The sequence below is a fragment of the Eurypyga helias genome, unplaced genomic scaffold (genome assembly GCF_000690775.1).
Source record: "Eurypyga helias isolate BGI_N326 unplaced genomic scaffold, ASM69077v1 scaffold15565, whole genome shotgun sequence".
Lineage (NCBI taxonomy): Eukaryota > Metazoa > Chordata > Aves > Eurypygiformes > Eurypygidae > Eurypyga > Eurypyga helias.
This window is the reverse complement of record NW_010253584.1, coordinates 1-66,514: the sequence shown is the minus strand read 5'-3', so window position 1 is coordinate 66,514 and position 66,514 is coordinate 1. Positions and strand designations below refer to the sequence as shown.

Sequence of the window (66,514 nt, the reverse complement as noted above, 5' to 3'; positions counted from 1 at the left end):
AGCCGGAGTTAAACCATGACATGGTCACAGATTTCTGTTAACCAAACCAGGAACTTTTTCTGATCTGTTTGGAGGGACAGAGATCTTGTGTTTTGAGTTTCCTTGCCTGTGTACCGGACATGCAACAGCTTCAGACAAGGTGGGCTGGGTGATCCTGTTGTCCGTCAAGGTTGAACTCATCTGAACAGTGATAGCTGACAGTATCGTAGTGTACTATGCAGGCATGAAGGGTGACACATCACCCTCTTGCTAGGATTAGTGTTGTTGGTCATTTGGTGGAACTTCCTTTACCTCTTGGCCAAGGTACCTCAACCAAATTATTGAGTGGGATTTTGAGTGCTGAAGTCAGGTGTGTCACAAGCAGGAAATCTGATACGATTTCTCAGATCTATTCTTAAGAATGTTTTCCTCTGTTCTGGAGACAGTCAGACATCAGGCCACCTTTCCCTGACGATACAGAGAGATTGGGCAGGATGCAGACGAGTTGGCTGTGATGGCACCACTCCATTTGAGGGACAGCTTTCATTCAAGACTGTCTTGGCTAGCAATGCAGTCACCCCGCATCTGCTTCTCTGCCATTACTTTTTGGCCCAGGGATAACTTTTGGGATTGGCAAACCACACCCACTAAAGCCTGGTAAGAAACAGCCTATCAAGAAGAATAATTTGTTTTCTTGTGATTCTTAAATGAACTAGTTTTCGATGTGGTGTGTGACAAAATACCTTTCTGTGTTTTAAAACTTTCAGTTTTTCTATGTTTTTACTTCTGTCTTGTACACTTAAGAAAATAAAATCCGTTCCATAAAGGGATACTCAGCAGTAATCGCCATGCTTTTCTTTGGAGAGCTTTTCTGTCATTTGTCACCATCAGTTTTATCAAGGGCTTGATGGGAGGGGTGGTTTTGTTTGTTTTGCCTTCACTTAATGATCCTTTTCCATAATGGGATGTTAATTTGGTGGTGGTTTTCCTCCCACTACAGCTCTTTGAGCCTGTGGTCACCAGCTTTTTTCACCTTTTGATGAAGGTACTGTTTTGGTAGCTGTGTGATCTACCTTCAAGCCCATGTGACTGAAGCAATATAACATCCTGTACTTTCCCTCTTTTATTTTTAAGATTCTCCTCAGAATTCATCCCACATTCCTACATCACTTGTCAGAAAATCAGCCTGCTGGTGTTTCATCTAAACCCTCATATTTCTAGAACTGGGGCATCTCTGTACCTTCTGGACGTCAAACGCACTTTCTTTTTCCTGTAAATACAAAGGTGGTTCGGGAGTGTTTCTTTCTTCAGTGCAATAACTGTCTCTGTACAGACTGTCACTAACAGTAAGAGACTGAGATGACAGTGGAGCTAGGGTAAACGTCAGGTGTGACCCTTAATGTCTCCACAGTGGTATCATTAAGGAATGTTACCACTGCAGAAATAAAAATGGCAGTTTTATTTACACCTTAGTGAAAGTAGTTCTTTGGCTACAGGCCTGAGACAGCGTTTGCAGTAGCTGCTGTGAAACCTCTCTCTTACCCTGAGCACTACCTTCCTTCTTCAAGTAACTTCTTTGGACCGTGGTTAAGAGAGGTGAGCATTTCCAGGAATCCCAGTGCATGTTCATACAAATACTTATTCAAAGGAAAAGGAGGACTACTTGCTTATAGCTGGAGATTGGGATCCGTTATTTCTATGCATACGGTCATCTTGTCTACTTCTGAACCCCGTCTTTGTGTTGGAAGTGTGAGATGGGCAAATGGGAAAGACAGTATGGAAGGAGTGAAACACACCCTACGTTCCACCAACAAGGGGAGTAGACAGTCAGGAGTCCACCTTACTGGTATTATTCAAGCTGAAAGCCTTTCCCTAAGTGCTTAAGTTGTGTGATTGCAGTCTATGGATGGTTTATCCCATCCCAAAAAAATCTTGGGTCAGATATGTGCACCAATGACCTTGAAGTACCTTCTGCTTAATACAGTCGTGATTGTGCAAAGCAATTAAGGAGCAAAGGGACAGGATCAGAAAATAAGACCTAGCGTGTTTTCACTTGTGAGGGAACTATGAAGATCTTAATACGTGGGGCAGAAGAGGCAGAATAATGGTAGACAGCAAAATACTCGTAACACATGCAAAGTGACAGTCGGTGTAAGGGAGCTGGTGACACCTGTACTCCGAACTGAGGGTTCTGGCTTGCGTCTGACTGATGGGAGGAGCTGTGCTGGATCAGAACGGAGGCATGGCTTCCCAGCTGTGTTCTCCACCCATCTGCCAGAGCCTTGTGAAAGCAGCAGCATGAAGGAACGTGTGGCTTCGTTTCACCTGCCGGAGGTGCAGTTTTACAGCAGGGCTGAGCCGCCTACAGAGCAAGCGCTTGGCCCCAGCCTGTGCTTTCCTGTCTGCCACTTTCAGTGCAAGTCATCTGACTTCCTATGGGCAGCGGTTATAGGGAGACAAAGTAGTGCGTAAAAGTAAAACGTGTATACGTGTATATTTTTGCAGGGATCATTTCCCACTGGCTTTAGTTTCCAAATCTGCTCACTTATGGGCGGAGGAATGGCAGCACCAGGGCGAGGAAGGCGATGGGAGCGTGTAGCTGGAAGGCACAGCAGGGACTTTCTCCTTCCGTTACCCTGCACCGCAAGATTCGCAGTTGATTGCTTCAGCCCATGTTCGGGTGCTTGAGGTTAAGGCATGCGTTGTTGTAGAGTCGGTAACCTCCACGTGAGCAGGGGGGCAGAGGACCATAACCTCTGACCTGGGGTTCTGCACAGTTTATCACACCAAGCCCTAGTTTTAGTAACTGTAAGAAGAGATCAAAAAGTCATTATTGGCCAAAAGCTCCACCCTATACAAAGCTGTGAGACATCAGTCTGTAGTAACAAATGGATAATCCGCTGTTTCAACTGGGGTCAGGGTTTGCTGAGGATTTTGGGGGTGTTTTTGAAATAGGGCAGTGTTCCATTTTCACAATAATTAGGGTGTTTACCTCTTTCCATTGCGTCTGGGCTACGAGGTCTACTTGCTATCACAGCACTCAGGTAGGCACCCAGAATACACAGCTGAGTAACCTTATTTAAGAGGACGAAAGCAGTGGGGGGTAATTTGACAAACAGCATTACCAGCGGTTGAAGGATCTGGAAGCAAGGTGATACACCTCTGAAGGGCTTCCCTTTCACATCCTGAGCACCAAGTGGCATTTGTAATCGCAGGCTGTCACCACTTTCACACTGACTGTTTTTAATTGCTTTTATTAAGAGGAAAGCACCAAGCTTGTGTGAACTAAGTGTAATTATTCGGATTGAAAATGTTTTTTATTTAAGGGGAGAGAAACCGGTCTGCCCTGCAGCAGGATTAATCTCTGCAGTCGGGATTCTCTAAGCAGTTTATGAAGGTAAACATGTGTCTTTGCCAACTTGGCTAAGTATTGCCAGCTGTCTTAACCGTTTTTAAAGATAAATGACCTGTAATTGGGTTTCTGTACTGGATAATTTTAAGCGAGGCCTGTTCAAAGAAGCAGGAATTGTTAAGAAGAAACTCTACAACAGGCATATTATTATGAGACGTTTCATCTCTGAGTGATTTAGTATTTATCTATCACAATCAGGTTAGCAGATAAGAGAGAAACATGCTTTGATGTGGCAATTCCCATTATTCTTATTAAGCCTGAGGAAGCATAAATGGTAATGAAGTTTGGGTTGAGTTGGCGGGGGGGTGGGAGGTGATGCTACTGAGAGTTACTTTGTACCAACATTGTGAACTTGAAAAAAATTAAATTGAAATAAGAGGAAAGCTAAATTGGTTACTGTATCTTACATTACTATAAAACTTTTAAAAATAAAACCAGACACTATTTTTGTCTGCAATAATATAATTTTAAAAATAAAATTATTTAAAATTTCAATCAGAAATGTGTTCTGCATACAACCAGTTTCTCTGGGAGAGAGATAGATATTGAGAGTGGAAAATGTTTGTTCCAATAGAATTTTAACCACTCTGTTGGTAATCTTTGCTTCGTGACTGTTGCAAAATATTAAAAAGTTAAAACCAAAGGCAAATGGGGAGAGCAAATTGTGCTGTTGCCTGCAGTATTTCATTTGCTTGGTATTGTTACTAAAGACCAACAAGCAGGTTGGTTTTGGAAGCACAGATGAGTACTCAGATAATAAAATCTTAAGTGTTCAAATTAAGGGATATTTTTATTTCACTAGTTTGCCTTGGACGAATAAAACACAAGCTTATTTAGCTGTTGAGGTATCTGTGGTTTTGCTGACACTAGTAATTAAGGTTTTGTATATGAAGCACAGAAATCACTAAAAAGTTTGGCCATTTTTTCCAAAGTTCATGTACTGTTAATTGGTTGTTATATTTTTGTGTGTTTGTTACCATCCTAGACACCCTAAAACATGTCATTTTTTTTCAAAATCATATTTTAATTCCTTATTTTCTTACAACCACTGCTTGATTACAGTTTTTCTCAGAGGGAGCACTGCTTGATTCTTTTTCTCAGATTTTAGGGCAGCTCATTGTTACATTCTACATGAGTAGTAATTTGCTTGCCTCTTTTTTTTTTTTTTTAATGCTCTCCACAAAGTCTTGCCATTAGTTTGTCCACTTTCATTCTGCTCATAAAAAAAAAATAAGGAATTTTTGTTAGCTGGGTCACGTTTTGTCTTTTTGATTTGAAAGAATACTTTCTGAAGAAAAATAATTACAACTCATCCTACTAGTGCTGGCAGTTGGAAATGTGATAAAATACTAAGCGTTTTGCACCAAGGAGAGGACAATTCTTTCTGGTTCCCAATGGGGCAGGCATGAACACTTACAAGGTAGATAACTATTCATTATTATTTTGAGCAACCTGGTCTAGTGGAAGGTGTCCCTGCCCATGGCAGGGAGGTTGGAACTAGATGGTCTTCAAGGTCCCTTCCAACCCAAACTGTTCTGTGATTCTGTCATCCCAGAAAAGCTGATAGTGACTTAGGAAATCTTATATCTCTTCCAGTGCTGGGAACCCAGAGATGTTGCAGCACTGGCTAGATCTTTTGGTCAGGAACAGCACATGGTGCAGATCCCATCCGTGGTGAGGTTCGCCAGCACCAAGATCACTAGTATTACTTCAGGGTCTTGCTGGTAGTACAGATTCATCAGTCACTGGCAGAATCGAGCTGGGAGCGAGGACTCTACCTTTTAAGACTCCCTTGGACAATATACTCTCTTATTCTTAACTCATTAATAAAGCTTTAGTCCCAGAACAGTGATTCACATGAATGAGACAATACACTATACGTATATCTATGATTAAATGTGCATTGACTATGCATCGAGTAATTATGCATTGCCTGTGCATACATTAATGAGTTATGCTACTGATGAGATACACCTTGATTAAGTAGCGGTCACATACAGAGGCATACACCTCGATTAGTATAGTTAGGTGGATCACTAACTCTTCACAGAATAGTCATCTACCGCTGACTACTACAGCAGATAAACAAATCATTATTGATCAGGTTAATTCAACAATTGCAAACACTTTGGTTCAAAGAACTGCTGATTTTCTGATTTCTTATAGATCGAAGAAGTATTGCTGTTCTAAGCAAAGGTCACTTAAAATTTCCTTTATAATTCTGAGGTGCTCTGCAGTTCTGAATTCTGATCATTAGTGATTTAATTTCAGCAGAAATTTGCAAGTTGCAGTACAAGAAGCACTGCAAAGGGATAGATGATGGCGGTGGTGCTTGACTGCTTGAACAGAGATGCTGAGCTGTACAGAATTGCCTCCACAGCCCCAGCAACCATGCTGTTAGGAAGGCAGGGCCGTAGCCAGGAGAATTAATTTTTCTGAGTTCAGACTCCACATGCAGTGGAGGAAATGTAAAGAGACCTTTTATGGAGGCAGTGAAGTCAGTTCAGACAGGAGGAGGCGTTTCCCTGATGGCTGTCCATCCATGGTGGTCCTCAGCTAGTTGCTGTCAACTGTGAGCTTGCCCTCTATAGGTTGGCCTATCTAGGGACAGCTCTCCTTGCGCTCCTGGGCATCATGGGGACTCCTCATGGCCAAGGGCATGGGATGGCGGTGCCAGCTGAAGGGCTGGAATGGTGCAGGAGCCAAGCAAGGAGGGGTCGAGATGGTCTGGCTGCACCCAGAGTTGTAAGCTGCTCCTTTTGCAGTCATCCCTGGCGTTTGTCCTGACTAGTTCTGCTTGCCAGTCAGGTATCCAAGCATGCTAGTTCTAGAGCCTTCCAACCCTAACCATTCTATGATTCTATGATTCTATGAGTTACAGAGGAAAGATCCTGCTTTTAATGAAATCAATACAGTGTAGTCTGTTACATCAGTAATTTCAGACGGCTTGGTATTTTTTTCTCTCATCACAGAACTGAGATGTTTTCTTCCAGGTCACATTTTTAATAGTGACATACAGCGTGCCATGTGCTCTACAGCGTGTAAAGACATACAATCTTCTTGCAGGCCTCTTTCTAGATGTCCTATCTAATAATTTCTGTTGGTTTTTGTCTAGAAAAAAGCCACTGGGAGAGATCATAAGATGTTGTTAAGCATTGGGGGTATGAATATGAAGCTTTGCCCTTTATCCCTCTTTTAGCATGAGTAACATCAGTATGTATCTATCCTACTAGCCCTGACACATTTAAAATAGCTGGGTTGCCCCCATCTGAGTGAATGAAGGAGTAAGGTTCTGATGGGTGTTTGGGCTGTTTGCAATAGCTGGCATTGTGAACACATTGCATTTATTTTTTAAAGGAAAAAAAACCCCAGAATTTTCCCAAAGTTGCCTTTATACTCGATAATTTGTCAGGAGTCTTCAACTGGCATTTTTTGTCAAAAATGCCTCACACATGCAGCTGGCAGAGGTGCTTAATCTCTTCCTATCCAACTGCAGACAACGATCTGTCATTGTTAACTTCTGGACAGAATTGCTGTAACTTTCCATACTTAGAAGTTGTGATATTAAGGTTTCATGAAGTTCTTAACCCTGTAGCATCAGCAGCTGCTGATAAAACACTATCTGCCTGCTTTGTAGGCTAGTATGTTGAGAATAATCAGTTTTCAGCATCTCTATATTTAAAGTAGGCTGCCTCGGAGTGCCTTCTGTTAACTAACCACAACTTCCCTCGAAAGTAACATGCTACAGGAAGGATGAAACTGCTAAGTCTAGCTTATTAGAGGGAGGAACATAGCTCTCCTTGTGCATGGTATAAGACAGTGTATACTTTTCTGGAAGGGATAGCATAACCACAAATGTTGCTGCCTTCAGAACAGGTGCAAAACTTGCTTTTTTAGTTTAGCCCTTTGCACAACATCTGTCACAACTGGGGAAAAGAAAAGAGGAAGAGGAGAAACTCATATTTTTGAACTGAGGAAAAAATGAATGCAGCTTTTTGGAAAGAAATCTAGGCCATGTCTTGACCTTTATTTCAGGAGGATGATAATGACAGCATTTTGATAAGGGCTTAAACAGAGGACAACACTAGAAGATGTTAAAGTTATATCACTTGCTAGATTTATTGCAAGGCCATTGAGTTTTGTATTGTCTCCTTGTCTAACTTCAAGTTTTGTCCAAATTTGTTAGTTGTAGAAGGATGTGGGTTAATAAGAGCCTCTGGAGATCATGTTGTCCAACGCTGGTAGCACCAATTTAATCAGGGTTGTGTCCATTTGAGTCTTGAGTATCTCTAAGGATAGAGAATTCAGAGGCTTTCTGTGCAACCTTTCCCAATGTCTGAGTAACCTCATGATGAGAAAATGCTTTTTAATGTTTAATTGATCCTTGATGAAGCTTGTGCCTGGTGCTGGGTGTTACCTTCTTTTCTGTACCCCTCCTCATTAGGCTGTTGAAGACAGCGATAACAGCTCCTCTTGGTCTTCCTTCTCCAGGCTGAACCATCTCATCTTTCCGCCTCTCCTCCTGTAGCATGTGCTGCAAGCCACTTTATGGTTTTTGGTGGCCCTTCACTGGACATTGTTCCAGTATGTACTGTACTTTCTTGTACTGGGAAGCCCAAAACCAGGAATAGGACTCCAGGTATGATCTCACAAGCATTGAATGGAGGGGATAGATTGCCTTCCTCAACATTCTTTCAAACACGCTCCAGTACATGTTTGTGCTTGAGGTTGAACTACTGATTCCTCTTTAACTGATTCATAGAATCACGGAATGGTTTGGGTTGGAAGGGACCTTAAAGACCATCCAGTTCCAACCCCCCTGCCATGGGCAGGGACACCTTCCACTAGACCAGGTTGCTCAAAGCCTCATCCAGCCTGGCCTTGAACACTTCCAGGGATGGGGCATCCATAGCTTCTCTGGGCAACCTGGTCCAGTGCCTCACCACCCTCTGCGGGAAAAACTTCTTCCTGATATCTAATCTAAACCCCCCCGCTTTTGGTTTAAACCTGTTACCCCTTGTCCTGTCACTACAGGCCCTTGTAAAAAGTCCCCCCCAGCTGCCTTGTAGCCCCTTCAGGCACTGGAAGGTGTTATAAGGTCTCCCTGGAGCCTTCTGTTCTCCAGGCTGAATAAGCCCAATTCAAGCCCTGGTTGTACATCAGGAGCCCAGACCCTTTTTTCCAACCTGCTTCTTAACCGGGTGGTGCCCAGTCCACACTATTGTGGGGTTATTCCATCCTGGATGCAGGTCTTTGCATTTGACTTGCTGAACTTCATGAGGTTCATGTGAGCCCACTTTGGCAGCCCACTGAGATTCTGTTCTTCTTTATTTAATGCCTCTGTGAAAGGTTATCCCAATTTGGCAGTCATGGGGCAAGCTCTGGTTTTGAGTCTTAACCTGTATGCTCCTGTGGTAGGAAAAGCAGATCAGTATGCTGCTGATGTCTGTTCACAGGGAGACATCCTGTTCTCTTCTGCCACCCAGCTCAAACACAGTTGGATTTCCATTCTTCCTTTGCAGTTGTCTTCTTTCCTTCCTCTCTAATTGAGATGATGTGGTGAACAGCTTTGATCTGACTGTTCATAGGAGAGGAGACTAGATGACTTGAAGGAAGGGGATTTGATGCAGGACTGTAAAATCACGAGTAACGTGGGCAGGGTAAATAGGGAGTAGTTGTGTTCACTCATTTCTGGTACAAGAAGCGGGGGACTTCAAATGAAACTAACAGGTGTATCAGGCAAAAGAAAATGGCTCAAGACACCATGGGTAGTTAGTCTGTGGAGCTTCTTGCTGCAAGATGCTGCAGGCGCAGACATTTTATTTGAGTTCAAAAAGGGACCAGACAGGCTGATGGAAGAAAAATGGACTGAGGACCGTCATGTGCAAAGATGAGACATCTGCCTCAGGAAGTCCAAAGTTAGACATTGCAGGAAGCTGAGAGAGTATTCTGAGGTGAAAATAATAGAGGAAATATGTCTGAGCATTTACTACACAAACAGCAATTCCCTTGTTTTTCTTCAGAAAAGGATTGCAACTTGGCTGAGTTCATTTCATGCATTACCTTGGTTTGCAGGCTGCAGCTTAGCCAGGACTCTTTTAGGAGCTATTTTGCTGAATTTGATGTTTTTCTAGTGATTATTGGTGTCCGTTGACCTTGTCTGTACTGAGCCAGCACAGTGGGGTACTGCTAAGATACAAACCTTAGTTTGTCTTGAGTTCTTCCCCTGTTCTGTACCACAGACGTGGAATTGGAAGAGACAGGAGTATGTCACTGCTTCTCAGTTCCTCCAAAACTGGTCCTGTAAGGCAGAGCTGCTCTTCTCCTTCTCTTCAGCCGCACCCTTTTCATTTTTCTTACACTACAGGCTCTCACACTTTTTTTTGGAGTCTATTCATTCCTTGCTTACCTGAAAGCTTTTGAGTTTCAGAACAATGTTAGTCTTTAATGCAACATCTGTTTAAAAAAACCCAAAACACAAAAAATCCATTTTTTTCTTTATACTAACGCGCTTGCTGGTTTAAGAGGAGTCATTAACCACCTTCAGGAATCGTGTTACTTGTGGTAGCATGTTTACGGCTTTGGACAGTTGCTCTTACTGCCTTTTGCTAGGAGATGACCGTGTTGCTGACAGGTTCCTCATCTGCATGAGCTTTCAGGGCCACAGTCAAAAGAGTCAGGTGGTGATGCCTTGGGGAATACCTATCCTCTTGTGTTGGGACTGCAAGCCATGGGAGATGGCATTCTTCACCTCCGGAATGCGTTAGGCTTTCAGTATTTTTGAGCCCGAGGCAGCTGTGGGTACCCATCTGAGCCCTTGCAGTAGTAGTCCTTAGTTTTGCATTCTCAGCGAAAGAAAAGGTGAAGGCACTAAATGTTCTTTGGCTGAAAATGCGTGTGTTTGAGGGTTTTTCATGTGATGCACCTTCACTTGGCCAACAACAGGTGTCTCTACAACTTTTTTCTCTGGACTTGGACAGAGCAGCCAAAAGGTACCATTTGGCTCCCATCATCATTTTTATTTCTGCACGCTGTGGCACTTTCCCCACCAGATAAGATTTGAGAGAGATGTCAGCAGCAGATATGTAGTTTAGCTGGAGTCCTCTTAGCAAGTGCCCTACACTCCAAAGTGTAAAGTTAAAAGATGTTCTATCCTTTTGCCACAGCACGCATTTTAAGATCCTGACTGGACTTCACCCTCCAAATAGACACCCAGTTTCTCTGAAGAGCTTCAGTCAGATCCTCATAATGAGCAAGCCATTTGAACCTGCTGCTACTTGTCAGCTGCCTTATTTATATGGGGAAAAAGGGAGTGAGCTCCAGATCTGTATAACCACTTCCCAGCTTTAATGTAGGAAGGGGCATTTCATAGAATATATCAAAAGCTTTTGCCAAAGCAAAAACTTTACTTTTGCAAAGCTCGTACTGCTTCAGCCACGTGTCGCATGGCATTGCATGCTAGTGTCTTTTAAAGCAGGTACATCTGAAATATACTCAGTGTTGGGGAGGACGTGAGATACCAGGTATGGCTTTACTCCCTTTATTTATGTCTGTGCGGCGTGCAGGAGGAGAGGGCCTGAGGTGTGCCACTACAGGTAACGGCTGTCATAAAAACACTCCATCAAGCCGGAGTGGGGGAAGAGTACCAGCTGGATAAATGGGTAAGGGCATCTTGAAGAAAACTAGTTCTTTGAGAATAGCCGTAAGTTTTCAATATTACTGCTCTCTCTTGCTCCCATGCAGCCCCTTGTTACCATCGCTCTGGTGATGGCCAACAGCCCCACAGCACAGCCGGCAGAAGAAATAGGACAGATGGTCTCTAAATGACTTACACGCAGTGTCCCAGGCCACCGAAGCCACCAGGGCTGCTTTTGGCACCTTCAGATAAGCAGACAGAAAAGGGGCTCCTCATTGATAGGGGTGCATGTGAGCTGCGAGCGCACGCTGACTGGTAGTGAGGGGAGTGCCACCGCCTGCCACAGCTGTGAATGTCACTGACTGTCTGCGTGTCTGTGTCTCTAGGACTCTTCTCAGGAAGCTGAGTTTATCTTAGGTTTCAAAGTTTTTTATTTTATTGGTTCCTTCAGCATTTGAGAAATATTAAAAGGAGGAAAAAAAAAATAGCCTTTCTCAAACCCATGTCTGACTGGACCAACACGCTAAGGCTGGTTAGAGCAAAAGCAGTATTTTGACGTAAGGTTAGCTGTTTGGGAATGTTGATGTGATTTAAAAACAAGGTCTAAATTTGAAAATAACGGAAATACTAACAGAAGGAAACAGGGGTAGAGGAAGATTTTCAATACAGATCTTCACTTTGTTTCCACTTAGAATAGATATCTGCATTATATGGTGCTGTAATATGTATTTTAATTATATTTACAGACAAATATAAACTTCTTGCCTTTAAGGTTTTAAAATCAGTTAGAGGAAGCGCATATCAAAAAAAAAGAATACCAGACATAAGTAGAATAAAAAGGTCTTTTACTGGTATGATGTTAATACAACATATATTTTATTTCTGCAGCTTCTAGGTATTCGTGAGTGGTCTGTTTGCGGTTTTATCAGGTTACCATTTGCTTACTCCAGTGGGAACAAATTCTTAAATAATATTTTTAAATCATTTATTAAAAAAGCTGACAACAGAACTGCTATAGCATACAGAACTTCTCTGGTTAAGAATTATTTTTCTTACTCTGACTGTAGTTGCATAGTGTCTTTTTTAATTAGAAACTCAATTTTTAGACAATCTAAGTGGTATGAAATATAGGGTCTCTTGCATTTTCTTTCCCATAAGAAAGTAATTGTCAATTTAATGTTTCCGTACTGATGTTCAGATATGACCCTTCCATGTTTGCAGGTAGGCGGAGGTCAACACGTGAGGAAGGAAGGAATTGCAGAGATGACAAATGTAACTATGTTTGTTTGACTTCCAGTACAACCTCAATGCCAGAGAGACACAGCTGCAATAAATAACATTTATACTGATGTCTGGCATAGCTTTTACCAGTAATTACCAGGCACTTTTTAATTTTCCTTTTCCAGCACAACCTCATGGTGCAATTATGAAGTGGTGTTTGGCAGGTGGAGGCATATTAATAAGACAGAAGACAAAAGAAAAGACATGGGGCCAGGAATAAAGTAGGGAAGGAAACTGACACACAGCGGAAGGGCACAACAGCAGGAACCCAGGGCTTGCATCCTGGATACTCAACGTGTATTGAGCCAATTCCAGCAGGATGTGTTTAAGTCATTGGGTCTCTTTGCTGGCCCAATTTCTGTGCGCCCAAAGACATCCCAGACATGCTGTATGAAGGCGTGATGGGAAACCTTGTTTTTTTCCCAGCCAGTCCTTCTGTCTCATTTGTTGCTCTCACAGGTCAACAGTGCTTAAAGAGAAGTGGCCATCTCACATCTGCAGAATTAACCCACTGATTTCTTTTTTGGTGGCTTCAAGTGTGAACATTTATTCCCGTTTCTAAAACGTTTGTGTCCGTGTCTGAATTGCGCAAAAGTTCTGAAGAACCCTGTGTCGCTGCTCTTTTGACTGAAGCAGTGCAGTTTTCATATTACAGTCTCTTGTTTCAACTTATTTTTTGTGTTTATAAATAATTTATATACAACTAGAGTAGAGAGTCTCTACAACACACACTAGAAAGAAAAGTTCTCCTTTAGCAAAAGGAGTAGAGAGAAATCACTCATCTTTGCAAGGTGTATTAACATAGGGGGGAATATTCAGTGTTGCGGAGGACCAAAGAGTTCATTAACTTATGGTAATGTTATCTATGTAAATTGTCCAATAAAATATTCAGGCTCCGAATACTCCAAGATGCTGTTTCACCTCCAAAGGGCTATAAACTAAGCCCTTGTGATAATCAAACATGCACAGAAATTGTCCATTTCATCTCAAAGTTTGATTTCCTCTGGTTGTGTGACTTGGCTACCAAAACCATCGCTGTGATTGGAGCTCAGCTAGAGGTCTTGCAATTTTCCGATGTTCTTCTTGTACTCAGTCTGAATCGTAAGCTATTTCTGCTCAGTCCTTTCCCAGACGCCCAAACTGTGAATGGAGTCTTTGCTTGAGTTGCTAGCATCCAGACATATGCGTGTGCAGTATGGAATTTGGACATTCACAGTGGTGCATATTTCCTGGAAAAAATAATGAGATCAGTCAAAATGATACAGCTAGGAAATGATGATGCTGAGTTTTCCTGCTGTCCTGTGACAGTTCTTTTTCGATCCAACATCACTCCTTCATTTCCCGACATCCTGAGAAACAGAACCTTACTTAAGCTGCCGTACAGGGAGCACTAAGAGTTTTTACTGTGAACCCTGGTTTTCTAAGCTCGCTCCTCTGCGGTGAACTGCAGACTTTATTTTTCAGGTAGCTTTCCATTGGAAGATTTTGCAAGTACCGTCATTTGCGTTTCTCCCACATCCCGTGAGCTTTCTTCGTGATGTGACCTGACAGCGCTTGAAATTGATACGCTCACTTGTCGTCTCAGTAGCTTCATTACAGTTCTCTTGTATCCTTTGCATGCAAAGAAATAGATGAAAGGATCTAGGCAGCAGTTAAAATTCATCAGAAACACGGTATAATGGAGTGACTTCTGGAAAATTTTATTTGCAGTGCACGAGGGTTCATTCTGAAGCTTCTTAATCATGTGTTGTATGATTGCAACATGGTAAGGAGTGAAGCAGATGATGAACACTATAATTACGAATATGATTGTATTGATGGCTTTTTTGTTTATCCCCGATTTTTCAGTCAGTGGATTTTCCTTGGCTGTTTGAAAAAGCTTACAGCTAATTTGAGAGTAGCAAAAGAGTATAATCCCCAAGGGAATAAGGTACCCTACTAAACAGGCAGCAAGAAGTATAAATGGTAGATGTGCTATTTTTTCAAAGTTTGGATATTCCATACACGTAGTCCTTTCTTTTTCCTCCTGTGACATGGGTTGTATAAGTAATGGGAAAGTTTGACTGAATACAAGAAACCAGATAAAGACACAAATGCCCTTGGCATATTTAATCCTTCGGATCTTGTATCGGAAGGGGTGGACGACAGCGAAAAACCGGTCGATGCTCAAACACGTCATGAAGTTTACACCTGCATAGGTGTTGATGTAGAACAAGAGAGCTGTCACTCGGCACAGCGCTTCTCCAAATGGCCAGTGGAATCCCAGGGCGTAGTAGGCTATCCTGGTAGGCAAGGCGATACAGAACAGGAGGTCGGAGAAGACGAGGTTGGTTGAATAGAGGGTGGTGGAGTTGATCTTCTTCCTGTTTTTAAAAATGACGGTGAGGGCGATGGCGTTTCCAAGCACCCCAAAAATTAAGATGGAGCTGTAGAAGACAGACATTAGTATCCGTGCTGTGTCTTTGTGCTCGTACAAGTCGCAGGTGGAACTGTTTGTCTCAGAAGCTGTGAAAGCGTCCATTTCTGTAACCACTGTTGTTGCAGGAAGCTCAGTAGACCTAACATGAAACAAAAAACCCAAAACCAAAAGGGAACATTTTGTAATAAATGTAGATAAACTGGTTCTGCATAACAATGGCCAACCTCTGTTGCAAAAAGGCAAGATGGTAAAAACCTGAAATGAAACTTCATTATGGTGAAATACTTTGCAAGGCTCCTTCTGAAAACAAACAAGCAAAAAGATGGCTCTTTTTGGCTTTCTGTTTTGATCCCAATTCCTTCTCACATGAAAAAAATCAGACTACATAGGGGGAAGAATAACAAACCAGGGACATAGTGTTTGGAAAGTGAAGCTTACAGATGATCAGGAGCTGGGAGACTCTTTAAAGCACTCTGAGGGGTGAAAGCAGTCTGAAGAAACCTCACGATAAAGGATCATGTGAAGTCCCCAGGGGTCAGACAAGCAGACAAAATCTTTTAAATGCATTTCAGTTAATTTTTAGGGTGGTTTTGTTTCTAACAATTCATGTTGTGATGGTTTAACTTGTTTGGAGAAACTGATTTTTTTTTTTCATCTTTCTTATCATAGTGGCATTATAATAATGCAGCTTGTTTAATGCTACTTCTAATAACTGGCTTTTGGACTCTAATTCAAATATTGTTACATGCATAAATTCTTAAGACTACCACTTTAGTCACTCTTGAGCGGTGCTGCAGAAGCTGAACCCAGCTGAAATACTTTACACGTTGTCAATTTAGTAGATTTTAGAAACTGTTTAACCTGCACAGTCAGAAGTAGCATGGAAGTGCTACGAAGTGGCAGTGATTTGGGGGATTTATATTAACAATATAAAACCCCATCCAGTAAAATTTCAGAAATGGAAAGGACCTCATCCTGTTGATACTGCTTCCAGTGCAAAATATTTCTGAAGTGTGTTGTCACGTGACAGTTGGATTTGCAGGAATGTCAGGGAGGATGGAGCATCTAACCTTACTCCTCCAGCAGCTGCTCTGCAGAACGGTGTCTCTTGGAGGCACCATTTGTGGATTAAAACAGCAGTCAAAACAAGATTGCTTCTGTTTTAATGCAGAATACTATCTGGAGGAAAAAAAAAAAGCTGTTGTAACCTGAGTTTTAAGTCCATCCTGGTACCTTTAAGTACAATGCCTAGGTTATTTCTAAGGATCAGCCTTCCAGCACAGGATATTTACAAATAACTGTAAGCCTGTTGTACCTTGGAAAAGGTTTCTGGAAAATACCTCTGAGTTTTAAGGGTTTTAAGCAGCACGTTTTAGAAAGTCTTCATTACCCACTTTATTAGCTTGTGAAAGCATTAAAAGGTTAGTATCTTCTTTTGTGTTTTGAGGAGATTGTCCTATGTATTTCAGGTTGTTCACAATTAATGTACTTGCAGCGTGTCCTGTATTATAAGCCAGTCTGCTCACACTTCTGGCTAGGTTAGCAGGGATGCATGTGAACAGTAAACCTACCGATAGTGGACCATGTGGTTTAAAACATAGAAATTAGTTATATTACATAAGTTTAAGGAAGAAATTTAGCATCCAGACAGTGTATTAAGACTGTGTTTGCTGTGTTGCAGAGGCAGTAGGAGGGAGGAGTGAGTGGTTTCTGACTGATAGATGCACAGTGTTCTGATACCCCTGAAGTATGTACATGAAGTATGTCAAGAGGTGGGAATATTGCATTCAGAGTTGGAATCAAACCTGAAGTGGGAGCTTTGTGGTTTGGATAAGGGAATTAAACTGGTAAATAGCAACTCCAGCTGTAGTGCAGATTTAAGAATGTCTGTAATTTTCTATTAATTAACTGCATTATTTGCAGTATCTTGGTGTCAGTGTGTTTGATGATTAATACAGTAGCATAATTGTCACATCCATTTGTCTTTCTATAGTTATTTGTAAAATGTAGAATATCTATTACACAAACACATTTAACTGTGGCTTAGGAAAAATTCCCTAATTTCAGTGATTTTTTTTTTTTTTTTTTACATCGAGTAGAATTACGTGAAATGCATGCTACCTAATTATGTGCTATGAAATAGGATCTTTAATGTAATAAATTAATCTAGGACTTCTTGTAGCTCAAAGTAGGATGTTCACCCTCACATAAAACCATGGCTGTGTTGAGAAGTCGTCCTAGCTGAGACGGACTTTGTGTCTATCCATGGTGTTAGCACAGGTAGCAGTGCCATGGCAGGACAAACTGACCACCAACTGGTGAGAAGAAAGCTGGAGAACCACAACTCAGGGCCCTTCTAGGGCAGTGTGCACGTCAGCTAAGCTGTGCTCCTTGACAGAGGATGTCAGCAGCCTCTTCTGCCTGCTTGTGGGAGTCAGTCCTGGGTGCAGAAAGTGTTCTTTTTCATCCTCTCTTATCCCCAAAATATTTTGACTGTTAATGTGGAGAACACATTTTATAATACGCTAGATGAGTGTTGGTATTTTCTCTATATGTAGGTATGTGTGGGCATTTTTGAGCAGTCACCGTGGTTGTCAAAATTTCAGTGATCCTGAATATATATTACCTGAATATATTTAATTTAAAAAAACACTGTCTCAGGGTTTGTGTATCTGGTTTGGGGCCTAAACAGATGACAGAGTTGCTGCCACCTGACAACTTAATACCTGAGCTATGATAACTTCTTTGTACACCTGAGCTATTGTTGGATGAACTCCATTCCCCTCAGCACGTATTTTGCCTTTTCTTGTCAATCTTGAAAAGGGCTGCATTTACAAAAATAGTTTCTTCTTAAAAGGGGTCTCAGCTATTAAGTAAGGCAAGACAGTTTTTGAATCCTATTCCTTGTGTCAAGTTGCTCTTTATTTCATGGCAGCACTCCCTAGTGATGAGCTCATTATGCATAATTTTAAGGCATAGAGTATTTAAAATTCCTGTCTTTATATCAGTAAAGAAGGTTGTTCAGGTTTTTATATTTTCAGAGTCTGCAGACACATAATACTCAGTGACACAGACCCCTTACTCATTTAATGTGGCCTCCTGTGTCATCCAGGTTATGTTATTATTTTAGTTAATTGTGTATGGATTCCACTTATTAAATTTAAAATGTATTTTCTGGAATGCTGTTTGGTCTTGATTTGGAGAATTGACAAGAAAGTGAATTAGCCATTTGTGCTGTAGTTTTTGATCTCTCGACCTCCCTGTTAAAAAATGCGGGTGTCTCTTATAAAATAAAAAAAATGCTGCTTTTGTTGAGCCTTTCCCTTTTGCACAACGTTACAGTTTTGGCAAATCAAGGTGAACTTCTCAAATGTCTCACCACAAGGGAAAATAGTTGTGTGATGTCTGTTCTAACCCCAGCTTAGTCCCACACAGGAAATGGTGTTCTAGATGCCTCGTGCTGTTGGTGTACCTGGAAGCGTACTCGCCACAATGCCCCTGCTTTTTTCTGCCCAGTTGATGTGGTATCTGAGTTGTGTGTCATCACACTAGGAAGCTTGTGAACTTGGATCACTCTGATCCCAGAATACTTCTTAGATTCACTGGGTCCTAGGATATCCCCAATCTAGGGGCATGGCCATTGCTCTCTGTTTCCACCCAGGAGGTCTTTATGCCTGGGAGAGTTTAAAATTGATTTTAATATTGTGCTCAGGCTTGCAACCAGTGCAGGTTGTTCTTTATTGTTCTCTCACTTGCCGTTTTCAAGCCTTAGCATTGCATTTGCTTTCTGACTACCCATGGGAAAAAGTTTCTCTTTAGCCAATTACTTTATGAGATTTGTTAGCTAGCCAGCTTTTAGTCTATTCTGTGTGCTTTCCTGGTGTTTGATGGCAGTAGTATGCACTCGGGGGGGGGAAAAATCACAGTACTGTGGCAAGCTGCTTGCAAAATCTAGCATGTCTGAAATCCGTGCAGGTGCCTTTCAAAGCCAATTTTGTAATCTCATCAAACAAGGAAAATAAGGTGTTTTAGGAGACTGGTTTTCTCTGTAAACGTTTGACTGGCATTGCTCATTCATTTTATGTTTATACTGCAGTACGCCAGAGCCCAGCTCAGAGCAGAGTCTCCTCTGCAAAAGGTGTTTGATGGACAGTACTGGAAGTACTAGCCATAGTCCAGCTCCAGTCTGGAAGTACTACGTGATCCAAAGCCCTGGTTCATATATGTTGATGTATGACGAGCTTTATATGTAGTATTGTAATGTGACGTACATTTAACTGTTAACAAGTGTAGACTTGCCATGAGCCAGCAATCGCAGTGTTGTACCCTTAGATTACCTGGGTTTGGGTTATGTGCATGCAGTAATTCAAAGCTCGCTCTGTCCATTAAATGAGTTTTCTTCTTCTTCTCATCTCCTGCTTTTGCTGAAGGAGCACCGTCTGTCCCTTCAGCGAGGAAAATTCGAACAGGGAACACGCAGATGCCTTTAACTGCATATTGTAATCTAATGTGTGATTTGTCTGTCTCTCTTCATAATTTTCATTCTTTGGAGATGAATCCCTGGTCCATCTGTCCAGTAGCTAATTTAAGAGGGACACAAATTATTGGAAAGGCATAGCAGATCATTCGAAAGGTCTCTCCTGACTCTCCTTGTCTTCAAGGCCAGGCTGGATGTGGCTTTGAGCAACCTGGTCTAGTGGAAGGTGTCCCTGCCCATGGCAGGGGGGTTGGAACTAGATGATCTTTAAGGTCCCTTGCAACCCAAACCATTCTATGATTCTATGATTCTATGACTCTATACGTAGTATGGTTTAGTCACTTTGAGTCAATCAGCATTTCTTTAATAAGCAATATTGAGGAATAATTTTTTTTTACATATGCATAAATGGTATAAATTATTTAAGAGGAATGGTTGGGCAAGAGACTTTTTTTCCTGCATGTCTGACCTGAGGATTTACTGAGCTTACGGTGGTCTATAGGTGTAAGCTGTGCAAGGCTTACAGAGTTTAAAAACTGTAGAAGATGGGAAATAAGCAGTGCTATGGTTATGTAGGTTTAATTTTTTCCTTAATTTCTAAAATTAATTCTTTTCTGTTGACCAGTCATGTTTACTGTTTGAATTTCTAATTTACCATACAGGTGATCATCACTGTAGAGTGTTTTCTCTGAGAAAAATGCTTGATTCAACTAAGTTCTGTATGTTAAAAATTGTGCATGCTAAGTTGCATAGAAAAACATTTTGGTTATGACAGAGGAAGAACATACACCTAAGGTACATGCATCGAGGTATATGTATTGGCAGCTTGGGAACTACATGTGGTTTAGCAAAAGCTGAGGCAAGAGACAGGCATGTCCTAAAGCTTCCTGTTTCTTTCTAATATTTTAAACACTCACACGGTTCTAGCACATTATGTTAATTTAGCTTTTTTCAAAAACTGTTGAGTTTTGTGTCGTAAATTGAGTAGGCCTGATGACCTGAAGGTTGAGTTCTCGGGTCACAACCCACAGCTAATTTTGGTGAGAGGGTTTCCAGGCTAATGCTTTCATTCTTCCCTGGTATAGACCCAAATTTGTTGCAGTACTATAGCCAGATTTGTGAACCACGCGTCAGAGGATCCCAAGTATGCATTTCCTTAATGAAATTGTCTTAATGATGGCTATGAAGAATTATAATATTCTTTAAGTGCTTAACAGAATTTGCAGATGCACACACTATGGGATCTTTACGGTCCTGCTTTTATCTATTACTGTAGATTTTGCGAAGTGGTATGACCGTTGTATTTGGCACTAAAAAATAATAGAAGCTACAGTAAGCAAAATGGAAATACAGAAGTTGGGTGGAAATGCTGCATAACTAGTTAAAGTGGAAGTATTTCAAGTGTGCATGTCTCACTCTTATCTCTTGGATCTCTTTTTCCAAATGTGATCCGTCCTATGAAAAAATGTGAGAACTATCTCACATAAATGATCTCTGCCAAAGATACATCTTAATGTGAAGAGCTGTGCTGATGCTGAGCTGGTTAACCTCCCGTCAGTTTACTTGCCTAAGTATATACTAAATGTAAAAAGGAGAGAGCCTAAAATACAGCAAATAAAAAATAAAAATTAATAAATAATTAAAAAAAAAAAAAACACCAAACACCTGAGCCATTACCTAACCTGTAATGACAGTTACATTCCTGCAAGCAAAAAAGGGGGCGGGGGAATAAAAATTTGTATTTTAGTACTAGAAAACATGCACACCTTTTATTATTCTTTTCTTCTGAGTGACACGGAATCTGTACAGGTAGTGTCTTTAATTTTAGGGATTGCAACTTCAGAACTCTAACATAAATTTATTACTCATTACATGTATACATACTCCTCAATCTTTTGAACAGAAAGGAGGAAGATTTGAGCTCTTCAAGACTAATTGCCAGGCAAGTTTTCAGTTTCCTCATCTCTTCAGGAGAAGCCATGAAAACGTTAGACCTCTTGTATTCTCATGCTGTCTCTATTTTCTAAGATAAATGATAGTTGTGTTATTGTCTGTTGAACAGTCTATCTCGGTTTGCCAGTATGATAGGAAAAATGGATCGTTTTTAATTGGGAATATGTATAAAGATTGTATCACTTGTAATATGACTTCAGCTCTATAGCATAAAGAACAGCAATAAGGAGAAAGATGTTTGGTTGCAATTCAGAAAAAGAATTCTAAATACGTTGAAAGAAACGTGTGTCAAGATAAAAGAGGAATTAGCTCATAAAACTTTGAATTCTTAAAATATTCTGTTGCAGGAGTTAGACATGAGTTCTTGCGCTGATAATAAAGGCTGTTTCATAGGCAGGGAGTGCATGTGATAGACCAAGCTATGCATTCACGACCACAGTACGGGCTTGGTTTAAGGCTCTCTCCTACTATTCAAGTATTCTGCGAGGTTCAGTGAATGACTGTAGAACTGCAATGCTTTCCTTACTACTTGCACAGTAGTTATTTCTGCATTAGTATAATTTAAATTACTATTGCTAGAAAAATTGTCTAAACTAATGCAGTATCAAATGTTTTCCTGTGGTTGTCGAAAGGCTGTATTGTAACAAAGGACTTGAAATAACTTGTTGATGATGCAGGTCAACAGATCCTTTACATAAAAATTAACTGGCAGTATATTAGTATGTGAAAATAAATATCACAGAATTTCTTCCATCCAAAGATCATTTATTTTTCCTACCACATGAAAATATTCAGTGTAATGCAAAAAGCAAAAAAAAATTTTCTGGAATTGTTTGCTGCTGTTCGGTGAAGAAGCAGAAAAAGTTAATTCTTTTCTGTACTTACATATCTGTAGCTTCTTGGATCCTCTGAGCAGTTAAGGGCATTAGCAGGACGGCTTGACTGCGCAACTTTACCCTTGCACATTGTTTTCAAGAGTGATTACGTGAGTCTCTCTTGTGGGAGGGGTAGGTTTTTTTTCAAGTGCTTAGAAAAAAAAAAAAACTTGTTTGTATGCTGGTCTTGATTTGCTGCCTAGTGTTTAATAGGATGTGAAAGCATCTATTTTTAATCCTTTTACAATTAGTCTGTTCAAAAAAGGCAATTAGAAACAACCCTCCCGCCTCCCCTCTGAAGTTCCACATTAGTGACGTTCTTAGAAGGGAGTTTACCCAGAGGTTTACTTGACTAATTGTTGACCAGCTAAAATCCCAGAGTGAAAAACTGTGTTCATATGCCATTTGCATTTTAAAATAAATTTAGTTCAGAGCAAAGAGCTGTGTGATCACTACACACTTAAAAACTTCTCACTGATCAGATGTGACACAGCACAAGAAAACCTCAGAACTGAGGCATACTGAGATGCTGTGTAAAAACAGACGTCTCGACAGCCCGTGTACATTCCCAGCACTGCTTTCCTATCGTAATGATGAGGCTTTACAGAAATGCCCCCTGAAAACATACGAGGGAGTTCAAGAACTCTGGGTGTTTGGGAGATTAGTGAGGATGTGTGCTGAGGATGTGTGCCTTTGTAAGCTGTTCATTGCATTTTGAGCAAGGATGATAATATTAATACACATGTGAGGTAAATACGTAAAAGATACTAAAAGCTTTTAAGCCACTAAAATGATATTGATAAGAATGGGTGGCTAGACAGTAGGAAAGGAATGGGATGTCAAATTGTGAGGTAGCCTGTGGTTACCTGGAATAACCTTGTTTCTGGGTAAATAACGTTGATCTAAGAGTTAAATTGTGCATTTGTTGAGAGGGTTTTGGAGATCAGAGATAAATGGAAAATCCTGTCATTTGCTGTTAGAGGCTGTGGTTTAGAGTTACCTGGGATTTTCCCCAAAAACTCATACTGATCGTTCGTGACTGCAAAAGACTATTTATCTTTAAAGTGGCCTCATTTAGTGGCCTGATTTTAAAGCGCCAGCAAGTGGGCATGATGATGCTATTTTGGGCGGGTCCAACCCATGCAGAGGGTGGAATGCCTCTTCGGAAATGCTAGCGCTGCGCTGACAGCACGAGCTCTTGCTGAGGTTGCGGTGTCGGAGGTGTGCAGAGTTGCGGTCTTGACCAATATGTCCATCTCATCAGAAAGCCTCAAGTAAATGCAGATCTAACGACAGAGTTAAACTTTACTAAACTTACCTTGTCTTATGGGAAATGTTTCTGCTACAGCAGGATGAAGTGGAGCCTTCTGAGCTACTTTTGTGCCTGCTTGGAGCATTTAGGTGGCACTGTATGCTGATTTTTCTGGTGCTGAACTCCCAGTGCAGATAGGGCTTGATTTCCCCTAGATGCCAGGGAGCTGGGGGGCTCAATCTAGGGCTTTCAGCTCCTCAGGTTTTATGGGGCATATCTCTTCTAACACTAAATTCAGAAAGTCTTTGAGGGAACTTACTGGGGAAAAAAATCCGTATTTTTTCCTTTATTGTGTTTGAATTATTTTTTAATCAGTTTCATCAGAGAGTAGAATCTCTTTAAATGAAGTAATAGGAATTAAAGACCGTTTAAAGGGAAATTGCGTAGCGAACTTACCTCATATTTACACACAGTAGTGCCGCAATGTGGTTCCTTGGCTAGCAACAAAAATACGTAGTAGAAATTGGAAATTTGGAGATACACAGGCATGCAGCAGTCTTTGCACAAGGGCTGACATTAGCACCACAGCTTCATATTAAAGGAAATTATTATTTCAAAATAGTTTTAACCATTTTAAAATAATGCCAATATGCTTCCTGCTCCGATCTGATAAAATACAGCCTTCCTTTGATCAAGATGCATAACTAGATTGTACCCTTATAGTCACATTAGCTACCAATCCAGCCTAGCACGATGCGATGTTAATTGCTTGAGCTAAATGATACAGGTTGCATTCTTTCACTCACTATTTATCCTTGAGGCTATTTGTTTTCTGTTTTTATATAGCTGCTGTTTCTCCAGTATCTGTTTGACTGTCCCAGAATTTGAACATTTAAACCAAGAAATGGCACCTGTCAAAAAATGTGACATATGTTTGGGTTTACCATTTGTGTACAAAAGCTTACTGGTTTCTTTTGGCCTTACAAGGAGAGTAACATGTAAATTAATACACTAATCTGTTACTTTCTGAGATGGTGACATCAAAGCAGTGCACTTATTGTTTTGACCAGTATGATATGATGCCTGTGATGATTTAATTTCGGTCAGCTTACTTAGTCCCTACTCTATTTGAGCAGTTTAGAGTTACAATTCCATATCTAGAGAGCTACTACTCAAGGTAAGAAATGGCTCTGAATTACACAGGGTATTTATGGATCAGCCAGAAAGATGAATGCAGCCAGCCTGTTAACTGCAAAACTGTCTTTCTTTCCAAAACTAACTCCTTTTGTTTTCTGGAAGACAGGTCAGGTGTCTAGAACAAACCTGTAGCTGAATCTTGTATTTGTGTGGACAAACATGATTTCTCAAGTGACTTGAGTTAGAGGAACAGTAAATGATGAATCACCAGTGAGTCATGGTAACTTCAGAGGCCAAATAAAATATCTTAGGTTAATCTAGATGAAGAAGAAGAAATGAAGCACCCGACCTCAGACAAACTGGGGACACTAGAAGTTTCAATAAAGCTGTTGATCTGTAACAAAATACTCCACCACCTAAATCCCTTCAACTTTTCCTCGTGCCTGTTTTCCCTAGCTCCAGTGTGTATGCCAGACTTAGTCAACTATGGGGTTCAGTGGGAGCCCCTGCCTTTTAGAAAGGTGCAAGCTCCTCTTTCTTGCTGAACTCAAACTCTGTTTTGGTTAATATGATTATTCATGAAAGCAAAGCTGCCTGGTAAGCTGTCACCATCAGTCACTTGTTGCAGACATCTGATGCAGAGTAGCAACTGTTGGTAAGTACAGGTAGCTAACTCTGTAACACCCAGTTGACAGTTTAGGTAAGTACAGGTAGCTAACTCTGTAGGTAGCTAACAGAGCTACCTACAGGTAGTAGCTAAGTACAGGTAGCTAACCCAGTTGACAGTTTGCCAGTGTAGGGTACATTGCCATCCAGAGGGACCTGGACAGGCTGGAGAGGTGGGCCACTGCCAACCTCATGGAGTTCAACAAGGCCAAGGGCAAGGTCCTGCACCTGGGTTGGGGCAATCCCAAGCACGAGTACAGGCTGGGGGGAGAGTGGATAGAGAGAAGGACTTCGGGGGGTTGGTTGATGAAGGGCTCAACAGGAGCTGCAGTGGGCGCGGGCAGCCCAGAAAGCCAGCCGTATCCTGGGCTGTATCCAGAGGAGCACGGCCAGCAGGTCAAGGGATGGGATTCTCCCTCACTACATGAGAGAGGTGTCCTGCTCATGTGTGGCCAAAGGGTTGGGTGCAATACATGATTCCTTTGGGTCCTGGGCTCCATCAGTCAGAGGATCCTTTGTGTCAAGGGTGGTCATATTCCAGGGAGTAACCTCATTTACCTCATTTTAAGGAATGTTGTTTAGAATGTTTAACATTTTCAGAATGAAGACTGGCACTTTCAGTGTAATGTGGCAGTGTCCGGAGAGCCTGGAGGGAAGCAGAACACTGCAGTAACTTGAATTGCAAGCACACTGTTTATGTGCTCTGTATTGTCTGCAGCTGTTTTTATAACTGATATTTTTAGTTCCCAAAAAAATATGTGGTGGTGAATTTGTCAGGTTGATGTTTTTATGAAGAACTTAAATGAAGAAAAATACAGCACCGCAGTTAGTAAGTGTAGTGAGTCATTCTGAATAAAATAACAGGTTATTTCTGCAAATTTAATCTCGCAGAGCTTCCATTGACAACAGCAGATATTTTTGCAGAAGTAACTTTCAGCTTTTTACCGTTTGTTCATACATTTTAGAACCCTTTTTTCTGTATTTTGTGCATATATTTACTTATGTTACAATGTTTTATTTTAATCTGCATTTAATATTTATTCCTTTAAACTTTAAGTAGCATGTTTCTCTTAGGAGAAGTACTTGCCCCTGATTCTTTCTTCTTTGCCAGTAGTTTCTACATCTCTGGTTTATTTTTTTCAAGGTTATTGTTCCTTCAAGTTGTTTTTTTCCTCTCTGCAATCTCATCACTTCATACACTGTAGAATGTATCTCATCTCATCTGCTGTGTTTCTTTTTCGCTGCAAATGTTGAAATTTAACAAGCTCTTACAAATGAGGATATAATTGTTGTACAGCCTGCTATTGCAGTACACCTTTGGGATGGACATGGTGTCCATATAGAGTCTTCAAACTCTAGGATTTAATCTTTCAGGTTTTAAAGTTTTCTGGTTTGTTTAAAAAGTTCATTTCAGTCATGTGTGCTAGAAAATAAGCTTCCTAAACATGAAGTGGGCATAAACCCAGCCTGTATTTATGTCTGTGCCCCTTCTTTGCATACAGGCATCTCAAATTTGTAGTACAAGTTAATCATGGCACTTGAAAGGATGTTCCTGATATTCTCATAGTATAATGAACAAAAGGCTGACACAAAGGTCTGGAGCAGAAGAGAAAGTAAGGGAAGTGGATTAGAAGGGATTAAAAGAAAAGAAAAAATAAGAGGAAAAGAGAGAATTTAAGTAGTCCTTTATTAAGAGTATGTTTTCCACTTGTGGATGTTGAATCTGAATATATATTACCAAACAATTAATTAACATAACAGAAAGAGTTCAGAACCAGTCTTTTTATTTACAGTACCTGGATGGATGTTTGTACCTGTCTAGTGAAATACAGGAAATCCATCCAGTGATTATGAGCTTCAGGAACAAGACTTCGATTATTCTCAGAATGACACAGTAGCTTAGGTTTGACACAACTTGTGGCAGTCACCTAGTTCAACCCTGGGTTCAAAGCATGTCCAAAAGGAACAGGTTACATAGGGCTGTGTGTCCAGGCTGTATCTCTGAGGATGTAGATTCTAGCTCCTGGCAGTCTGGTACAGTACTGGACCATCATTACCCCCAGCTGGACTTGCTCCAGTATATCAGTGCCCTTCTTGAAAAAGGAGCTCAAAAGTGGACACAGTGATTCGGGGTCAGGCTCAGAAGTGCTGAACAATCACTTGGCCTAATGACTAGTCTTGATAATGCATCCCTGTATGCGCGTGGCCTTTCCTGCAAGGGCAAACTGCTGATTAACATTCAAAGGATCCTTCGGTTCGTGTCTGCAAATCTGTTTTCTAGCCGGTCGATACCATTGCACAGGGCTATTCCACCCCAGTTTCCACAGTTGCTTTTGTTGAACTCTGTAAGGTTCCCATTAGCCCATCTCCCCAGCCCGACAAGGACTATCTGAATGCAGCCCCGCTCTCCAACGTATTGACTGCTCCTTCCAACTTGATGCCATTCACCATCTTGCTGAGAATGCGCTCTGCCCAGGTCATTAATAAATAATGACATAATGACACATCCAGGTCATTAATAAAGACCATAAATAGTGTTAGTCCCAGTGCAGACCCCTGAGGGAAGCTGTTAGTAGCTGGCTGTTGCTTGGATTTTGTACTACTGGTCAGAACCCTTTGAGTCCAGCCATGCAGCCAGTTTTCTTCAAGTCTGCTTATCCAGTCCATATCTTCCCAGTTTTTCTTCAAGGACACAAGAGGAGACTGAGTTAAAGGCCATCCTAAAGTCAGAGCATATGTTTGCTGCCTTCCCCTTCCTTGCCCACAGTGCCAGAGTCACCCTTGGTAAATCCATATGGGCTATTAGCAATCGCCTTGTCCCTCACATGGCAATGTCTTCTAGGAGATTTGCTCTGTAACTTTCCCAGGGACGGATGTGAGGCTTGCAGCTACCTGAATCTTTTCTTGCCCTCCCTGAAGATGGGTGTATCGTTGGCGTTTTTCCAGCCATCAGGAACCTGACCCAGTCACCACGTTGCTTCAGTGATAGTAACGGTGGCCATCTCCCTCCGTGCCTTGGGGTGCATCCCATCTGGTCCTGTTGACTCCTGTATAGCCAGTTGGGCTCAAGAGCTTCGTCCTAACTGTCTTCTTTACAGCCAGTGTTGCTCCAGTCCCACAGGAGACTCAAGGACCTGGGAGGCCTGAGGGCAAAACCAACCAGTGAAAACTGAGGCCAAAAAGGCATCGGGTACCTTTGGCTTTTTTCACGTCCTTTCTCATTAAGTCCCTTTTTCCATTAAGCAGTGAGCTCATGTTTTCCTCAGCCATCCTTTTGTTGTCCCTTACTATGTCAGTCATGCTCTGGTATTGTTACGTAGATAACTTCTCTGAAGGACCCACTGTGGATAAGCAGCATCTCCATGTAGATGTTCTAAACCAGGCATGAGTAATGTGTAGAAAGTTCTGAGGCAACAGAAAAGATACATTGGAAGTTTCAGAGTAAAAGTGCAGAATTTATATAATGAAAGCTGAGACCAAAAGTTTAAAATTAATTGGAATATATTTTCACCCAGTGGATTCGTCCTTACAAATGAGTTTACAAAATATTTTGAAAGGCACTAATTTTGACATTAAAAAAACCCAAAAAACTACCTGAAAGGATATTTGTGTAATACCTATTTATACTAGATGTGAACTCTGTCTAGAAAACAAAAATCTGATGTCTTTGGAGGCATAGGTCTGTGGTACCTACAAACACTGTTTTAGGAGAAAAACGTCATTTTTAGGTTTCCTCCAGCTCCTCTAGATTGTCAGGTACCAGGCAGCATCAGACGCTGGACTTGGAATTACGCAGATCATGACCCTAAACTGGGGTGGTGTTTTCTATGGTCTCTGTTGACATTAATGTTGAATACTAACATTTAAGGAACCTTTCAACATTCTCTAATCTCTTATAAAAACGCACTTGCACTCATGGGAAATTCCTTTTTGTACTTTCCCATCTTATGATTGAGTGCAGTCTTGCATGTTAAGTCTCTGTTGCTGAGGAGGAATAAAACCTGAAAAGCATGACACACTGCCTCAGATCACTTAGTAAGGGTAGAGAGAAATGATTAAAAATCACTTTTCTAAGAGGGCAAAAGATTTTTTTTTTTTTCCCCTTCTTCACTTGTAAATCCTGATCTACTTCAGTGAGTATTGTCTACAATGAAACCACTTCCGATGAAAAATTGTTTTGGTATGTGGCACTCCTGTAGCTGTGTCTGTCAACTCCTGCAACTTAAATAATTTGTATTTTATTTTGAGAATGTGTTGTGTGTGTTTGTACAGGTGGGCTTTGTTTATGTAAGAAGGATTATATGGAACATTTTGCAGTAGTTTCTGAGTTAGCATTCTCTATACATTCAAGTGCATCTGACTCGGTGTTAAATGGATGATACTAAAAATGTTTCTTTAAGTGAACTGTATTTAAGTCCTCAGAGAGGAAGCTTTTCAGCAAGCTGAACTTCAGATATAACAAACAAAACAGTCTTAAGCCAGAGTCCATTAAATGAGTTAAAAAAAAAATATTTGAAGGTTTTTGGTTTTTTTTTTTCCCCATAGCTGTGTGTGTTGAATTTGGCAGGTAGTCAGGAAATGTAAGTTTTTATGTTCACACCATCATTTCATACAGTATTGCACCTATCAGTAGCTCCTCCAGAAGGAAAATACCTTTTAGAGTGAGCACTTCAAGTTATCTGGCTCCTGGTTTGTGCTGTTTGCAGAATTACTGCTGAGTACAAGATAGCTTTCATGTAAAGGCCTGTGAAAACTCCCACTCGTGAAAGTTTGGATAAGCTGGTGAGCAGTGAAAAGTTAGCCTGTGCAGCATCCCGTGCCGTCGGACACAAGGCAGGCGAGGATTCCGCTGGGGGAGATGTGCCCTTTGCAGGTAGCCTCCCCCTGCCTGCAGCCTGCTGCCTGGAGGTCACCGCCACCGCAGCTTGGCAGGTGGAGCTGGTCATGTCTACCTCAAGTGACCTGGGATTTCTTCCCTTTCTCCATCCTAGGAATTATTTTCTTTTAGAATGTCCCATATCCACGCCTTTGGCACTGGTTCTGCTGTTGCTTCTAATACACGGTTTAGTTTTCTGGGTGTTTTATTGTCAGGCACACAGGCTTTGCATCTGGGTACGTGGAGGAAATGCACTGGTTTGTGTTCACAAGTTCAATCTCGGTATCTGGTTATTGTGAAAGGTGCTTGATACGAAGCTGCTTCCAGTGAGGGTTTAAAACCTGAATAAAACATCTTGTGCTGCGATGAAGGTGAGCACCCTATAAAGAAAGGTGGTTATTTGTAGAGCCATGGAAGTCCCTGGCAAAGGGAAGTTAAATCAAATTGTCAGTATTCCCATTTTAGGCACTGCAGTCTATTGGCAGTGCTCTGAACCTTAAACGTGGGTGAATATGAAGCTTCACTTTGTAAGTGAAATGATTTCTATGACCTTTGGAGATATGTATAATCCCTACCATCTGTCCGCTTGGATCCAAGTTTTGTTCTGATGCGGGAGACTACTGCTGCTGTTCTTGTGTGCTGTATTTGATAGAAACAGTCTGCTATTAGACTAAATAGGTTGCCTCCTCTGCTGTCTCCAGTCCTAAACGTTTGGAAATAAGATACTCCTTGTCACCTGTTTCTTCTTCACAAGGATATTTGCCAAAGGCTAGTGGTTCCTTATTTATTAACGCATCTGTTATCCTGAACACCACAAGTTATCTAATCACTGCTGCCCAAAAAAGAACTTTGCTTGCAAGGTGGTATTACATTATCACTGTTAAGTACTTAGGATTAATTTTACACTGCTGTTGCTAGTATCATTCTCTATCTGTATCTTTCTGTATCTGTAACCATCTGTATCTCTCTTTTTGCAGCCTGGGTCCTGTGTTTGCGTTGTTTGTACCATTTTATTCCTCCATTCCAAGAGTGCAGGTGACACAAGTATTAGGCCACTTTTCTATCACAAACAAGACGCTGGTCTATATACTGGGTTTACAGGTATGGTATGTACTTGCTTGTTCATCTTTTAATTAACTACTAATGTATTAGTATTTCTCTATGTTCATCTCTGAATTTTGATACTTCCATGTGTATGATCCCACATACATTTAGCCAGTGGCTGTCCCATCAACTAAAATATTGAAAAGCATGTATTGCTAGTATGCATTTCTACATGCTGAAGTGCCGGGCAAGTGATCTGTTCTTCGTTTGTCTCCTGCTTGATTGTATTGCCCAGGAAAATATAATAGACAATTTACCTTTTTTTTTTTTTTTTTTTTTTTTTTTTTTTACATTTTTTTTTTTTTTTTTTTTTTTTTTTTTGTCAACAAAATGAACTAGATGAAACCAGAACCTGATGATAAGGCATATGTATCTTTTACCTTTCTAATTTGCTTATATTCTTGCTTTTATTTTCCCCTTATCTGTTAGAACTCAAAGCTATAGAATACGGCATTTTTCTATGGTAAGACTGTTGGTAAATAATCAAGGTATTGACTGAATTCCACTTTTATATAAATTATTCCTATATCAAGCATTACCATGTGACAAGTAATTTAAAATAGTGTAACGTAGAGCACAGCCGTATCATGTAGTATTATGTTGAATATGTGTGGAAAAATACAGGTACTTGTTACAGAAAGGCAGTAGTCGTTCAAAAAATGCAACAACAAAAACCCCCAACAGCCTAGAAATGAATGGACACTCATGTCACAGCCTGAATTATGAAACAGGAGACCTGCAAACTTATGAGAAACTGTACTCATTTTTATATATTCCAGGGGCTCAAAAATAGCTCTAGCACTAGCAACGGAAAGCACCATAGTTATGTGAGTTGGGTAGAGAGTATTTTAGAATGAATGGCCAGTTTCAGAATATTGACTCATGCTCCACATGAACATTTGATTCATCCATTTTGGTGTTCAGCCTTTGGAGTATTTTGATTTCTCCTCCAGCATCTTAATTTCCTGATCTTACAGAAATCTTGTTTCCTGTCTTCCCAACCCATCAATACTGCAGTTGTTCTGGTCTTTGGGAAAGCCCTGATATTGTCTGAGCTCTTTTTCATTGTGTCTTTTGCCTTTTGCTTTCACACCACCTCCAAATACACACCACTGCTGTTACTAATCACTGTATCTCACTAGATCTTTCCCTGCTGCGTACAGAACGGCTCCTGCCGTCACACAGAGGCTGAGGGAAAAGTCATTTGCCTTCTCCTCATTTACTCTTTCCACAGTCAGGAGTCAAGAGGGAAGGTGTTCTCATGATTCAGTCAGCGTGGTGCAGAACTATTTTAGTAACCAGTATCAGTCTAATTTTCAGCCCATTTTTCCAGTTGGTAATAACCTTCTGCAGGTGATTAATCACATACTTTGCTAGAAAGGGTGGGCTGCCCTGTTGGCTTATCCGGATTAAAAACAAAAAATACTTCCACAGTCAGGAGTCAAGAGGGAAGGTGTTCTCATGATTCAGTCAGCGTGGTGCAGAACTATTTTAGTAACCAGTATCAGTCTAATTTTCAGCCCATTTTTCCAGTTGGTAATAACCTTCTGCAGGTGATTAATCACATACTTTGCTAGAAAGGGTGGGCTGCCCTGTTGGCTTATCCGGATTAAAAACAAAAAATACATACTTCAGCCTATTTCTGTGATTTCATGTTGACAAATATGCCACTGGGTGAGAACTTTATTTCTTTAATTTTGATGCTCACGCTTAGTCTCTCCGTGACTGCACATCTGAGAGCTCCACTTGCACTGCTTGCCCAGCTTGGAACTCTTCTCCTGTTGCTGCTGAGTCATTTCCTTTGCTTCAGTCTATCTTTCAGACTTGTTTTTCTGTGCAGCCTATAACTGACATCCTGTTAGACTTAGTATGCTATATGAACGTAAAATGTATTGTTCTGTAGAAGGAGAACAATTGTTGGATCCATGTGTTTTTCCACTTCTCCTACTTCTGTAATACATGTTTTTTTAATGTTAAACTGAATTTTCACAGAAATAAACGTCTGACTTCTCCCATAGCCAAAAGTACGTAGCCTGTGTAACATTGTAATGTAGGAACTTGGACAACAACAGCTGTGTAACATCAAAATTTTATATCACTGCTTATGTCTTCCAGCTCTTAACATCTGGTTCCTACATCTGGATTTTAGCCTTAAGTGGATTGGTGAGTCTTCCATGTTTTAAAAATCATGTGTTGCTTTAAGCACTCTGTTATATGTACAATCTGTGCAGTATATTTGGACTCAAAAAGAACAGAAATTACTGAATAATGCTTTTATTTGTAATGGTAAGTAGAGAGTTTTCATCTTTAACTTCCATAGGTGTAAAACGCTGTCTGACTGATAAACAGACAACAAAATCCCTGGTTAATACTATCAGGCCACTGCTCTCTGACCCCCTGAAATTAATTTTACTGCCATGGATGTAGCTTTAGACCCACAACTATAAATGAGACTGTTGAGGAAATGGTAGAAATATTTACCCTAGGTTTTTTTTCCCCTGGTTTTCAGCAGGCCTCAAGGTTTAATTCCAGGAAGCAGCTTTTAACAACTCTGCCGTGATGATTTTACGTGTTTTGGTGTTCTAGCTGTTTCTCACTATGCTAACAGCAGTAAGGGTGCAAAAAATCACTTTCTTCACACCGGTCAGATAAAGTCAGTGTGATCTGTCGTCTTCCTTTCTGACTCTGTTCTTGTTGCTAATACAGATTGTACTAAATCTTTAGATTGTTAGACACTGATAAGCTGCTTTTAAAATTCTACAAACTTCTAAATTAAGAGATCAGACTCTGATTTCTCGGCCCAAAATACTGTCTGCTTTTTCAAACAGTGACTGACAGTGCCACCTCTTCCAAAGCAGCTCATTATTCAGTTGATACAATCTTAAGAAGTACTTAAATTGTGCCCTTGCTGTTTAGAACCCACTAATGTCAGTTTATGGTGAGTGCAATGCCTGTGTACACTTCACATAGTGCTGCTATAACTCAGCAGTTTGGTCTCTTACCATTTCCACTGACTGTTCCAAAATAATTCTGGGAGCTCGCATGATAACTGACAGGAGTAACAGAGCAGTAAATAATGAAGTCTGCTCAGCACTTTGGTCTGACCGTAAATATTGATGAAAACAGTGCAACTAACAAACCATAATTTCTGTCCTGGAGATCATGCCAAGCCTCAGTGCCCACCTGAGGACCTGTGACTTCCTCCAAACATTCTACTCTTCCTGTTACTCTCTGGCTCTTTTAATAGCCCTTCCTTTTGAACAGGTGTTCATTAGAGAGGGAAGGAAAGGAAAGAAAAGGAAAGGCATTTTTTAACTCCCTCTTTCCTGGTGGCAGGAACTGTATGTATACTTGGTTATATATGTTTGTGGGTGTATATATATATGTTTATCTCTATGTATAAAAGATTTTATATATAAAATCTTTATATATATCTTGAGCTGTTCTTTTATACATAAAGATTTTTTTTAATAATATATCACACGGTTTTATTTTAATTCCCTTTTTATGCACAGTTCTATTCAGCTGTATAATGCAACTTTCTGAGGATTGTTTTTCATAAATGACTCTTTTTTTTTAATTGCAAGTTGACAGTATGTTTTCCATAGCTATAAGTCCACAGGAATAAACTGAGCTTTCTCTGTGTCACAGGAAGGCTTAGAATAATGATTTGAAGTTTTCATGTTGCTTCAGTCAGCATGAATTAAGTCATCATCAATGACAATATGTTTTCAGTCTCAATTTTTACATCAGCAAGCTGAAAGCTTCACTCTACTTTTTTGTAGTAAGTGTTACAATTTGGAAAGAAGTTCATGTTATGAATTTCAGCCACTTTTTGCACAGCATATCTGTCACACTTCTGTGAATAAGAAGTCTCCTTTTCTCCTCTGACAGAAAGGACAATTTGGCATCTTTTGAGAAAACGGATAAAGAAGTAGTGTCACAGTATATTAAATAATACGAGACACTCTAAAGGCACCTTTTAGCACTGGAGGTGTAGATACTTGGTAACATATGTATGTGTACAATTACAGAAATAGGTAGGTTGTCAAATCAGTGTTAAGTCATTCCAGCAACCTATGAGTTTTTGTAATTGTCACTGTTCTTGCCATTTTCTAATATACTGTATGTATGTTTATCGAATTGAAGTTTCATGTATCTGTACAAAGAGACTTACTATATGCCTGAACACTACATCAGCAAGGTGTGATATTTAGTCACTAGTTCATTGCCTGGTAGACACTCCACTGTCTGTATTTTTAGCTCTAAAGATCACTTAAGCACTCTTATGACTGAATGTGATGCTCTTCTGCAATTTAGCCTTTGTTGCACTTCTGCTTACGTGGAGTATTAAAATGGATGGTGCTGGCATGATTTCTGAATTGTCAGTTTCCACTTTCTCTTTACCGTGTTCCCGGTATAGGCTTATAGATAGTCTCACAATTTTTATCTTAAGGTGTGAAAACACTCTTAGACTAAATGGGATCTGACTTTCCCTGTACAAGATGTGGCACTGGAGATTGATCTCTCTGTTCATCCTTGATAGTGCTGTTAGACTTCCCTGTGAATTCCAGGCAGGGTGTAGAGCAACTGGGAATTGTATCACCTTAAGTTCTCCTTTTCAGTGGTTTGGAGTGATGCCATCGTTACAGAAACAAGTGTGTGTATGCGTTTGCGTGTGCGTGCGAGTCTGCGTATGCAGGTCAGCATTGATGTGATGTGCCTGGTGATAGGCAATTTTAGACACTGCGTAGTTTGACGCTGGATTGTTCTCTGTTACGGAGATTACAGCATGTGTTTTGTTATTGCAATTAAAAAGGTCTACTGTGTCTGTCTTTGCCATAAGGTGTATCTTCCTAGGTCTCTGATTTTGAATCAACCTTGGAATACACTCTTAAAGGCAGCTTCTTTATTCTCAATTATTGTTCTGCTGGTATGTTAGTACAGGCCTGGTAATTTCAGTTCCTGGCGTGTTGTATAAAACATCCTGTTTAAATACAGGATGATTATCTACAAAAAAATGGAGAATTTAAAAAGTATAGTGTAAACAAATTGATAAATCTGATGTAATCAGTAATCTGTAGTGTTGTTATTCTTGTAGTTTATGAGACTAATTTAGTTCCTTGTGATTTGTTTTGCAATGAATATACCGTATTTGGTACATGTAGTCCAGATTTGTTTCTTATGATAGTGGGGTTTTTGTCTGAAAATTAGGAAACTTCATATCAGAAATGCAGATGTTATGAGTCATGCAATCTATATTAATTTGACTTTAAGACAGAAATTCTTTGAACAGTTGCTTATAGAAATGCTTCCATATAATGTATATCACTCGGTTTAATGAAGGCCAGAAACAATTTCCCTACTATTTCTTTTTTTCTTCCATGAACTGCCTTGAATTTGGGTAGAGTTCAGTTCAAACCTTAGGAAAGTGAAATTGTCTTAACCTTACAAATGCTGATGTGTCTAAAACCCTTTTTACTTTGCAGATTTCACTTAGCCAAGGTTCAAACCTTAGGAAAGTGAAATTGTCTTAACCTTACAAATGCTGATGTGTCTAAAACCCTCTTTACTTTGCAGATTTCATTTAGCCAAATGCAACAGCCTTCTGCATTGTTTCTGTGCTACACTGTGATTTACTTTTCTCAGGTTGTATGAGAAGTTGTGCTTTTTATAGTTTAGGTATTGGAAAACTAGAGAACCCATAATTTAGGGCATGTACTTTAAAGGCTTAAGGTTAAGATAGAAAGTTCAGGCAGTGTTGAGTGCTCGGTTTTAATTTCAGTTCTGATTTTTGGGTGCTTTAGTTCTTATTCATAATTTTGAAGTTGCTAACTTGGTTTTACATAGGCTACAGATACCTGTTGTTAAAGACTCAGGAGTGTACTTCGTGTTGTTTTGAATTCTGTTTATTAAGAACTTTATTAATCCTCTCTGTCACTCTTCTGAGATGTTTTTCTGTAGTGAATTCCTGTCCTTTAGGATCAGCATCTGTAGTGTAAGATGTGATTTGGCCTGGGGAGCAAAATATTTAAACCAGGCTTTTGTTTTTTTAATTCTTGTCTTCAAAATGACATTATGTCGTGAATATCCAATCAGACCTGAGAATCGTTGATTTACTTACTGTTCTTCCTCTTCCACATCTTTTTAAGTGATTTGGAACAATCCTTACTGAATTCTTTCTTTTTTTTTTTTTTTTTTTAAAAAAAGGGCATTTTGAAGGGAATGCAGAAGCATTTGTATTACTCCACAGTACAGCATTCACACTTAAAATATCATCCCTTCTACATATTGCATAATACTTTTAAGTATGTGCTGACTTTCTTGAAGAGAATCTTTGATCAGAGCCTGATAGTGTGGTGTGCAGTTTCCTTCACATTCACATCCTGCCATGTGTCCTTCGTCATCCTCCAGACATCGACATTTAGTCTTAAGTAGATCTCTAGTCAATATCAAATTATGATATTCCTTGAATTCTTTGTAATTGTTTAATCGTAAATGATGATCCAGGTAACTCTACTTACATCTAGATAAATGTCTTGTGGTAGTGCTTTGGTGACACAGAAGAGTCAGTCTAACAGGACTAAGTTTGGATAATTTAAAATATATATATATGAAAGCTACACATTAATTGGTTATGTTGTTGATTTATAGCCAAGCAATATTTGCATTGGAGTTCAGGGTAGATAAAAGTTAGTTATTTGCAGTAACTGAAATCACGTTTTTAATTAATTCTTTCAAATTTTAAATTATGGAGAACTATAGTGGAGGCAAAACTTATTAGAAGTAGGAAATTTAAATAAAACAATATTAGGAAATAATTGAATGACGTATTACTGTTTTGAATATTGTTATTGGGTAATCCAAAATCCAGTGCACTCACAATAACATTAATAGCACTTTAAAAAAAACCACTCATTGATGTTTTTTCGTCTTGAACTTGTTTTCCCCAATGCCTGGTAACAGATTACTTCACAGTGCATTTCTGACTTGAAAAATTGACACAAAAGGGGGATATCCCTAACTGTATCTTTTACACTTTAATCAGTTTTAGAAGTATATTGTAAGTATGTTGTAGCCTTTTCATTGATTTATTTTCTTTTTTTTTTTTTTAAGTCTTTAGTTGGATGATCACAGGGGAACATGTTTTAATAATTTTTAGTAACAAGAAACATAATTTTTAGAAGAAAACTAAGAAAATTTAACTAAATATGGGAACATAGATTATTTAAAGGTTTCCTGCTGCTGTCTTGCCTTTAATTGCAACTGATATTTAAGTCTTTGTGTTTGAAATCAGTGTGACTGGCTGGAGGTGGACCTGCGAGTGGCCATTCAGCCAAGGCTGAGCGTATGCACTGGGTGTAGTGAGCCAAAGCATCACTTTCAGCTGGTTACTCAGTGTCATTGACCACAGCATCATGAAATCCAATTAAACATCTGTCGTGGTTTAACTCCGGCTAGCCAAATATCATAGAATCATAGAATGGTTTGAGTTGGAAGGGACCTTAAAGACCATCCAGTTCCAACCCCCCTGCCATGGGCAGGGACACCTTCCACTAGACCAGGTTGCTCAAAGCCTCATCCAGCCTGGCCTTGAACACTTCCAGGGATGGGGCATCCACAGCTTCTCTGGGCAACCTGTGCCAGTGCCTCACCACCCTCTCCGGGAAGAACTTCTTTTTGATATCCAATCTAAACCTCCCCACTTTCAATTTAAACCTGTTGCCCCTTGTCCTGTCACTACAGGCCCTTGTAAAAAGGCCCCCCCAGCTTCCTTGTAGCCCCTTCAGGTACTGGAAGGTGCTATAAGGTCTCTGCGGAGCCTTCTCTTCTCCAGGCTGAACAAGCCCAACTCTCTCAGCCTGTCCCCATAGCAGAGGTGCTCCAGCCCTCTGAGCATCTTCGTGGCCTCCTCTGGACTCGCTCCAACCAGTCAATATCCTTCTGATGTTGAGGGCTCCAGAGCTGGACACAGCACTGCAGGTGGGGTCTCATGAGATACGCATATATAAGCTAACAGATGTGCTGAAACCCACCCTAAACCAACATGAGATGTCTGCATGCAGGCAGTGGTCAATATGCAGTTGAGTGACTGTAGGTGGCTTAATTTGAGATGAGTGTCTCTATGTTCTACTGATTGTATTGACTTGATCGCCTCTGCGGCGGGAGCTTAGACACCTTGCTCATGTCTAGAGGGCTGCATGTAAACACAGGACAACTGACTACGCTGACAACACTCCTACATCAGTTAAAGCATCTGAGAAGAAAAGTAGTTGCTTCATCTGGCATACAGGGAATGATAGTGTGGAAGTGCAGTTTTAATTGGGGAGGAGACAGATGCAGGTATTTCCAGTTGTGGAAGAAGACAAAGTAGTGGGAAAGGAGGGGAGAAGGTATTAACTTCTCTCTGTTCGCTATGAAACCAAACCAACTTCTTATGTGTAAGCTTTTAAATTACGGATGTCAGTGTTGGGGCAGATAAATCCAATCAAAAATCTTTTATGTAAAGAGGTTTGGTTAACAATATGATGAGCATTGCCTGCAGAGCTCTAGAAGAGACCCAAGGGAACCTACCCTCACGTCACAAGTGCAAGTTAAGAATAGATGTACTGTGCTGAAGTAGCAGTACAGACATGCTTGCAGATACCCGAAGAATGATTGAAATCTAATAACGATTAGTAACTGACCAATGAAGATAGCATTGATGTACTTCAAGGAAAAAAATATCTGGGAAATTTATGAGCCCAATCAACTGAGAAGGAACTTGAAGATACTCAGTTTATTGTTATAGTAATCTTACTTTTCTGTCAAGCTAACTATTGTAAAAGGGTGTTTATACTCTTAGTGGCTATTTCTACAAAGAAAACCCAAACAAGATAATCGTGCTGCAGCAGTTTATAACTTCAAGTTGAAAATACATGTGTAGTGACTTTAGTTGTTGGGTGATTTTCACGTGTTCTCTCTTGGTTTGATAAATGTGTTTCTTTAATCAAGGTAAGTACAGAATCTCAACATAAACTTTAATGCCTTGTTTTGTTTCTAGTTGTATAGAATTCAGAACATACTAAGAATAAAGTAGGTAAAATAGGTATGAAAGCATCACTTCATCTTAAGAATACTGCTATTTGCTTTCAATTTGTTGATATCTGAAAACAGCAGTCTTGAATACATATGATGAGTGTATTTAAATTTTTCAGAACAACATAATTGAGTATTTGCTGACATTTAATTCTGCCAAGTTTTCACTATTAGGCAAAATCATTTTCAATATTATTTTCTACACTAATATGCCTACTGGTTGGTTTGGTTTTTTGTTTTCCTTTTTTAATGTTAATCAAGTTGAGTGCTTTCAAATCTCTCAGTTAGTAGTGGAGCATATGCGTCTTTGTTGTGTAAAATATTAGAGAGTTTCCATATCTGGTTTAATTGGTGTGAAGGAGAAACTGCAGCTACTTCCTTTTTCTAAAAAGTGTGCAATTTTGGAGGGACATGAGGGAAGGGGAGAGGAAGTTGGGCTTTCTACAGGGATGGGAAGAGGTCAGGAAACTTCATGTGAAAGATCAGTAGTAAGCCATATTAAGAAACTGAAAAAATGTAAGCACACTTTCTTCTGCAGCATGCCAGACAATTTCCAGCATGTTCCATTTTCTTTGCTTAGAATTTTGCCTGATAAGGTAGAGCCTGTAGGTTATGATGGTGTACCTACCAGGAAACAACTAAGATGCATTTCATGTTGCCAGCCTGAAATTCTCCATTCTAACCATGTGAACTTAACTGTAACGTCCCTCTGTGGTGACTTTTTAGAGCCTAAAATACTCTGGAGGTTCATCTGTTCGGGGGAAGTAGCCCTTTAACCTCATGTAGAGTGTTGAAGAAGGGATGTAATGAGATCATCTTCTCTCCATTGAATAAACAAAATTGGTTTACTTTCTGAAACACTAGAAACACTACCTCTGTAACAAAAATGGTGTAAAAAGTTAATTTATACTTGGTCAAATCTTGGATTTTTTTTTTATTTTAATTATATCTATCAAGTTCTGCATATGAACCAGCTAAAGAGGAAGTTCTTTGGAAATACTTGACATTAAGATGGGTGTATGACACTAAACCAGACTGAATCACGAGACCTATTTTAACTACAAACGTCTCCATTCTGGGTTTATTGGAAACGCAGATAGGTATCTCTTCCTCACTAAATGAAACTTCTTGAACATTTGTTAAAACTGAGCACTGAATTTAAAGTTTCTCATACTTCCATCTAATAGCTTTATAATTGGAGTAGTAAATCAAGGGAGAGAGGGAGCGGCACTGAAATCCTAACAGCTCTGGCAGTAACGAGGTGGGTTGCCAGTGCACACTTGCTGCTCTTCACAGCTGAGTCTGTCCTTCCATCTGCTTGGGAAGAACTGCAGTCTCACATGATTGCTCTGAACAATTACCGGTCCACAGTAATTTTCTCAGCTACTGTATGTAGAAAATATGCTTCTCTTCTGCTAGTCCCGCACGATTTTGTCTGGTTCCTTCACGAGGTGATTTTGGTTTACATTTTACTGTGAACTTTGTATTGTCAGACTTCTTGAGTTCCTACTTTGCGAGCGCTGAAGTCCATGTGTTTGGGTTATGCAATGAGTTGCTGTCTAAGGCAGGACAAGGAGGGGCTGAGACACTTACCTCCAGCAAGGAGGGAGAAGACAGCCCACTGCAGCTGGTGCATTGGCTATAGACCAGGCACACTACTCCAGTGAGGTCAGTAAAGCTAGGAAGGCAGGTAGGAGCCATGTGTATGAGTCTCACGTGCTGTACTGACATTCTCCATTTCAGCAGTGTTCATAAACTTTCAGCCTTACAAAGCCTTTTAAATTAATGCTCTGCATTAACTTATTTAAATTTAGATTATTAAATGTTCTGGAATGACTTCTTGCCTACAACTACCTGAAAGGAGGTTGTAATGAGGTGGGTGTTGGTCTCTTTTCCCATATAGGAAGTCAGGGAGGTTTAGATTGGATATTAGGAAAATTTTCTTCTCTGAAAGGACTGTGAGGCATTGGAAGGGGCTGCCCAGGGAGGTGTTTGAGTCACCATCCCGGGAGTTACTTAAAAGACGTGTGGATGTGGTGCTTAGGGACATGGTTTAGTGGTGGTCTTGGCAGTGTTAGGTTAACGGTTGGACTCAATGGTCTTAAGGGTCTTTTTCAACCTAAATGATTCTATGACTAGCTGTGTCTACTTAGAAAATACAAGAATGCTTTGACTGATGCAGGTACTAGTTGGTGCTTACCGTACACTCTCCCTTCTGAGACAAACAAGTCCCACAGCACTGACACTAAAGACATGCTGCCGCTATCTCGCCTGCTGTATTTTCTATCTCGAGTCGATAAGAGGATGATGCTGTGTGTGGTTAATGTGTTCAGACACGTGTCAAGATTTGTCATACATTCAAGGAGATGTAGATTTTCCTGTCATCACTTGCTTTGTTTTGTTCTTGTGACTTTTTGAACCCATTCAGGATTTAGGGTGCCCTGAAAATATTAGACCTTAACCAAGGACTCTGCATTATAGCAGTGGGCAGAGCTCAATAGCTGGGAGGAACATTGGGAAGAAGTGAGGGAGTACTGGTGTGAAGTTGGACAAAGTATTTTGAATGGGAGCACTTCCCCTGCCTGGTTACACCTGTGCAACCAGGAATGCAAAATGCCTGGGACTGAAGGGGGGTCCTGGCTCCATAGCCTAATGATACACAGTGCGAGGAAGGAAGATAATTTGTAGGTTCTGGTGCTGCTTGTGCATTTTGCATCTAAGAAATCATCAGATTAAATGTGTACATAAGATTTGCAGCCTGGTTCAGTAATCCTTGCTCCCAAAAAAGTGACCTTCCTGGTAGCCCTACAATCTAGTTTTCTTGAGTAACTCTCTTGGGACCAGGTGGTTAGCTTCTGAGGGGGCTTCTGCATAGGTAGATACTTAAAATACTACATACCAAAAGTAGATGAATTGTACGAGTGATCTGAATTTTCCTCCAGTTACTTATTCGTTGGCGGTTATAGTTCTATCTTAGTTTAAGGTTGATGTGTGCAAGTTTTGGTCGTGGGCTTACGTTCATGTGGAACAGTTTCAGTGGAGCCGAGGGGCAAATTTCTGAGGTCATGAAGAAGCTTTTGTTCCAGTGCCCTGTCATTCCTGTCAGGACCTTTCTTTGAATACAGAAAATTTTTGTTAAAGGCAGCCTTCACTATGATGGCAGAGATGACAGACTTCCTCTTATGCCATCCCATTTACCTTTTTCCTCGCTGCACAAAAAGATTAAAGGGGCCAAGGGTAGTTTAAACCTGTTCTTTCTCATTTTAGAATGGTATCCTGTGTTTAGGGTTACCTCCAACCTTGAAGGCACTCGTGAAATTAAAGTAAAATAAAGTGAATATCAGTGTTTCCCAAAGCAGAATGTATTTTTGCTAAATGTCTCATATTTCGCTGGATAATTAACAGTAACCTTGTAAATAATCTGAAAAATATCCCCCTCCCCAAGAGTGTTGCATTTTCCCATACGAACCCCTTTTGCACATGCAGCAATGTGTTTGGTATGTTTATACAAATGTCAGTGAAATAAAATAAATAACACCAAATAAATAGCCCAGTTGTGGAGTTTCTGTATCAATTCTAGCATAATTGCGTTGTTTGGGTATGTTTATGGATTTTTTTTTTTGTGTGGTTGTTAATATCTCTTCCTGTTCATTTCACTTCGTTGTCATAGCATAATTCTTGTGGCGTAACAGATGATAAATAGTCACGAATACTCAAATGTGGCATAAAGCAGAATGCAGACTCAGAGTTGGCACAAGAGCTTTGGCTCTTGGGCCACTTTGGGCTCAAGTGCTGGAGCCTCATAATGGGATTTAAACTGATGGTAGGGTGATGACTGTAGATTATTTATGGAGCATATGGACTTCTGTTGCTCCTTCTGTGTCTGAAATGAAATCAAGCCCCAAGGCAATCACGAGTGTGAATGCAGGGCATGGGTATTTTTCTTATAGGTGGGATAAGGGCATCACAAAAACTGGCTTTTTTAATATCAGAGTTTTTAATGAACTGGGTTTTGAACCTGTTTGTTTGTTGTTGTTGTATTCTCCTAGAATGTAGATGGAATCCTTTTGGAATAAATCTTTGCATACTCTTAGGTGTAACTTCCAATAAGCTGGTTTGCATTTGTTTTTACTAGGAGAGACTTGAGTGGTGGGAGCAGAAGCCTTAAGGGGGTTGGTTTTTTAAGGAGCGTTTACAGTGCTTCAGCATCCTCAAGGGCAGCCTTAATCTTCTCAGGTCAGCACGCAGCATACCCTGACCAGGTCCTTTACTAGAAGTGTAAATTTTGTTTGAATTTTCACCTTTTTGAGAAATGGTCACTTAGTTTGTGCTCAAATTCTGAAACAAAAAAAAAAACCAACCCACACCCCAAGCAGCTTTCTGAGTCACAGGCAATGTGGTACACAGATTTGAAAAAGGAATAGTGTGTAGATGTGGGGAAGTTGGAGGTAAAGAAATCCCCTGTTCTTTCTCTGCTTCTTGACTGAGAACTCTGGGCAAATGCAATAAAAAGTGTATTTAAAAAAACTGCTATCTGCAGCTAACTACAAAGTAAATTTGTTGGTTTTAAGTTTTTTTGGCTTTCTTTTGTTTTTAACATTGCATTTTTGGTTTTAGGTTTCTGGGATTTGCTACAATAGCAGTACATTAAAAGTTCATCGAATTCTTTGTGTACCCAGCTGGGTAGCAAGGATATTTTCTTGGACTCTTGAACCAATCTTCTCATCTGCGGAACCAACGAATGAAGTTCGAGTGGGAATGGGAGCAACAGTTGACATCCAGAGGCAGCAGAGAATGGAGTTACTGGATCGTCAGATCATGATGTCTCAGGTTGCCCAAATGAGGCGGCAAAGGCAGCAGCAGGTATTGATATGTATTCTGTAAAGGATTATATTAAGTTCTGGGAGGAATACATTTTTTGCTTCATATATCTCTTGTGGTTTCTGTTTCTTAAAAATATGTATTTCTTTATTCTTCTCAATGGGTCTTTCATACACTCTTGTACTGCTGAGAGCCATGTAGGTGTTTATATGCTGTGTATGTTAAAACTGCTTCACAAGGTACAAGCAGAATGCCAGACAATCCTGTAAGGATATCTTACGGCATCCTTTCTCCAAAAGGGAGGCTGAAAGGTAAAGCACTTGCCTCTCGGTGGTGTTTAGTGAGAGCCACTGTTGAAAGTTAGGGAGTCAAAATGCTCCTGACTCTTCTGAGCATTTGTGTTTTTACAGTCCTTTCCAGAGAGGTTGAAAACTGTCTTACGTAACTTCTGTGTTTGCAGATGTACTTTGAGTAAGGGTTGTTTCTTTTAAGAAAGTGAAGAAAATAAATTCTCTAACTTTCCTACAGAGGCCAACCACAGGGATTTTCTGTTTGCTGCGTTTAATGCTCTTGGCTTTATTTCCTGATTGGATAGAATAGCAGAGCCTGTCTATTTTCTCTGTCTTAGTCAGACCGCCAAATGCAGATGTTGACATACTTAGCGTTGCGGGGCAGTCAGACAAGGCTACTCTTTCCTCTGTCTTAAGGGTATGCATTACTACTCCATCAAACCTAGCAGGAAGAATAGGCATGGGATTGCTTTATGTGAACATATATTGCTCATAATTTAGTTTCAGCCTAGCAATTTGAGGTCTTTGCTGAGTTTCCCTTGTCTGAAACACAGCTCAGTGCTCATACACAAGTTCTTGTGCTCAGGGTAGGGAGTGCAAGTAGGTACTAATCCTTACCAGTAGTATGTTGCCAGAATTAGAGGTGTGATGGCATAAAGCTTTGTCCAACAACTGGAGTATGGATCTTTGTTTCCAGTCCTTGATAACAATGCTGTTTTCTTTGATTTCTTAACATTTTGATGTAATGAAATTGTTCCACGGGTGGAAGGTCCTAATCTCCTTTTCTCTATTCCCATTAGAACGTTAATCAGTTTTAACGTAAGAACTGAACAAGAAATTACTCAATTCTCGACTGTTGCCATTGTAATAGCAAATGAATTGAAAGTCTCTGGTGGGCTACAAGCGGCTGTGAAGAGTGCAGCCAAGTTTCTTCAGACAGGAGGAAGAAACCGTTACCCCTTATGAAGAAAAATCTTCAAAATATAATTCTAATTGCAAAAAGTGGTAAATAAGTTCAGCATGGTAAACGATAACGGAAGAGCTGATAACATTTTCTTCTCATCTTTTCCTTTCCTTAGGCTATGAACAATGAAAGTGGAAAAAACTCTTTTCATGTTTGACTTCAAACAGAGTTCTTTTAAAAAGGTGGAGAGGTTTGAGTGAAACAAGTGAACATTGAACAGCATTGAGATGCTTCCCTTTACAAGTTTCTAAAACCCTTTCAAGTTACATTCATGTTTGCCCTTTAACTTGAGTGCAGGGTTTAGTTAGCTGATAGTGCTGATCTGTAAAACCAATGATCAGGAGGTGATGGGATCAATGTATGAATGTTTCGGAGAGGCTCTTCAGACAAGATGTGTAATTATAGCTTTTAACCAGTCTTTTTTTTTTTTTAATGACTCACTCACAGAATTTACTGGCCATCGCCTAAATGATGAAAAGAAAGCATCATTAGTGGTAAAAATGAAAAGCAGACAAATTTCAGTCTCAAGTATTTTAAAAATTGGAAACAGTTTTCCATGTTGTTGTACTTTGGCAATTATTTTGCCTGTAGAGGCTTCGAAAGGTGTAAGTTAAAGACAGTGGAGTTGAACAGATCACGTGACAGATGGAGTTTAGATTATGATTTTACTACGTTTTTGAGAGTGAAGCTGCTAAAGAATACAGATCAGGTTCTTAGGGAGGGCTCTTTTGTGAAACTGAAAAGAATGAAAGCTGTGAGGTATATGTCGGTCATCAAATATGGCTTTGAATTATGTTCTAGGAGAATATTTTGCAGATTTGGGGAGTCCCAGTATGCTGTCCATAGGTAATGTGCCACAGCTGAGACAAATTAACATTTTCTCTCCTGCTTTCCATTTTCTTTGGCGAGGGAACTGGACTTTAACTTTTCCTCTGTATGCCATAGTGCAACCAATTTGTTTAGTTGCCCCTTGAGAAGGTGCTCTGCTCATTCCTCCTTTACTCTTCAGTTCATCATTTGAGAAAAGAGACAGTGCAGTTTCCCTGCATATCGGTAGCATATGGAAGGAGATCACAGGAATGTGAATGGGTGGTTTTAACAGTGTTCCGATACCCATGCAGTGTGGCAAAGCTCTGTTCTGGGCATAAGGAGGCCCCTTTCTTAAATAGGCGTTCTTTGTAGTAAGCTTATTCCTCACGTCTTTGAAAGAAATCCTGAACACTATGAGCCTGACAAGTTAGGCAAGCAGACACAAAAAGAGTAAAAAATTAAAAAATATTTTATTAAAAAAAAATAACACAGGGAAAGCAACTGGAGAAAAAACATTTGTTGTTGTTTTTACTGTACCCCCAAGATACTGGATTTTTTTTTTTTTCTGCTGTCCACTAAGCTCTTTTATCCAAAGCAGAATTGACTTTGGATGTTTTTTACACCAAAAAACCCCAAAACAGCCACTCCAGAATTACTTTGCTAGCAACTCTTTGAGCTTTACCTTTCCCAGTCTTTCTCTAACCAAAGTGTTCTGGCCTGGAGAAACCTGAAGTACGGAGCTGTGCGTGTCACCGCTGGGTTGTCAGGCACCCACAACTTGAAGGAGTAGGTGGAGTACATGGTAGAATTTGAACATAAACCGCCAACTTCATGACTTGATGTACCTCGTTTTGCCCTCAAACGTGCAGTGGTACCATGTCTGAATATGTTGTTAGAAACTGAAAAAATCACCTTACGTTGCTAGTTTCTTAGGGGAGTGTGGTTACGTGGTGACTGATTTTTCTTGTCTCTGTCTCTAGTTGCTGTGGATACGGCCCTTAAACAGATGGTAGTGCAATATTGAAAACTCTCTGTTCTTCTTTTTCCTCAACGGATGATCCTGAGAAATGATGAACTTGTCACAGATGGACAATTACTGAGCATCACCTCCGTCAGTCTTTTGAGGCAGTAGAATAAAATGTGTGCCATATGTATTCATTCCCTCAAAAAATACCAGCTTGTTAGTTCTTTTCTTTCCCTCTCTTTTGTCTATTCTCATTTCTAATTTAAATAATTGATGCTATTTTTCTTTTCTTCCCATTAATCTGATCTATTTTCCCCCTTCATACCACTTTCATGTTTTCATTCCCCACTATGCCATTTTCCTCCCACATTTTCATCATCTCTTCCCCTTTGTCTCCGTTGTTTCCCATACTTTGTGTTTGCTCCTGTACAAAATCCTACTTCACTTTGGGGGCAGTTCTCTCCCATCATGTGTCACCGCCAGTAATCATTTGCTGATGGATGCATCACAAAGCTCATAAGATTTTAGAAATAGATGCCTCTGGCCTTTCGTTCAGAACAGATGTAGCTGAGGTTTTGGGGCACTGGTTTATCCTTTCAACACTGTAAATTGATGAACATTTTGGTCTTCCTCTCCTGACTTTTCTAGTTTTTGATCTCTTTTCTTTCCCAGAGTTTTTGTAAAGTTTATCTTCCTGTAACCCAAATGAAAGCTCCGGTGGGAGAAGGGGAGCAACTGCTGCATCTGTCCCCCAGTGTGGTAGCAGGGAGTCGACTTGCACTTCCTGTTGAGAAGCTTGGAGGGAGGCTGGCAGATAACCCAATTACAAATGGGTAAGGGAAGGGTCTGTGCCTAGGTATCATTGACACACTGTTGTCAAGGAAGACAGATCTGTGGAAGGTGTTGGAAAGTTGCAGAAAAGGTGGTCAGCGCCTTCTGTTGGCAACTAAATGCTACTTCTGCTTTGAGAGCTCCTCCCTGTGCCCATTGTACGACTGAAGCCCTTCGTCTTTAAAAACTGTTTTGTGTATCCACAGGGCATTTATTCCTTCGTTCTTGTCGAGCGTGCTAAAGACTCTGTATTGCCTGCTTCTTGGTTTCTCTGAAGTTTCTTGGCTCAGAAAAGAGCTTCACCATGTTGCTCCAGAGTGTGATAAGCCTACAGCGGTATATGAAGATCTTCACTTTCTTACCTCTTTTCTGCCCCATCCTCCACCTTAAGCTTATTTTGCCTGTTCCCTCCTGTCTTTTGTTCTTCTGTTCCAACTGCCATTACTTTTCAGTGAGGCCAAACTCTCCTTTGATCCACATCACACAGCATCTCTGCATGAGATTCTTCGGCCTGCGAAGACCAGATTTCTTCTGTAACCATGTGACTTCCTCTAATTGTTCATTCATTAGATGTCTTTCTCTTGGGACACTGAAGAGATGCTCTGTGGATAGGCACACTGAGTGTCTTTATTGTTATGGGGGGTCTCATATCCTGAGAAATGTGCAAGTTTCACGTTTGGTTGCCTAAGGACTGTGACGCTAGATTGGAGATTTACCTTCTGGTTATATCTAAGTGGTAAACTCCTGACCTTGGAAAAAAATAGATTAATGGGGTGAAGACCTTCCTGGCATAAGAATTCCTTCTCGGGAATGTTATCCTCATTCATGATGGTAGAAAAAAAATCCCTCAGTGAATATACTCCCAGACATCCTATTCCTGCCTTCCCAATGAAGTGTAAGAACCAGACCTGAGCATATTCTTTAGCTCCCCCACCAGCTGCTTTGGCAGAGTCTTCTTGAATAACTTCAGAAATTTGAGTATCAACAACAAGTCCTTCAAACAGACATTTTGAACCCTGAAGACCTTCTGCAACCTTTGTAAGTCTCCAGCTCCATATAAACTCTTGCTCTCACAGCCAGGACTTTGGATGGGAGTAGCTTGTTTGTATATGCGTACATCCAGAGATGTACATACTGTGGTCAGGAAGGAACATACCAGACTTCTTTACCTGAATAAACAGGTGAGATTTTCAGCCAGGTGTCACACAAAGGCTTTTTCTCAAATTAGATTTCCATTCCAACTAGTCCGTGTTACCTAGGCATACTTTGGGATTTTGTGCTATAATTGAATAGAAACAGCCTTTAGCAACCTTGCTGTAAACTTCAAAGACAACTCTAAGTAGGGTAGCAATAGGGGGAAAAAAAAATTTCAACTCCAACTCTTGATATATGTGTGCAAGAGTTGACAACGTATTTTCAAAGAATTCTGTTAATTAATAAGTGATTTATGGGTTTATTTCAGCCCACGAATGAAGCGTGTATGCTGCAGCAGTAATAATTGTGGGTAAATTTAGAATACGTATTCCTTCATTCTTCCCTTCCTCTGCATGTTGTTGTACATGTGTGGACACACCCCAAGCCTTTTTTTTGAAATCACAGCCAAGCTTCCATTTTTGTAGAGAAAGCAGTATCTTCTCCTTCAGACGTCAGTGAGTCTTTAACTCATCTTTTGGTTTTTGGCACTCTCCTGGTATTTTCAGACCTTGATTATTCTCTGTAATTGTTTAATAACAGTTTCCTTCCATAAAAATAAGCCTGTTTTTAAAATCGAAAGGCAAGCTTTACTCTTAGAGGTTGTTGAGTATAAAAACCACATACGCTGCTGGTGTTGGCACGTGTCAACTCTTTGGGTTTTTACTGTTTCATTTCAATAACATACTTGCAGCGGTTGATAACCCACTGCTATTCAGATATTTCTGTTTTTCTGAATAACTTTTTTCATGGATTCTAGGTATGAAATTTTAAATGTTGCATTTCTGGGTGCTGATCCAGGTAATGAACAGTTTATGACTATGTCCTCCACAGACTACCACTTCATTTTTCTGTCTTTCTCACAGCAATTCCACAAGCTGACAGACACTAGTAGTACTGCTAAAATAAGCTGAATGTATCTCATTAACAGCCAGTTGTCACAATCACAAGGCTAACTGTCTGTCACTCCTACTCCTTGGTAGTGCCCTGCTCACACACTGAACTATCAATTTTTTTTCTTGGCCTGGAGTTTTGAAATTTCTTTCTGACTGGGCTTTTGAGGTGTAGCCTTTGAATTTGGTTTAATATTTGTAATCAGTTTCCCTAGAGAAGCAGTGATTAATAGAGTGGTTGGAAAACTTCCTAAAGCAAAAAACCCATTTCATTTCAAAGCAAATAATTTTTTGAGAAAAAGTCTCTGTTTATTCTCCTATGTGATGATTCTATATTGTCTTCCTCTGACAATTTAACCTGAGGCAGTTCCTCATAAAAAACGCTCCTGGCACACAAATCTCCCCAAGCGTTTCATTCTCTGTTGTTTCATCAATTCCTGTTTACAGAAAGTGAGTTTCCTTTTTAGCTGTACCTGTCCCTTTCTTTCTAGCTTTGAACATGAGGCAAATAAGGCATCCAGCAGTTTAGGAGCTGGTCAGTTAATGGCTTCTAGGGCTTGTTCTGTTATTCTTCCAGTCTGCACTGAGAGAGGCTTGATGGGAGGCCATTCCTCCTTCCTAGTGTTATCTTCCATAGCATGCAGTAACCAGGAAGTGTGTAAATGATCCATTTTAGTGGTCGGGTATTCTGATTAGAACTCTGGTATTAGCACGTGACAACTGCAGGAAGGTTTCACCGGTTGTTCCTTAATGCGTAGGAACCTTAGGAAGCACAATAGATGCGACATGGTTTGGCAAAACTTCTGAAGTATGACACCTTGTGTGTTGACTTTGGGATGTCAACAAATAGGAGCCCCCCTATTTGCAATCTAAGACAGAATTTGAATCTTCACATCCCAAAATGGAATACTAATCTGTTCTTTACCTTGTCATCATAGATTAGCCCTTTATCATAGAATCACAGAATGGTTTGGGTTGGAAGGGACCTTAAAGACCATCTAGTTCCAACCCCCCTGCCATGGGCAGGGACCCCTTCCGCTAGACCAGGTTGCTCAAAGCCTCGTCCAGCCTGGCCTTGAACCCTTCCAGGGATGGGGTATCCACAGCTTCTCTGGGCAACCTGTGCCAGTGCCTCACCACCCTCTCCGGGAAGAATTTTACTTCCTGATATCCAATCTAAACCTCCCCACTTTCAATTTAAACCCGTTACCCCTTGTCCTGTCACTACAGGCCCTTGTAAAAAGTCCCCCCCAGCTTCCTTGTAGCCCTTTCAGGTACTGGAAGGCTGCAGTAAGGTCTCCCCGGAGCCTTCTCTTCTCCAGGCTGAACAAGCCCAACTCTCTCAGCCTGTCCCCATAGCAGAGGTGCTCCAGCCCTCTGAGCATCTCTGTGGCCTCCTCTGGACTCACTCCAACCGGTCTGTATCCTTCTGATGTTGAGGGCCCCAGAACTGGACACAGCACTCCAGGTGGGGTCTCACGAGAGCAGAGTGTAGCGGGGGAATCCCCTCCCTCGATCTGCTGGCCACACAGTAGTCTGGCTCTGTCAGTGTACTCAGTTGACCGCCGTTTTTTGGGAGCGCTGATGCAGCCCTTCACTGACTACCAGCCAGTCATGTGTCTGAGTGAAATAACGGCACACCCTCCTGTCCTGTGTGACAGACAGTGGTCTACAAAGGCCAAGAGCTTGAGCACGCATAAGTACATGAGGAAGGGTTCACAGGTCTGAATGCGGGAGCAGAAGCAGCCATTCCCACCTCACTTCCAAGGAGCAGATGTGCCTACCCATTTGCCTTTCTGGCTTCTGCTTCTATGAAGACATCGTGCCTGTGCTGAAATCCCTTCCATTGTCTCTCATGCAGCTTCAGAGGCCACGTTAAAGGTGTTCCTCCTAGATTTCAAAGGAAATAGCTGATCAGGCTTCAGAAAAGACTCCATGTGGGTTCCTGAACTTCAGTGACACACAAGCTCCTCTGGGACAATGCAGGCATCAAAGTTCAGGATGCAGCAGCTAAGAGCTGGAGCCAGAGCTTCTTGGATAATGGGACTTGTCTGTAGGATAAATTTCCAGAGGAAATTGGAATATCATTGGAAATTGCTGGAATGCTTTCCTTGGTAAAAAATTCTTTCCATTATTAAGAACGATGCTCAGAATACTATTACATTTCTATCCCCTGTCAAAAAAAAGGAACTTATTAAAGGAAAAAAGGAAAAAAAGAAAAAAACAATCCCAAACACAAGAAACAGAAGAGTTTTGTCCTCACATAAAGAAGCAGGATAGACATTTGAAAAGTCTACTGGAAATTTCACCATGGCCATTGATCTTTCTTATGCAGTGTTCAGGGCAGCAGGTATCATTCATGGCTGTGCTTTTTTCTTTGTTTATATCATCAGCATGTGTGCTTTGGAGTCAGTTATTTGTAGGAAAATGTATGTCTGGAAAGCAAATAAGTGTTTCTTGCTTTCAGTACATCTTTTAAAATGAAATTTTACATGAAAGAAGACAGTATTTATGTCTGTACCAAGTAATGGTTCCAATGCAGAGTAGCAAACTTTAAAAATGTTACTTTAAAAGATGAAATGCAAAGCAATTTCCTTTTTCTTTTCAGTGCGGTTGTTATGTTAAGCAAAGGTGAACAGGACAGATATCAGGAGGTGCTTCCTGTTTGTGCAAACAGATGGCGAGTTGGCATTAACCATATACATAAGATAACCCTATCGAAATATCTTAACCACATGCATCACTTTCAAGAGGACTTTCTGTAAAGCATTTTCTTTCATTTCTTTTGAAATTAATTTCATTAAAATACATACAGATGTGACAGCTATTTGATAGGCTTTCAGGTTTATTTGTTGATTATCCATAATACATAATTTTTAATTGTCAAGCTTTGGATAAGAAGTGCCTTTACAAATTTTGCTATGGCAGGTATGTATATGGGAAACAGTTTGCTTTTCAAAAAGAGAGGAAGGAGTTTATGTGAAAAGAAATGGCGTAACTGGGGTTTTAGCAGGCTGTACAATCAGATACATTTGCTAGCTCTAGATATCGTCCTTATTCTGTAGGAAAGAAGGATACTCCTTTCCTTGTAAACAATATTGTCCCAGACACTGTTAAAAAAAAAATATCAAAAAAGACATCAAGGATGTGACCTCATGAGGCACAACTTCAGTACGTAAAGCCCTGGCAGCTATTCAAGAATGTCATCAATATGGCATTTCCTTACAACCGTGTCTACCATGAAGAGCCACTATTTTCCCATTGCCTTAATCTAAACCGTTCTTAAAGCTCACTCTTTGGTCGTCTAAACTTGTGAGCAGTTTGTTGTCTTTCTGTAACACAAGTTCCAACATCACCAGTGTTCTCACAACCCACTTCTGGTAGTGATTTATCGAAGACAGATAAAACGGTCGCCATGCTATGTGCGTCGCCTATCAGGCAGAAACAAAGTACAAGCAACTGATCCACCAAGGCTTTGCACTGCTAAAACAAAGGAAACTGAATTTTTCTTTAGGTAAAGAATTACAACCTAGGAGTAAGGGAGGGGGAAGGGCTTTATAGGCCTTTCTTGGGTGTGTCCGTCACCCTTCTAGTCAAATAATTAATGAAGCAGTCTTTGTGTCAAGTGTTTTTCCTGATGACATGTGGAAGACTATGCTGTGGACAGAAATAAGGCCCCAGTCACCAACTTGTACAAGATATTTTTATGGTCTGTAGACTGAATTTTTCAGTGCTTGACTCTCTCTAGTAACACGCAGCAGTCAGGACTTCTGAAACCCCTGTGGAGGGTAAGGAGATGGCTGTGCATTCATCTGTGCTGTTGGGTGCTGTGCCAGGGTTCAGATATACTGTGAAACGCGTAAGTATTGTTTGCTGCTTACCCAGTAGAGACTCTCAGACGGTTTAGAAGCATCACTTGAATTTATCAGATTGCCTATCTTCATATGAAATCTTCCCAACTTCTCACAGAGTAAGTCTGTTAGCATGGTGAAAAGATGCTGTGATACAGAAATCACCATTAAATTATGAAGCAAAATAATTTCTGTGACGCAAGGCAGAGTATTGGTCTGGAACTCTCCTTCTGCGCATTTTTTAACTGGAATTTGTGGTGTTTACTTAATTTAAGACACTTTTTGCTGTTTGAGTCAAATTAAAATTCAAACATCTTCATTTATTTCTTCTCTGATAGTCAAGGTTGTTTGAAAGGCTTCACACAGTCACCATCCACACTGGAAATCCATAGCCTTGATCTCCATTTTTTGTGGATCTAAGACATTAGCTGCACTTCCTTATTTTTCCTTAGCTGTATTCTATGTGATTGCCCACAGTACCAGTCCCATACTTCCTGCTGGAGTTCCCTGAATCTCTGCTCTTCTGAGCCTGACTTTGTACATGTCCGTCATGTAATTAGAGGCAAGCCTGTGAGGGGAAGCAATTTTCTTGCAGTTAAGATAAAAAGAACCCTAATGTGCCTTGTTTTGGTGCGGTTTGTAACATAGTACACAGGTAAGAAGTGGACCATAATGCTGGGATTAATCCTAAACATGAGTGTTCACATACCATTAAGAGTTTTGGCCTTTCATACACATTTTTGTTGTGTGTTGGATATTCTTATCTTGTTAGTATAATTAGGAACCGATGGGTTATGTTTGTCACAATTTCCAAAGGTAATTGAAATATTCTGAGGGCAACTGAAAACAATCTTTGCAGAACTGTTTTATCTAATTTGTCTAGGCTGTTATTTCTGGGAGGGGGTTAACAGTTTTCACATGGAACTCTTCTGAATACATCTGTCCACATCTGTGGTTTGTCAAGGTATCTGCTGTAAACCTTCAAAACCAGTTAGTTTTGTAAGCAATCTGCATTTTTTTTTCCACTGAAAGTAATGAATTCTGTGTATGTTAATTTAAAATGTATTTTAAGTTTAAGATAAAGAAGCAGACAAGTCTCTGTAGTGTTAGGTGACAGCACACAGGACGGGGAGGATGCAAAAGCCAAGCTGGAATAGGCAGCTCAGTATCAAAGCTGAGGGCACAGCTGGAAGGGGACGTTTATTTAAGTCTTCAGATACACTGGAATACTGCTAAATTGATAAGTTTATTGTAGATTTTATATCTCATATTCACTCTTCTGTGCAACTTCGGGTGCTTCAAAGGAATGTGTCACAGTCCTGTTGTCATTTTTCAGTTCACCAGTTTAATGTGGATGACCCATGGAAGCATTATTTTCTCCTCCTTGTGTCTTTTCAAAAGAACAAAACCAGCCAAAGCAACATTAGTGCACTGTTCTTGATGAACTGTTGTGCTGGGTCTAGACAACTACAGAGCTTAGCAGACTTTTGAGAAGTCAAAGTTAATGAATTAAAACTCAACATAATTCTGAGTTAGGGGAAATTATAGATGGGGAAGTACAGGACATGTGATTTTCCAGGACCACAGTGTAGTGCAGCATTGTCAGTAGAAGGTCTGAGATCCCTCTCTGCGTTTAAACGACAAAGCAGTTATGTTTACTTCGCTACATTTTGGCTAATGCAAGGCTTATACGGAATCCTTTGCTTAAAACCTCAAGACTTTTAAGCAAATGTTTTATACAGTTCACAAAATAGAGATGTAGATATGTAATCTTGTTTTAAATTCAAAATCGCTGACAGTGGAAACTGTCTTGAAAACCGGTGACGACTCCCAGCTGTAGCACATCTTCACGGGGAAGAATGCGCTGTGGTGTGTAACGGACTGGGATGCTTCCCAGGCTAGCGTTTGGCATCTCCTGACTCCCCAGATGCTTTTTCAGGTGTGCAATTGTACAGCCCCCTCTCCTGTCTGGGCTGCTTGGGTCACCTTTGGAGAGAAAGGAAAAGAACAACAGAAAGGGCAGGAAAACTAAATAAACATGGGTTTGTTTGTTGTTGGTTTTTTTTTTTTTGTCTAGTAGCAGGTTGAGTTGCTGCTGATTTAATTGAGCGGAGAACATGTAGTGCTCTAAGGGTACATAAAGGCAGGAAGAGCCCTCGCTGTGAGAGAAAAGCAAAAACTCACTGAAGAGGAAGGTCTTCTGAGAAATGACAGTATAGAATTAAAATAGAGCAACTAGAGGAAGGAAGTCCATGTCCCATATATATAGAAAGGGAGGGGGGGATCTTCTCCATAGTAACGGAGGAAGCAGGGAAGGAGGAAAAGGACAACACGAACTGCAAATGACGTTTTAACAGATGGTATAGAAAAGAGACATTTGAGGTTTGCTCGTCTTCCTGGCTTGCAGGGCCTAGGGTTTTGGTTGGTCACAAAAGCCCTTAAAAATGTTTGTTTAAGCTACCAAATGAGGGTTAATTATTTTTGGACAATTATAAAGCTTGTACTTTAGTACTTGCACTTTATGTTCTAAACATCTTCTTATGACAAATTTGAAGCTTGGTTGTTAAAAGAAAGTTTCAGTTCTGTGATTTACACAATACCTACGTTACTGCTGTGTTTATATTATTACTATGTAGTTACAAAACATTCTGGTGCTGGAATCCAGCCCGATTTTGCAATGGTCTTGGATACATGGATGTTAGGTGAGGGGTGTGTGTGACTGTAACGGCTGCCCTGGTGTCACAGAAGTGATCGCTTGCGTGAAAATCACAGGTATCCCGAACGTTGGGCTTGTTCTGCGTTTCCCCAGGTGGTTTTGCTGATGCACGGAGAATCTATTTCCACCTTTCCTTCCACACACACACTTCTTGCACGCTTTTCCCTGGATAGCTCCTGCGACAGTCTGGCCAAGCGCTCGCGGGAGCTGCTGTTGCATCTCTTGCCCTCTCAGTGAAGAGAACGGTCCCGCAGCTGCAGAAATCTAGTGCTGTAGTTAACCAGATCTTTCGCCATGGATGTGGAACACCCTTTCCTCCTTATGTTAGCACTCTGCCTTAATTCCCAGCCGTTACTTCTAATGGCTCATAAAGCAGTAGCCAGTCCCAGTTTTGTCTGCATAAGAGACCGCAGCAGTATTTGTTGTTTAAAATGACGTCACTCAAGCGTTTGCCTTCCGTATTACGGGGGGTGGATGATCTCTTTGTTTAAAAATATCTGTAGTTCTTTTTTGCAAAGACTGACAGCAGTGTCTGCTTTCAGGGTGGGATGATTAACTGGAATAGACTGTTTCCTCCTTTGCGTCATAGACATAACGCGAATTATCAAGATCATCACCCATCTGATCAAGACACACCTCCACCTACCGAGGTTTCTGAAGAGCAGGTAAACATTTTTCTCTTTTAAAATGGCATTAAAAAGCTGGTTAGGAATTACCACTACTGAATTTTTTTGTCGTCTGTTGACACAGTTCCTTAATAAGCACGAATTAGAATATCAGATCACAGTTGCAGTACAGAGACAGCAAATTGTCTTTACTGTCCAAACCAGAGTTACAGATGAACTTGGGAGTTTCTGGTTTTACGTGTAACTGCTTCTCCTTTGTATTTAAAGATGAGTCGGTTTCGCTAGCGGGGGCTAATTAAAATCTGATAAAATAAATATTTCAGAGAAGGACAAATGACAGATTTTGTGATTTGTCTTGCAGACACGCAAGTTTCCTTTCACTGAGGTCTCCAGTTTTGTTTCCAGTTCAGTCATGTTGTTATTTGGAAATAAGGATGTTATGCCAGCTGTGGACTGCAACACGTACTTGGTCCAAAACTTGGATGTTTCCCTCAATAACGTGGTTGACTGATTTCACATACTGATGCCACTGAGAAGTTTTGGTCTTTTCCATCAAGTATAGATTTAGACTTACTGTATAGATTTAGACTTCTAGACTTCTGATGGTAGTTTTATTCTCAAAAGAGAGGATGATTTACTAGGAAGGTTAAGAATTTAAGATTAATCTTATTTGTGTATTCAGTATTTATTGCATGCAGTCAAGTTCTCCAGGCTGTGGCCTATCCGCAGTTAGCTGCATTTGGCTGTATTGTAGTCTACGGGCTCTGCTACCCTTGAACAAGAATAGGTTTCAAGGGTGAGTTTTTCTTTCCCTTTTTTGAGGGAGATAAGTCAACACTTGCTAGCACCACCCTGCCATTTCTAGGCAGTTTAAAATGAGCTTGTCCCAAACAGAAATCTTTGCAAAGATCTGATTTCTAGTTTTGATTCAGTGTTACATTATGTTCAGTATGTTCAAAACTTTAACTGCTCTGGTGGTTTTGACTGCAAACCTCCTGGGCTACATCTGAAAAGTTAAAAAAACCAAAACCACACCAAAGAACACCACCTGAGACAAAACTCAGAAACTTAGCGTTGGCCGGGCTGAGAGCCTGCTCAGCGCTGGGTATGGGGTGGACCAAAAGATTTCCCTGCTGGGTTGGTTTGTTTATTTGTTTTATTGAAAAATTCTGCCTATGGGATCTTTTCTTCTTGGGCTGGAACTAATGCAATAGTTATTAGTCTGACTTATGCTGGATTCTCACCCAAAGCCTTTAGGCCCAGGTTTATGAAAGCACTATACGCTTATGTTTTCTCACGCACTGAAGTTGTAGAGCTCAAACGATTGCTGTCATTTGCAGTGCTGCCCAGTTACTCTGCAAAGCAAAAAGTAATCCAAGCACCTTTGATTTCTCAAGACTGTACTAATAACTGTACAGGTTGTCTTTAAGTGAAGGTTTTCTTCTGGTCTTCAGATTGAAATTTGCAATGCTTTTGCTACAAAAAATCTCTGCGTTTCTTGTGGGTTTTTTAGCACCTTGAATTACCGTTACAGATACACATTTTCTGTTTCCTGGAGCTGGATTCAGTTCCTGTGGTTAAAATACACTCGGATGAAAAGAGCTTTTTGCTGTTACAATCAATTTGCTGTGATGCTCACTGGATATTTCTGTAAATAGGAACATTGTAGTTCCACCCGCCACTTCTTAAGGTTAGAATTCATGGCAACGACGGTAAAAGCTTTTCTTCTGAAATGTATTTCTGTGGTGAGCTTTTATTCCACTGCTTGCCCTTTTTCTCATTAAAAAAAACACAGCCTTAGATGAAAACGGGCAGAGGAAACTTCAGAAAGTTATGGGTTATGAAAACCAGTTTGAAGTTACACTGTCGATGCAGAGGTGTCAAAAGTAACAATTCATTTCTCTCTCTGCCAGAAGGTGAGAAACTGACTTTGGGTTTTAAGGGGGTAAAAAGGAGGAAAGGCACAAAAATAGTGGGCACTGTCTTTGGTACTCTGACAACCCAAGTAGCCATTCTCGTTTTCTGACAGCGTGTTTAGATGAAGAGAATGAGAACCCCCACCTCCAGACAGCCGTGGCAGTAGTGTATTTCTCAGTAAGCTGCCAAAGCAGAGAAGATGAAAAATGCTGAAAGTTCTGGAGGTGTCTTAGAGGAAGGGGAGGTTGCTTATAACGGTACCTTTCTGCTAAAAGGCATTTCAAGTACTTTCAATACCAGTGCATGTTGCTTTTGCGCCCTGGGAAGATTCCTCCTGAGGTGTGCAGGGCCTCTGCTGCGTCCTTGCTCAGCTTCGCTCCGCTGCTGCGGGCTCTGTACGAGCAGAGAGGGAGCAGCAGTAACTCCCAGGCAGCTCCTGTAGCCCAGGACTTCCAGGTTCAGGAGCTGTGGTGTCTGGGCACAAGGCCATTTGGAGCAGGATGGGGAATGCTTTATATGGCCACGGTTAATTTTACGTGCCGCTCCCTGTCCCTCCCGGTTATACGGTTGGACTGGATGGTCTCTAAGGTCTTTTCCAACCTAGTGATTCTATGATTCTATGATTCCCCACCCCCCCTTGTTTTTCCCCTCCCTGGAAGGTTAACTATAAAAGTGAGTGAGAGTTATATTGTAACTTTCAGTCATACCCAGTTGAGAATTGTAGATTTTAAATGTACTTTAGATTGGCATTTAACCGTAAATTAAATTTGGTTATACATACATTGCTTTTTATGTGTGGTAATTTAAATATTTGTTAGCACAGAGCAAAAAGGTTAGGTCCTTCCACAACATCAGAAGGATATAGACCAGTTGAAGCGAGTCCAGAGGAGGCCACGAAGATGCTCAGAGGGCTGGAGCACCTCTGCTATGGGGACAGGCTGAGAGAGTTGGGCTTGTTCAGCCTGGAGAAGAGAAGGCTCCGGGGAGACCTTATAGCACCTTCCAGTACCTGAAGGGGCTACAAGGAAGCTGGGGGGGACTTTTTACAAGGGCCTGTAGTGACAGGACAAGGGGTAACGGGTTTAAATTGAAAGCGGGGAGGTGTAGATTGGACATCAGGAAGAAGTTCTTCCTGGAGAGGGTGGTGAGGCACTGGAACAGGTTGCCCAGAGAAGCTGTGGATGCCCCATCCCTGGAAGTGTTCAAGGCCAGGCTGGATGAGGCTTTGAGCAACCTGGTCTAGTGGAAGGTGTCCCTGTCCATGGCAGGGGGGTTGGAACTGGATGGGCTTTAGGGTCCCTTCCAACCCAAACCATTCTGTCATTCTATGAGCACGTGATATTACAGAGAGGGTTAGGGTCACGGGGTTATTGATTATCAAAATCACTGTCTGAAATGTGCCCTTTTCCAGGTAATTCTTCCATCAAATGTCATTGAGTGACGCTGTTTTGAGAATATGTAGAATCCTTCCAAGAATTTTACTGAACCCATTTAAGTACTGTACTGCCTCTCTTTGAGGGCTGACTTTCAGGTATACCTTAAAAATCACCTCGAATGGATAGTTCTGTGGTTTTTACTGCCCTCTGGAGAAGTAGGTCTTTTCAAGGAAAGCAGAGCTAAGGATGTCTGGACAGGTTTTTGCATCTGCTGTAAAATGCCGTATTTTGGTCCATGTTGGGTTCTTGAGCTCTCGTTCCTGTTGAGAGCACCAAGGTCGGATTGTAGTTGTCGTGTGTGGTGTCGTACTTTCTGTTTCACTCTTCTTTCAAAACTGAACTGGCAAGGAAAATACAGGTGTGGCTTTTTCAGCTAACGGTTGGTTTTGAATAAAGTACCAGAAAGCAGGCATCTCTGTGGCAGTGTTTTCAAGCATGCTTGTCCCAGTTACGTCTTTTTTTTTCTGTGATGGAGATGGGTTATTAGTCACCTAGATCTGACCTGATCACACGTCAGGAATCAGAGAATAGTTTGGGTTGGAAGGGACCTTAAAGAGCATCTAGTTCCACCCCCCCTGCCATGGGCAGGGACACCTTCCACTAGACCAGGTTGCTCAAAGCCTCATCCAGCCTGGCCTTGAACACTTCCAGGGATGGGGCATCCACAGCTTCTCTGGGCAGCCTGTTCCAGTGCCTCACCACCCTCTCCGTGGTGTTTGTGGCAGTGCATCGCCATGCTTGCTTACTGTCTGGAAAGGAAAGCTTTTGGACAGCCTGATCAGCGGAAAGGTGATCTCTGACACTGTTAACATGACTAACGTTATGTTACTGTTAACGTGACATAACGCAGTATGAATAAAACTCTGGTTTTAAAGCGGAGTTATGTTATTTCTTTTCCAGGTTGCACGACTTATGGAAATGGGTTTTTCCAGGGGAGATGCTCTAGAAGCTCTGAGGGCTTCAAATAATGACTTAAACGTAGCCACTAATTTTCTACTGCAGCACTGATGGTTTTCTGTGTGAAGGAACTTCCCTCAGTGGGTTTGTACACGTCTGAAAGAGGATCAAAGCCACCTGCTGGACAGACTCACGAAGGTCCTACCCACAAGAGCGTCAGAAAAGAGAAACTGGCTCCCCGTGACCAGTGATTCAAAGTGATGTTCAGGAATGACGTGAACTGTTCCCAAGCCTTCAGATCACTTGGTGGTTTCTAGTCTGGTTATCCTTTTCAGAGTAACTTTAGTTTCTACTTATTACTGGATATCACATAAATTTATTTTTAAAATAAAGTAGGTGGGGTTTTGTTTTTTCCTTGTAAATCCTTGTTAAACATGTTATCAGACTTAATGACTAGGAAGAGAAGCTCCAACAACCACAGCGACTAGATTTACCCATGAAGAAAATTTGTATTTTCTTCATTTACCAGTCTAATTTCTCTAGCTTACATGTTATTTTACAGGACTTGATTATTGATTACAGTCATAAGAGTTTTGAAGATCACTTCATTTTCAACTCAGTAAAAGGTTATGGGACGACTGTGTCATTCTTCAGAAAGTTTTATTAATGCCTGTAATATTTTCTCTCTTGAAATCCTTTTTAAATAAAAGTTGCTGTTCAGCACACCATACACAGATAGGATGCGAGAACATTCGTGTGCGCATTGCAAGCTGTGGTAAGTGACCACTGTAAACTGAAGTTTCACAAACTGAGTAAGTTGCTACTCCTTGGATACAGGTCATGAACATACTCGCTGGAAGCAATAAAGGTGAATGGAATGCTCCCATAAGATCAGGAGTGAAATGATTTGAATGACTTCCACATCTAATTCAGAATTCTGTGATGATGGATGTGTGCTCAGTGTCCTGCATGCTGGTTTCCTTTTTTGAGCTGGCTACATACTGTCTTAAAAGAAAATGATAAAAAGGTAACTTTCCTATATATAGTTCTAGTTTTCTGCTGTCAGAGATGTGGATGACCCTGCATTTCCTGAATCCTCACTGCCTCAAGCAGCTCACTGCTGATTGTAGGCTGGAATATTAACCTTCAGGGTGATTCAGGCTAACCCGGGAGGTAACAGGACGCTGATGCCAAGGCAGCACAGTGTTGGTTTTGAAGTTCAGATTGGCAAATAAACTTAATTGGCTTGACGCTCAGAAGTGCTCCGTATGAGCTCCTTGGGAGTTTCTGGAGGTGAGGTAGAGGCGAGCGTCTGTATAAAACCAAGCTGAAGTAATACAGGATTCCAAACTGCCTCCTTGAAACCCGTCTGCTTGTGTATGTCAAGCATTTAACATATTTTTCTGTAGGTACTTTTGTTTGTACATCCTGTGCATGTCTGTCTCTGTTCATGTGCACGCAGGCATATTGAGTGCATGCCTTAAGAAGAAGACAGAGGTCATGGGAAGCGTGACAAAAGCAATAGCAGTTGTGAAGGGGAGGAGGTGAGAGAGTGCAGAACGGAGAAGGATGTTTTGAACACCCCAGTGTACATGTGACAAAGTACAGACCTGTTCAGTCTCACTTGGCCTGGAGAATATGCTGGGAAAAGACAGGACAGGATTTAGGGAGAGGAACGTACCTTTTTTTTTTTTAAATTTACTTCATTTTAGGGGTTTATTTTAATTGACTGTTAAAACTGAAAAAAGTCTTTCAGGCATACAAGTCCTTATCCAAAAATGACATCTAATTTGTGCAGCTTTAGGCACGTGACATAATTTGTAATAAAGTCAATGTCCTGTATGAATCTTTTAGTGTTTTCCAGTGGGTGAAATATGGGATTTTTGGAATGACTGTGTGTTTTCCTGGGCTATGATCCACCTCCTTCAGTGTTTGGCTTGCTGCTAAATCACATTATTTAGACAGGGTCTGCTTTTTAATTGAAAGGTTTCATTTGTGTCAAGCTGAGTGACTCTCCGTGTGTGTAGGCTGGGAACGTTTCTGTGCCCAGAGAGCTCTGTAAACCTGCTGTCTTACAAAACAAAGGGCATATGTAAGGAAAAAAACCCTACAAGAATCTGTGTATGTAAACTAGTTAAATGCTTTGAAACAAGTACAGGTTTTAATTTTGAAACATACAGATTCTTCCTTCACAAATACTTTATCAAAAGTAGCGATAAAGACTAGTGAATTACTTAAGAAGTCAAATTTTGTGCATAGGAAATAAAAGTCAACCTAGGCCAGGGGAAATTAAGTATGACCTGTGCCCTTTCAGACACGGCCCTGCTCTAGGGACAAGTACAAAGTGCATTCGTTCCCTGAAATTTTAAAACTTGTGGAGCAGCACCTGGGATGCTTCTCCAGGTCTGAATCATTTCTTACTGTTACCTCTACAAGTGGTATCCGAAGGTCACAGTTGTGTGGAAAACACCATTTTGCTGGGCATTTTGCAGAACATCATCCAGCGTAAGGGGTAAAATTCAGGTAAATTCAGGTCTTGGTGATGTCAGCTGTAAACTTCCCTTGAAATCTGTGAGAACAGTTTGTGCTCAAAATGCTTCCAAGGGTTGTGATTTCCAATTACTGAAAAAGAAGTGGTAAAAGGAGGGGTCTCGGATGCCGTTGAGCACAGTTCCTCTTTCGCACAAGAACCATAGGAGAAAGACTCTCACGTTAGAGCTGGAAAACAACTAGGTTTCCACGTGACGGTGAAACTTTCAGGGACTGTTTCTGGGAATGCGAGGAGCGTGTTCTTCACAGCCCACGCAGCGTCTGTCCAGTACAGGTTTGACTGTCTCTTCGCACAGTTTCTGTTTTGTGTGTGACCCAAAGATTGTTTTAAGGCAGCGAGAGGAGGCAGGATACTTCTCTATGGAGAAGATGTTAAGTCCCCAGGAAATTCACGCTGGTTTTAGTAAAGCCAAGATTGGGTATTTGTAAATAGAAGTAGAGGCTGCTGTTAAAATTTTTCTACTAGAGTGGGAATGTTGTGTTCTGAGACAACATCGGAGTCATTTACTGGGGACTTTCCTAGACGGTTGTGTGCGACTCTGAAACACGCCCACAGGGAGGTTTGCATTTGTGGAAATCTGCCTGATAAGCCGCTGGGTTCTCAAGCCTGAACTTTCTGTTAAGACGCAGAATGATTGGGCCCCGTACCAACTGAACCCGTTTTCCTCTTCCAAAGCAAGCGTTACGGGTTGCGTGCCGCTGACGTGAGCACGTGGGCCGGCACGCTTGGTTCGTGTGCCGACGCGTGCTGTCTCGCGCTTGTTGGTGCCTTGGCGAACGCGCGATGGAGAAAAGGGGTCGTTACTCCTGTCTGAAACACGAGAAGGAGTGAGCAAAGCGTATTGCGAGGTTCTGGGCAAATGGCAATGGGTCGGCTCTCCTGTTGGTGTATGTGTATATATACATGCGTGTGCATATATACACAGAGGGAGTCAGGATATTTATGTGTTGATTGGGTGAATTTCGCTGGAGCTAAAAGTTTGTTGAGGAGGATTAAAGGTCTGTATTCAAAGACTCCTGTCGCTCAAACCCGTCTGTATGTGGAGTGTGTACGCAGTTTTCAGGGCACCCATATCTGAAAATGCTCAGAACTGCAACCCTCATGTTGTAGGGACACTGCATCTGTCTGAAGATAAATGAATGCACAGTGTTCTGCGCTAAAGGGGGATTGACACATGAGTGCAATTAATTTCTTGTGTGTGTTCTTCTGCAAGAAAAGCCACATGAGATCAGCTGTTTTGATGGGAGAGTCACACGAACACACCAATGCTGTATGTGTTTCTATATGTGCACAACATATATAGGTATATGTGTGCGTATATATGTATATGTGTGTATATATACACACATATATATGTGTATGTGCTTATTTAAAACACACTGGGTTTGACTTAATGTTTAGTAGGATTGTGTTCCTCCTGTTTCCATACATAGAGGTGCTTTGACTACAGAAAATCCTCTCTTGATTGAAAGTCCAAGAGGGTTACAGGCTACCTAGAGTTTTTAGTCCAAATATAAGACGAGAAACCAATGACAGGAGCAGGGGAATGGTACAACCTGGTGAATGGGTGTGACTGGCGAGAATCTCAACCTCATTAAGTTCAACAAGGCC

At 40.8% G+C, this 66,514-nt stretch overlaps 2 protein-coding genes across 2 annotated transcripts; one reads left to right on the top strand and one right to left on the bottom strand.

The window, feature by feature from the left end:
- Nucleotides 1–13,761: 13,761 nt before the first annotated feature.
- GPR183 (G protein-coupled receptor 183) lies at nucleotides 13,762–22,149 on the bottom strand. The gene is made up of 2 exons (XM_010152721.1): nucleotides 22,043–22,149; nucleotides 13,762–14,866 (listed from the first exon to the last, which is right to left on the bottom strand). Exons 1-2 carry the CDS (start codon nucleotides 22,081–22,083, stop codon nucleotides 13,762–13,764), a joined length of 1,146 nt encoding a protein of 381 aa, XP_010151023.1. The 5' UTR covers nucleotides 22,084–22,149.
- An 8,797-nt stretch (nucleotides 22,150–30,946) lies between these two features.
- LOC104504559 (ubiquitin-associated domain-containing protein 2) lies at nucleotides 30,947–63,082 on the top strand. Its single transcript, XM_010152720.1, has 5 exons — nucleotides 30,947–31,064; nucleotides 33,183–33,230; nucleotides 44,763–45,008; nucleotides 58,019–58,141; nucleotides 62,356–63,082. The coding sequence occupies exons 3-5, from the start codon at nucleotides 44,904–44,906 to the stop codon at nucleotides 62,461–62,463; spliced, it is 336 nt and encodes a 111-aa protein (XP_010151022.1). The 5' UTR covers nucleotides 30,947–31,064; nucleotides 33,183–33,230; nucleotides 44,763–44,903; the 3' UTR covers nucleotides 62,464–63,082.
- The last annotated feature ends 3,432 nt before the right edge of the window (nucleotides 63,083–66,514 follow it).

Bases quoted from the DNA above. Each gene is read 5' to 3' on its own strand.
- GPR183 (XM_010152721.1), bottom strand. From the start codon at position 22,083: ATGCCCTTAACTGCTCAGAGGATCCAAGAAGCTACAGATAT. The intron at 14,867-22,042 runs GTAAGTACAGAA...GTTTCATGTTAG, and splicing joins ATCCAAGAAGCTACAGATAT to GTCTACTGAGCTTCCTGCAA.
- LOC104504559 (XM_010152720.1), top strand. From the start codon at position 44,904: ATGGGAGCAACAGTTGACATCCAGAGGCAGCAGAGAATGGAGTTACTG. The intron at 45,009-58,018 runs GTATTGATATGT...GTCTGCTTTCAG, and splicing joins GGCGGCAAAGGCAGCAGCAG to GGTGGGATGATTAACTGGAA. The intron at 58,142-62,355 runs GTAAACATTTTT...TTTCTTTTCCAG, and splicing joins CCGAGGTTTCTGAAGAGCAG to GTTGCACGACTTATGGAAAT.